The 60,948-nt window shown below is 43.7% G+C and overlaps 2 protein-coding genes and 1 long non-coding RNA gene across 4 annotated transcripts; all 3 read left to right on the forward strand.

The window, feature by feature from the left end:
- The first annotated feature begins 5,389 nt into the window (after window positions 1-5,389).
- TRIM13 (tripartite motif containing 13) lies at window positions 5,390-12,478 on the forward strand. 2 transcript variants are annotated; one of them, XM_075061613.1, is made up of 2 exons: window positions 5,390-5,498; window positions 11,157-12,478. In XM_075061613.1, exon 2 carries the CDS (start codon window positions 11,166-11,168, stop codon window positions 12,393-12,395), a length of 1,230 nt encoding a protein of 409 aa, XP_074917714.1. In that variant the 5' UTR covers window positions 5,390-5,498; window positions 11,157-11,165; the 3' UTR covers window positions 12,396-12,478. The 2 variants fall into 2 exon arrangements, with proteins under 2 accessions (XP_074917714.1, XP_032629981.1); XM_032774090.2 differs by having other exon boundaries at window positions 5,396-5,498; window positions 11,160-12,478.
- Window positions 12,479-12,575: 97 nt separating this feature from the next.
- KCNRG (potassium channel regulator) lies at window positions 12,576-23,262 on the forward strand. Its single transcript, XM_032774091.2, has 2 exons — window positions 12,576-15,194; window positions 19,991-23,262. Exons 1-2 carry the CDS (start codon window positions 14,614-14,616, stop codon window positions 20,241-20,243), a joined length of 834 nt encoding a protein of 277 aa, XP_032629982.1. The 5' UTR covers window positions 12,576-14,613; the 3' UTR covers window positions 20,244-23,262.
- Window positions 23,263-32,301: 9,039 nt separating this feature from the next.
- LOC142046110 (uncharacterized) lies at window positions 32,302-60,738 on the forward strand. The gene is made up of 3 exons (XR_012655032.1): window positions 32,302-32,412; window positions 37,769-37,848; window positions 60,529-60,738. It is a non-coding gene; the product is annotated as an uncharacterized LOC142046110 (long non-coding RNA).
- The last annotated feature ends 210 nt before the right edge of the window (window positions 60,739-60,948 follow it).

A 60,948-nucleotide genomic window follows, 5' to 3' on the forward strand; every position in this document is an offset into this window, starting at 1 on the left:
CAGAGCCAGACAGAGTTAATTAACTCACAGGCTGACCTGACCCATGGCCAAACTTTAGAGACTGATTAGGAAGATATGTAAATGAACAGAGCTTTGAAATGCAAGTCTGCATTGTTAGAGATAGAAAGGTAGCTGTTTCCTCAGATCTCGTGATGTAAGCAAACAAGTCTTGTCTATTGCTATAGCTTTGATTCAATGATCAAAAAAGGGGTATTTGTATTTAGGAAGACACTTGAGGAAAATAGTATTATTGTCTATATGTCTCTTTTAAGGTTGTGGTAACCTGTATCTGAACTGTTTAATGGATAAATTACCCTGTGCTAATTGCCATGATGTTTGGGAGAAGGAAAGTTAAGCCCAGGGGTCAGCAACCTCTGGTACATGGCTTGCCAGGGTAAGTATCCTGGCGGACCAGGCCAGTTTGCTTACCTGCTGCGTCGGCAGGTTCAGGCGATCGCGGCTCCCACTGGCCATGGTTTGCCGTCACAGGCCATGGGGGTGGCAGAAAGCAGCGTGGGCAAGGGATGTACTGGCTGCGGCTTCCCACCGCCCCCATAGGCCTGGGATGGCAAACCGCGGCCAGTGGGAGCCGCCATTGGCTGAACCTGCCGATGTGACAGGTAAACAAACTGGCCAGAGTACTTACCCTGGTGAGCCACGTGCCAGAGGTTGCCGACTCCTGCTTAAGCCTATTGTTTTTTCAGGCCAAAAGGCTGCTGGAAATGTATAAAAACCTTGGGACACGATCCTTCTTCATCTCAGATCTGCTTTGGGTTTCAAGAGGGGGAAACCTTAAGCCATAAGGATTGAGATTCCCCAGTCACTGACTGGAGTCACCCTGAATATGGACATTGGACTATAACCTATGGACTATTTCTAAAAGGACTTTTGGCAACTACAAGCCCATCTCTGTGTATCTGAACCTCAAGAATTGAATTCAAATCTGTATGTATATTGATTTTTTAACCCACACTCTATCTTTTTAAATAAATTTTAGCTTATTTAGTTAATAAGAATTGACTATAAGAGTGTATTTTGGGTAAGATCTAAGTCAGTGGTCCCCAATCTTTTCTGTGGGGCGGGCGCCAGACAACTAGCCGCTGAGGACTGTGGCCGCCGGACAAGCAGATGCCGAAATGCCGCTGTGAAGAAGCGTCATCAAGAGGCGTCACCTCTGAAATCCTGCCTAAATTTGGCAGGATTTCGGCAGTAGCGCTTCTTGATATTGCCACTTCTCGGCGGCACTTCGACAGCTGCTTGTCCAGCGGCCAGTAAGCGGGTACACATGGATGCCCCAGTGGGCGCCATGGCGTCCGCGGGCACAGCGTTGGGGACCTCTGATCTAAGTTATCATTTGACCTCGGTCTGGGGCTTGGGCCTTTTGGGGTCAGGAGAACCTTTTATTTTATATGATGAGATAAGATTTTCAGTAATCATCATATCTGATGTGTGTCTGGATGGAGGCCTGAGGCTGGGCATGTCATAAACAGATAGCTAAGGGTTAAGGTTTCTTTTACCTGTAAAGGGTTAACAAAGGGAACCAAACACCTGAGCAGAGGACCAATCAGGAAACCGGATTTTTCAAAGCTCAGGGAGGGAATTTTTGGGTGTGTGTCTTTTGTCCGTGTCTCTGTTGCTCTCTCGGCTCTGAACGTGATCTTTCTATCTCCAGGCTTTCTAATCTTCTGTTTCCCAGTTGTAAGTACAGGTATAAGACAATATAGGTTTTTATATTGTTTTTGTATTTACATGTGTGTAGTTTGCTGGAATGTTTTAAATTGTATTTCTTTTTGGATAAGGCTGTTTATTCATTCTTTAAGCCATTAACCCTGTATATTGTCACTTGCAAGAGACATTTTTAGTCTTTTTTTTCTTTTTATATAAAGCTTTCTTTTTAAGACCTGTTTGATTTTTTCCTCTGGTTAGGCTAAGGAAAGAGGGAGGGGGAATCTCTTTGTTGTTAGAGTTCTAGCTTGATTGTATAGCCTCTGGGTGAGGGGGAGAGACACTTGAGCTCTCGGTGTTGTTTCAAGGATTGAGCAGGGTATCTCCTAGTGTACCAGGGCGGAGATCTGGGAGGAGGTAAAAGGGGGAGGGAATGGGTTATTCCGTTGGTGTGAGATCAGGGCCTCTGATCTTGGGGTCCCCCAGGGAAGGGAAGGTTTTGGGGAGACCAGAGTGAGCCAGACACTGGAATTTCTGGCTGGTGGCAGCGCTATCAGATCCAAGCTGGTAATTAAGCTTGGAGGGTTCATGCAGGCACCCACATTTTGGACGCTAAGGTTCAGAATTGGGACTTATGCTTATGACAGGGCACTTTAAGAGAACTGCGTTGTTTGGACTTCTGAGTAACCAGTGAAGTAATACAGAAGATGGTTTGTGCTGGCTTGGTAAATCTAAGTATTGGAATATCCACCAGTGTTTGGGGTTTGTCTGCCCCATTCTGTTTGCAGTTCAGCCTGATTGAGTGACCTCAGCTGGCTCCCAAGGGCAGCATCGTCACAGAGGATCTGAAAGCACTTTGCAAACACTATCATAGAAATGTAGGGCTGGAAGGGACCTCAGGAAGTCATCAAGTCCAGTTTCCTGTGCTGAGGTAGGATCAAATAAACCTTGACCATCCCTGACAGGTGTTTGTCCAACTTGTTTTTTAAAATTATGAGGACTCCAGGCAGAGGTGCTGGAACAGCGGGAGCCAAGAGGCCATGGCACTCCCACTTTTGAAAGTGGTGGGACTAACCCATCCACTTTTCACTACGAGCCTGAGCCCCTGCCCCTCCTCTTCCCCCTGAGGCCCTGCCTGCTGGCCAGGCTGGAAGCTGGAGCCTGGCCTGGGTAAGAATGGCCTGGGGAGCCCAGACTGCTGTGGACCTTCCACCTGCCTGGGGCTGAGGGACTTGAGAGCAGCCCCTGGCCCATGTTCCTGTCCCCAGTTCCCCACCTAGGGCAGGTGGAGGGTCCGTGGCTCCCCACAGCTGACTGGGCGGTTCTTACCATCGCCCAGCTGTGGCTCTTCAACCAACAAGGCCAGACCCCCAGGCCAGGCACGAGCAGCTGTGGGAAGCTGTGGACCCTCCACCTATCCTGGGTGGGGAGCCTGGGGACACAAACTGGGGTCTGCTCTCAGGCCCCTCCACCCCAGGCAGGTGGAGAGGCCCTAGCTCCCCAGCCTGGCTTCAGCTTTCAGCTTGGATGGGGGTGTGGCCTCAGGGGGAAGAGGAGGAGCACACGCAAGGGCAAGGCCTCATGCTCCCTCCCACACTTTTAGGAAGGCTCCATTGCCCAACTCCATGACCTATTCCAGACTTAACTATCCTTATAATTAGAAAGCTTTTCCTAATATCTAATTTAAATCTCCCCTAATGCAGATTAAGTCCATTACTTCTTATTCTACATGGAAAATAATTGATCACCTTCCTCTTATAACAACTCCTAACATATTGGAAGACTGTTATCAGTTCCCCCATTAGTCTTTTTATCTGAAGACTAGACTTGCCCAGTTTTTTTAACCTTTCCTTGTAAGTCAGGTTTTCCAACTCTATTATGATTTGCGTTGGTCCCCTCTGGATTCTTTCCATTTTGTCCACATCGTTCCTAAAGAGTGACACCCAGAATTGGACACAGTACTCCAGCTAGGGCCTCCCCAGTGCCGAATAGAACAGGACAATTACCTCCTGTGTGTTACATACAATACTGCTGTTGATAAACTCCAGAATCATATTAACCTTTGCTGCAGCTGCATCCCACTGATGGCTCACATTCAGTTTGTGGTCCACACAATCCCCAGATCCTTTTCAGCAGTACTACCGCCTACACAGTTATTCCCCATTTTGTAGCTGTAAATTTTATTTTTCCTTCCTATAAGAAGTACTGTGCACATGTCTTTATTGAATTTCATCTTGTTGAATTCAGACCAATTCTGTAATTGTCAAAGTCATTTTGAATTTTAAAGCCTGTCCTACAAAGTGCTTGCAATCCCTCCCTGCCTGGTGTCATTTGCAAATTTTATATGCATTATCCAAGTGATTAATGAAAATATTGAATAGTACCAGACACAGGACCAATCTCTGTGGGACCCAACTAGATATTCCCTCCCAATTTGGACAGCAAACCATTGATAACTATTCTTTACGCTGAATCTTTCAACCAGTTGTGCACCCACCTTACAGTAAATCTAGACCGTATTTCCCCAGTTTGCTTATGAGCATGTCAGGTGGAAGTGTGTCAAAAGCCTTACTAAAATCAAGTTATATCACATCTGTTTCTTCCCCCTATTCACTAGGCCAGTAATCCTATCAAAGAAGGAAATTAAGATGACTTATCATGATTTGTTCTTGGCAAATCTATGCTGATTATTTCTTATAACTCTATTATCCTCCAGGTGCTAATAAACTGATTGTTTAATAATTTGCTCCAATATCTTTCCAGGTATTGAAGTTAGGCTGAGTGGTCTAGCATTCCCTAGGTCCTCCTTGTTCCCCCTTTCAAAGATAGGTACTATGTTTGCCCTTCTCCAGTCTTCTGAGACCTCTCCTGATGTCCTCCAAGAGTTCTCAAAGAAAATTGCTAACAGCTCCAAGATTGCTTTAGCCAGTTCCTTAAGTACCCTAAGATGAATTTTGTTCGGCCCTGCTGACTTGAATACATCTTACTTATCTAAATATTCTTTAGCCCGTTCTTTCCCTATTTTGAGTATCTGTCATTACTGACCTTGTTAGTGCAACCCAAAGCGAAATCTGCATCAAGCACACTAGCTTTCTTGATGTCAGCAGTTACTGGTTCTCCCATGCTGCCAAGCAGAGGACCTACATTCACCTTTGTCTTTCTCTTGCTCCGAATGTCTTTAAAGAACCTTGTCTTACTTGCTCAGTAATACGTTTTGCTTTACAACACTATTAATACTCTAGTTTAACAGATGAGGAAACTGCCAGGTTAAATGCCTACACGGAGGAAAGTTTAAAAAAAATCCCCCCCAGCTCATCTGAACAGTGGTTAGCAGCAATGGGAGCACTGAGAAAGCTTTGCTAACTTCTCAGTGCACTGGACACCATGGTACACATAGACCCACGTACCTGCCCTACAGTAGGGCTGATCCCCCTCAAGGGCAGATGGTTTACACCTTTCCCCAGTGCACACAAGGCCAAATGACTTGCCTGAAGCCTCTCAAATCATGGGCGGTGTCTGTGAAGAGGATGTAAATCTCTGGCCTCCGCCTGTGTCAATCCAGCCTTCCCAAGCCAGGCCCCGCGACTACCCTGAACTTGATGCAACGTGCTCAAGCCACATGTACCCCGGCAGCGGCACAGCCACCCTCCGCCACCCGCGCCCGGCCCCTTCCCCAGCAGCGGCGGGGAGATACAAAGCCAGGCCCTGGCCCCGCCCTCCCGTTGCTTGTGGAGGCGGGAGGCGCCTGTAGCCTGCGCCGGGCCCAGCCTCAGCAGCAGGAGTGTCCAGCCAAGTCAAGCGGCGGGCTCCAGCGGGAGGCGGCGGACCTGCAGGTGAGGCGCGTTGGCGGGCTACGCTGTGCCTGGGCCAGGCCTGAGTCTCCCGCGGCGTCTCGCCGCCAGCTCCGGGGTGCGCGGCCTCCGCGGGCTTGCACGGGGCTGGGAGGGCGGCGGTCCCCGCCTGCCCCGGAGGAGGTGGGTCCTCGAGCCCGGGCGGGCGGCGGGGCTCCCAGCGTGGGGCACGGGCTGGGTCCGATAGCGAGGGCTGCTCCCCCCACTCCCGAGCACCTCCCAGGGGAAGAGCGGAGACGCGCTCGCCCTGCCCGCGGCCGCTGGCATGGGGCTGCCTCTCCCCGCGCGGTGCGCTGCCCCCTGGAAGGCATGGGCCCCGGAGAGGCTGCTGCAGACAGGCCGTGCAGTGCTGCCATGAGCGGGGCTAAACAACAGCAGTTGTTTAACGCCCCCCTCTCACCAGTTCCTCCATCTGGCCGTGGAAGGGCCTGGCTCCTGGCTCCCGCCCCCCAGACCTTGCTGTAGCAGAGAGCTGGATCCACACACCACAACTGGTTTTATAGGATGGCGTAAAATGCAACATCTGAGCACTTGCAAATTTTGCGTTGGAATCCGGATCCCAGGGTTCAGATTCATCCCCATATCTAGAACTGGTTCAATGCACTCAAATTGGTTCCTCTCCTTTTTCCATGGTGCACTAAAAATAATTGATTTCTCTCATCTTGTTGGTTAATATTCACTTGAGGTACAACATTAATTTGTTGTTAACTTCCCTCTTTATGGATTGAAATAATTTCATGTAGCATCCCTGTGCTTCATTCTGCTATAACCATACAGGTACTGGCATTTTCTCACCATGTTAGAAGCTTTGACTCCTAAACTTAAAAGGTTATTGGGTAACAATAGTCCACCTGTAGAAATACAGCACACCCTTGCAATAACACACTAAATTATAATGAACTTTTATCTATACCGAACCTAGATCCCAACTACAGTACAATACTGTGTGTGGTTTAAAAAAAGGGGCATGGGGAGGTGTATTGCACACGTGTGCACAACTACAGCTTGGAGCCCTGCTGCTGTGTTGCTTTGATTGTCTTTTCGTTATAACAAACCCCTTGCTATAATGAACAAAAGGCTTGGATCCTAACAGTCTCATTATAGTGAGGGTGTACCATAGATAGCTTCATTCCAAAATGTGGCACCAGTTCAGTTTCCTTAGAACAATAAAATGGAGTTGAAGGCACTAAATAGTTAACAGATTCCAAGTTATGGTAATTATGGGACAATCTCCTCAAAGGTCTGGATTTGCTGGCTTAATTGGTCTTCCTTTCTCAGATCTGTCGGCCTAAGGAAAGAGGAATGGGAAATGCTTACTTTAAGTTAAAAACAGGTGTACTGGACACTTTAGAATCTTTAGTTTGTCTAAAGCCTCTCAGCAAGTCGAGGAGAAGACTGGTTACTTTGGAAAGCAATATACGAGTGTGACATTATTGACATTAACTGGGACTGTATAGATCATTGTTGCAACCAAAGTCCTGTAGTGGCACCAAATCTTGTATAAAGGGGATCAAATAGGGTGTCTAAGACAAGGTTATGGTTTGCTGGTTATGCTGTCTATGTGTATCATTTTTGTAGTAGAAGTTATGAATATTGGCTCTATACTGTCTGTATTTCAAACTTCTGCTGTGTTTCTGGGTGATACCCCAGACAAGTTGGTGTCAGCTCTGCCTACCCTGCTTGATGGCCTATTAAAGACCATCAGCTATACAACTGACCCATTGAGAGAAGGCATATCTGCCTTGTAACTCAACAAAGTATGTAGGGACTTGCCCATGTGACTCCAGACTCCATTTTGCTGTAACTTTCCACAGTAAGGACAAAGAGGTGCTCTTACACCTGGAAAAAAACTATAAAAGGCTGATGCCTCATCTCTATCTTGTCTTTAATCCTGCTTCTTACCTCTGGAGGGACTTTGCTACAAATGGAAGCTCTACACGAAGGACTGATGACCTATCCCAGCTGGGGATGTACTCCAGAGACTTGTTTTAAACCTGCAGTTTATTTTATCACTGCTGCAAGCCTGAACCAAGAACTTTGCCATTACTGTATGTAATTGATTCCATCTAACCAATTCTAGCTCTCATCTCTGTCTTTTTCCTTTTATGAATAAACCTGTAGATTTTAGATGTTTTGTGGGTAAGATCTGATTTGTATATTGACCTGGGTCTGGGGCTTGGTCCTTTGGGATCAAGAGAACCTTTTTTTCTTTTACTGGGGTATTGGTTTTCATAACCATTTGTCCCTCTAACTCAGTGATCCCCAACCTTTTCCAGGGGGCCGAGGACTGTGGCCGCTGGACAAGCAGCTGCCGAAATGCCGCCGTGAAGCGGCATCGTCAAGAGGCATTGCCGTCGAAATGCCGCCATGAAGTGGCATCGTCAAGAGGCATCACTGCTGAAATGCTGCCGAAATTCGGCGGGATTTCAGCGGTAGTGCTTCTTGATGTTGCTGCTTCTCAGTGGCATTTCGGTGGCTGCTTGTCTGGCAGCCAGTAGGCGGGCGCACATGGATGCCCCGGCGGGTGCCATGGCGCCCATGGGCACCGTGTTGGGGACCCCTGCCCTAACGAGTGGCACTGTTGGTGGTACTGGGAAGCTGGATTGTCTAAGGGAATTGCTTGTGTGACTTGTGGTTAGCCAGTGGGATGAGACCGAAGTCCTTTTTATCTGGCTGGTTTGGTTTGCCTTAGAGGTGGAAAAACCCCAGACTTGGGCTGTAACTGCCCTGTTTTAAGCAATTTGTCCTGAGTTGGCACTCTGTTGGGTCCTGCCAGAACCAGCATTGTTACAATGAGGGAAACAACAATTTTTAAGTAGTTGCAGCTTTCCTCCCCCTGTTAGCCTCATCAGTTTCTTTGAGTAGCATAGAGTAACTCGCTATGCTGTTATTCCAGAAGCAGGTAAAGATTGAGATACTGAAAGTGATACGGAAATATGCTGTCTCCATGTCATGTCTTTTCTATGGATTATGATGCTGTGGTAGCAAAGCTGTATACTTATTATTGTAAAGGCACTTCATAATAAATCCTTAGTTTTAGGCACATATAGCTGTCTAAAAGCTTAATCTTTTGGACTGATCCTAAATATTAGGAATTTTTGGCTATAAACTAATCTTTTTATTTAAAGTTTGGCCACTTTATGTTCAGTTATCTTTCAAGTGCCTGAGCTTTGTGCCTGCAATTCAAGTGTTGAAAAATGTCTGTTCTGAGGCTCAAGCATCTTTTTGGTTAAAATTCATACTTGCCATGCCACGAATTTAGTAATCAATGAACATTTTCTTGTTTAGAGAAATCTGGTTTTGAAATAAATAGTGGAAACTTGGATGCTGTACTCAGTTGGATCAAGCCTAGCCTGCGTTGCCTCATCTTTCACTTTACCTTGTTTCCTGCTACTATCTGATAAGCCACCACCTGCATTCTAGAAACAGACTAGATTAACTTTTTCCTGTTTTCATCTGAGAGAATATTTGGGATGAGGAATTAGACCATTTGTTTTGCTCAGGGCCGGGGCAAGTGGTTGGGGTGTGGACTCTGGGAGGGAGTTGGGATGCAGGAGGGGACTCTGGGCTGGTGCAAGGTCCCAGCGGCACTTACTGTGGCTCCCAGGAAGTGACTGCCAAGTCCTGGTGGCCCCATGGCGCATGGGTGGCCAGGGAGTCTCTGTGCTCTGTCCTCGCACCTGCAGGCGCTGCCCCCACAGCTCCCATTGGTCACAGGTCCTGGCCAGTGGGAGCTGTGGAGCTGGCCCTCAGGGCGGGGGCAGTGCATGAAGCCTCCCTGGCCACCTCAGGCACCTGGCGGCCACTTCTGGGAGCCATGCAGAACCAAGGCAGGTAGGGAGCCTTCCGTAGTTCTGGGCCCCTGCTGTGCCACCAACCAGACTTTTAATGGCCCATTTGGCGGTGCTGACTGGAGCCCCCAGAGTCCCTTTTTGACCGGGTGTGCCGGTCAAAAACTGGACACCTGGCAAACCTACTTTGAGGTGACTGACTTTTGGTTAGTAGGCTCAGTCTTCTGGCTGAGTAGAAGTCTAGTAAATTTTTCAAGCCCCACTTATGCATGCAAACATCTCTAGTAATTGGAGAAATGAATTTGGGGGTTGATTGTACCCTCTGAAGATTTTTTTTTTCTTTTGTTCCAGCCAGTATCTATCTACTTGTGGTGAAAGCTTTCTTTTGATCATACCAAACTGCATCCCAAACCTTCCTTTTCTCCCAGTGCAGTCTTTCTTGATTTTTCTGCCTTCCATGTATCCACTGGTATCCTCGATCTCCCTCTGAATGGTTCCTGGCTATCTTTTTTTAACCAGTTTCCTGCCTTTCTTAAGGGTCGGGTACCTTGTGTGAAATCACCATGAGAACTGAGGAGAACTTACTGTTCAGCCACTTTGGTAATATACTGCTAAGCATGGGGAAATTATCATTGTCCTTTAGTTATCACAAAGTATTTTTAATTTCCATCACCAAACTAATCGGATCTGCACGTCTGGCAAATACCAATTCTAACTTTTTTCCCTTCTAAGTATCCACCTGCTTTCTCATTTCATATGCTAAAGTGTAAGATCTTTGCACCAGAGAATTGGTTTCTGTTATAAATTCAGTGCTTAGCATAATGGGCCTGATCCCTGATTGGGGCATTTAGGGGCTACTGCAATACAAGATAAGTCTCACATTTTTCTTTTGATAAATTCTAATTTCTTAGACACCCCCCCACCCAAAAAAGGAATTGCCATAATTAAAACAGATATTGAGACATTGAAGCTGGAAATACAGATTATGTAATCAAAAATAGATTATAAATTATTTTTACGGCAGTGGTTTTTAAGAGTTATCTCTATATTCTTACAATATTTCAACTTTGTGCTGAATACCCCAATAGCAATGAAAAGGGCATTCACACATTTTTCTTCCTTGCACCCAAACTTCTTAAACTAGGGTTAAACAAATGCTGACTGGCCTTTGGGCTGAGAAGAGGGGGCATTTAACAAACTCTACTAAAACTGAGGAAATTCTGATGCTTTACTCTGTAAGTCACTTTCCATATTGGTTTCCCCCCCATCCCCACAAAAAAAGTGACTTTTTTTTTTTAAAAGCAGGTTCTGTAGGAGTTGGGGAAGTGAAATGTAATAGTTTTTGGTTCAATTTTAACATTGTCTGCCATATTGAAATTTCACAACACAGATCAAATCAATCTCTGAATATTGCATCGCTGCAATAAGACTTAAGTTTTGAATTAGTACGCAAATTATTTTCAGCAGATATTAAAGATCATTGTCAGGTTAGCTAACATTCCTTTTCGGTGTTTATGCTAAGACTGGGAAACTGATTTTGTCTTGACATTGAGCAGCTTTTTTCTGATGGTCCAATACTAGAACAGACTTAAGCAATTAGTGGAGTCCTCTGTTTTGTGGCTCAACTGGCAGTGTGTGCAACATGCATATCAGCCCAGCTGAGACCCCACCTTGAAACTCCTTGGGCCAAAAAACGCCGCCTGTCACAGTGCAAGCGATACTAAGCTTGTCTCAAATGGAAGCTGCTCTTGGCATGGTTTACTGTAACTTCTTCCCCATTTGACTAATGATGGTGGAATGGAAATAGTTCTTATAAAGTCCCTCTAATATTTTTTCCCTCTTCTTTCAGTAGGATGTGATGGAGCTCTTAGAAGAAGATCTCACCTGTCCCATTTGTTGTGGCTTGTTTGAAGATCCTCGGGTTTTACCTTGTTCTCACAACTTTTGCAAGAAGTGTTTGGAGGGGATCCTAGAGGGAAATGTCCGGAGTGTGGTTTGGAGACCACCTCCAGTTTTCAAGTGTCCTACCTGCCGGAAGGAAACTCCTGTTACAGGAATCAACAATTTACAAGTCAACTACTCCCTGAAAGGTATCGTGGAGAAATATAACAAAATAAAAGTAACTCCTAAAATGCCTATGTGTAAGGTGCACAGCGGGCAGCCCCTGAACATTTTCTGCCGGACAGATATGCAGCTGATATGTGGTGTCTGCGCCACTCGAGGTGACCACACAAAGCACGTATTTTGCTCCATTGAAGATGCCTATTCACAGGAGAAGCGTGCTTTTGAAACCCTGTTTCAGGGCTTTGAAACATGGCGGTGTGGGGATGCACTCTCCCGGCTAGACACCTGGGAAACAAGCAAGAGGAAAGCGCTGCAGATTCTGACAAAGGACTCAGACAAAGTGAAAGAGTTCTTTGAGAAGCTGCAGCACACACTGGAGCAGAAAAGAAATGAGATTCTGTCTGACTTTGAGACCATGAAGCTTGCAGTGATGCAGGCCTATGACCCAGAAATCAATAAACTGAACACAATTCTACAAGAGCAACGAATGGCTTTTAACATTGCAGAAGCCTTTAAGGATGTGTCTGAGCCCATTATATTTCTGCAACAGATGCAGGAGTTCAGGGAAAAAATCAAAGTGATCAAGGAAACCCCTCTGCCTTGTTCCAGTGTAGACATCAATCCCACAATAAAGAACTTCGATACCAGCCAGTGGGATGGTATAAAACTAGTAGATGTGGACAAGCTTTCTTTACCTCAGGAAAACAGCATGCTTAATTTCAAGATTTCCTCAGTCTTTTCACACAAATTTATAGTGACTTCTCTGATTTGCTTATTTATCCTTGCAGCCACCAGAATGACCTTTGTGGAATCTGTCTTTGACAATCTTCAGTGCTGGAAAACTCAACTCTTTACAATTGGCTCATCCTATCTGGCAGACACTGCGGAGATAGCTGACCATGCCATGTTTTACTGGGAGCAAATGACAGATGGAGCTTCATTTCTAAGTGAAAAGTGCAAAAATTATACACTAGTGGTATTGGATAATGTTGCACAATTTGTGTGCAAATATAAACTGTTATAATGTCCACTACCAAAGCACAAATTCAGAAGCCCAAGAAGTGAACAGAACGCTGTTGCAGAAAACTTAACAGTGCATGCACATTTTTTAAAAAAACCTTTGGCTTCTGATGGAAGCATTTAATACTCAGAATGTTTACTGAGTTATTGTTCGTGTAGTTCAAGCATTGAGATATGCTGGAAGGTGAAACTGAACTTTCAGAAAACATACTTTTGCTTCTGAGATTTTGTTTCAAAATGTTTTTGGGAACAGTGCACTTCCTTGGTCTAACCAAAATATAAGGCAAAACTAACCATGCATATAGTCAAATACTAATATAGCCGTATTAATGATTTTACGTGTCCTAGAGTAAAAAGTGCTGATCCCTAAATGCATCAACATTTTTTGTTGTGGGAGGTTCTTTGAAATTAGGAAGAATACTTCTGATTGCTAAGAGACGTGGGCTGCAAAGTTTGCCTAAGACTGGCCATCCATTGCAAAATACAGAGTGATACTTTAACTCTTTGGAATCTCTTCATAACTGAAGATGTCAAATTTCACTCATTTCTTATCCTGGGTATATGCAGTACTTTATGTACATTGGATATTGATTACAGGGTTTATTTATTAAAAAAAAGTCTTCAAGGCAGTGGTCTCGAACAAATTGCAATAGGAAAGAGAAACAGTGGAAGTGAGTGGGGCAGAACAAGCTGCAAGGTGCGCTCATATGCAGTGCAATGACACTTTTCCAGCTGTAGTTCTGTCAAGGGATTGAGCTATCTTCATGTTGGATTTGTGGTTTGTTTGTTTTTAAAAGCCACCTGCATCTCTGTCTTTCTAAAAAGTGCCTCTAATGTAAAGAATTTAAGCTCCCTATTGGGAAATGCATCCACTTGCTCACAATTGGGGATACAGTGCAGCTCATTGTGGCAGTGAGTGTAAAGTGCTTGCATGGTCAATGCATGGACTAGGGAGTTTTCGCCATTCCCTTCCCCTCTGTGGTGGTGGTAGAAAGTAAGAACAGAGCCTGCTTTAAGATGAAAGAATGACAGTTCCACCCTGCTCAACAGCCAGAGAGCAAACCTCCCTAAAACACAATCTTCCCAGCAGTGTGAGGCTGGTGGGGGGAGGGGGCAGCTTCTCTTCTCTGCTTCCCCACATCAGTCAATCATCGCTTCAATAGCTGGAGAGATGGGGTGCTGCCTGTAAACCTGCTGTGTAATCACATCCATTAACATTGGCTTTGTCTTGTTGTGTTAGGAAACTCCTTAGCCCTGAGATAGGTCATGCTCCTTATCCCTGCCCTGCAGTTGGAGCATGGGTTGGCATACATGTGCTACCTTTAATCTAGCTAGCACATCTCTAAAAATAGTAGTGATGACGTGGCAGCATGGGCAATACAAGTATGTATATCCAGTGCCCCAGGCAGACTTGTACAGCTTCAGCTGAAACCTGTGGTGCTGTGACTTCACTGGTATTCTCAGCACTACTAGCTAAATTAAAGCTAGTGTGGGTATGTCAACCCGTGCAGCAGTTGCACCTCCAGCTGCAATGTAGACTTCCCCGGTGTCTTTCTATTGGCTGCACTGCACCCCGGAAGAATTTAGTGAGTCTTATGACTTAACTCTAGGATAATTGAATAGATAAAGAAATAGTAAATCATTACCATATCTCTGTATGGATGTTTCATACAAATATATTAATCATTGAATCCTTTCAGATCAGGAACATTTAATGAAATACACTTCCAACTTCTCTGAAATGTTCTCATTTCAGACCATGATTGTGGAGTTGCCTTAAAGTACATTTAACATTTCTTTTAGCAGTGGGTCACCCACAGTGGTATAGAAATGAAATCATCTTGTGGTGGTTCTGTAAAACTCAAATATTTATACTGAATGTCTTGCTTTTGGGGACAGTTTCTTGGTTTTTGTCAGGGTTTTTCAAAACCTGGAGTCAATCAACCATTTTTCAACAGTCTTTGGAAGCTGTTCATTTTTTATTTTTTATTATTTTTGTTTCAAGAGCCCAAGTTTCCAAGCAACCAGGACCTGCAAACAGCTATCTTTAGTTGTATTTATGCTTCTTGTTGCCTGGGAACCCTAGCGGTGCTACACACCTCATCCCAAACATGCAATAAGATTACTGAATGGCACTTGCAGTCCCAGTTGATTTGCAGTTTAGGAATAGTCTGGTTAGAAAGACATAGGTCAGTGTTAACCTTGATTGGTGGAGAGACAATATGAGCAATCAAGAAATTGCCATTCTGAATGTAGGAGGCTCAAAATTTACAACATGGGTTTCCACCCTGCGGAGGTTCCCAGAGTCCAGGTTAGCAAGGATGTTGAATGGCAATGACCACGAATTCAGGCTGGTGAATGGACAATTCTTTGTGGACAGAGATGGAACTTTGTTTAATTACATCCTGGATTTTTTGAGGACACTACAGCTTTCTCTGCCCACTGACTTTTCAGACTATCAGAGGCTGCAAAGAGAAGCAGACTTCTATGAACTCCACTCCCTGGCTGATCTCCTGAGCCAGGAAAACTTGCTGAAGCCAAGACCAGAGATCTTGGAAGTGCGTTTCTTGCTCCAGGAAACTCAGGCCTTTTTCCGAGTCTTTGGCTCTTGCAGCAACACTATTGAGGAACTGGCTGGACAGGTCACTATGTTTACAGAGCAATCCTTGAGACAGAACTGGAATAATAATCCTTTTCCTTCTCAGAAGCTCCTCACTCCACTTCCTTTGGAGAGACCTTCTCATCATGACCTGGTTTTTCAATGTGGCACTGATTACTCTGCTGGTGACCAGTTGGTGACAAGGTATTCACCTTGTGTGGCTTTTCTTTCTTGAAATAATTCCAAGACCTCTAGTTCAGGGGTCAGCAACCTTTCAGAAGTGGTGTGCCGAGTCTTCATTTATTCACTTTTTAATTGAAGGTTTTGGTGCTGGTAATACATTTTACCGTTTTTTAGGTTTCTCTCTATAAGTCTATATATAATATAACTCAACTACTGTTGTAGGTAAAGTAAACAAGGTTTTCAAAATGTTTAAGAAGCTTCATTTAAAATTAAATTAAAATGCTGATCTTAAGCTGCTGGCCTGCTCAGCCCGCTCCCGGCTTGGGGTTCCGTTCACCTATTCCAGCAGCGGGCTGAGTGAGGCCTGTGGCCGGAACCCCAGGTTGGCAGCAGGCTGAGCGGGGCCGGCGGCTGGGACCCCAGCTGGCAAGGGGCTGGCAGCCAGAACCCCAGACCAGTGGTGAGCTGAGTGGGGCCAGCAGCCAGGACCTCAGACCAGCAGTGTGCTGAGCTGCTCAGCCTGCTGCCATCTGGGGTTCTGTCCACTGGCTCCTGCCAGCCAGGGTCCTGGCTGCCAGCCCCACTCAGCCCACTGCCAGTCTGGGGTTCTGGCTGCTGGCCCCTTGACAGTTGGGGTCCCAGCTGCCGGCCCCGCTCAGCCCGCTGCCAGCCTGGGGTCCCGGCCCTGCCCACATACAGTGGGTACCTACCTTCTCCCTGGTTCTGGCCCATTCTCTCTCTCTGCACTTAGCTGAGGGTGGGAGTGCACTGAGCACAGGGTTGGGGGTGAAGGAGCAGGCTGGGGTTTGGGGTTCAGGGTCTGGCCAGGAGCAAGAATGAGGGAGGGGGCTCAGGGTTGGGGCAGGAGGTTTGGGTGTGGAATGCTTACCTGGACAGCTCCCATTTGGTGCAAGGGATGCAGGTGGGAATGTGGGGGGTGCAAGAGTCAGGGCATGGGGTGTGGAGAGGCTGGGTTTGTGTGGGGAGTGCAGGAGTGAGGCAGGGGGTGTGGAGGGTGCAGGAGTCAGGAATGGGGTTGTGAGGGATGCAGGGGGCTGGGGTACAAGGGGGATGCAGGGCAGAGGGCTGGGGGTGGTGGGCTGGGATCAGGGGGGTGCTCACGGCAGGGGTCTAGAAGGATATGCCCTGCTCCTGCCTCCCTTCCCTGCCTTCTTACCAGTCTGAGCAGTGAGGGTGCTGGGGCTGCTCTTCTTCCTTCCCTCGCAAGGGCCATCGGCGGCAGAGAGGGAGAGGAGACAAGGCTCAACGCAGCATGCTGGGGGAAGAGGTGGGGGAGGAGGAAATTTGGCTGCCGGCAGAGCCTGCCATACAGCAGCAGTCAGCAGGACCAAGCTTGCTTCTGCCCCCGCCAGAGAGAGCAATAGGTAGGAGGGTGGAGAAGAGCGGGCTGGGTCAGGTAGCATTTTTAATGGCATGCTGCTGCCTGCTAGGGTCCGACTCAGCCCGGCAGCGGACTGAGCAGGAGCCCGGCAGGCAGCAGCATGCCATTAAAAATTGGCTCGCGTGCCGTCTTTGGCGCGCATGCCATAGGTTGCCAACCCCTGCTCTAGTTCATAAAATGCATGCAATTTGCTACACTGTGATGAGATCATGGGATAATCAATTGATGGTTCAATGCCAAAAGGTGACTGATGTAACTCCTTTTATACTGATCTAACTTCTTGTAAGCTTCCTTAACTTTTAAAATGGATTTTTAAAAACATCTTATTCTCCTAATTCATTTGACTTTCCTCTCACCTTTTTGCTTTTTCTATATTTCTGATGTCTGTCCAATGGGATGGCTGAGTCACACCTAGAAGCCATTGGAAAATGCAAAATTAAAATATAAGAGAACCACTTGCCAGCTGTAATATTTTGTGCTCTTGATTCTCTGCCTAGATCCTACTGTTTGTCCCATATGTAACAGCCTCTGTGTTCTGTCAGCCTAATGACATATCCTAATGGGTTCGCTTTTCCTGTAGTAGTCAGAATGTTTGATAACTGAAAACGAAGTCTGTGAGTTGTCTGAAGTAATAATGGGCAATCACTGAAGACGTTCCTAATTGGCTGAACTGATTACTAATGGTAGAAAAATACTTTATCTTAACCACCTCTCCTTTGAGATGTTTAACTCAGAGAATGCAGAGTTACTTTTTTCTGAGGAAAGAAGGAAGCTGACTTCTCTCATTAGTGAGGTTGCTAAGTCTGAATGTGGGCTAATACAAGTTTTGAAAATTATAAAATGAGTTTGTCACACATGCCATTCCCTTGTGCTCATAAGCATCCATAATGCTTGTAATGTACAAACTGTGAAAACTAGGAGTAAATGGGAAAACTTGCCCACAAGAACTTTGTCCAAGATAAATATTAAATAAGCTGGGGAAGAGAGGAGGGGAAGATCATTAAAATGGCTACAAACGCATCCCTTAGATTCCATTTTGGAGAAGGGGAGAACAGAATGATGGAAGTGGGGATGGAAAACAAAAGTAGAGTTAAGGTAATGGACTTTCCTTGTTCCTTAACTATAGATGTGGGGTTTTGTTTTGAAGAATATAAATTGTATACACTACATGAGTTTGGAGGGGGAAGGGGGCTTAAGAGCTTGATCCTCTTGCCATTGATTTTTCAGTGGGAAATCAGTGACCTCTATGCTAGCCACATCAGGCTCTAGTTACATACACCTCTACCTCGATATAACGCTGTCCTCGGGAGCCAAAAAATCTTACCGTGTTATAGGTGAAACTGTGTTATATCGAACTTGATTTGATCCACTGGAGCATGCAGCCCTGCTACCCTCCCCCAAGTGCAGCTTTACTGCATTATATCCAAATTTGTGTTATATCGGGGTCTAGGTGCAGTTTATAATGATTTTTAGAAGCTCTAAAGGGTGGCTTTATTATACAGTTGGAATTTGTCTCCATACAGGAAAAGATAACCTAGTTTATCTTCCATGGCTCTTAGAATGCCTGGATTTTTATGGACACTTCACTGGAATAGTTCCAGTAGGGTTATTCTCTCTCTTGAAATATATGGATTAAGAGAATGGTGGGTTTAGAAAATTCAGTAGCGTTTATATTTTGACTTTCTTTAGCTGAATAATTGTAAGCCGTTCATTGTAGGCTCTCTCACATAGCACATATGAGATGGCACTTAAATGGTATATAACTTTGTAGCTTATTGGACTAACTGTGCATCAATGTAGGTTATGGCAACTTAAAAACTGAGATGTAGTGTGTTATAACCTCTTTTCTGACTTCGATTAATCAAGCTACACTTGTCTGTTGAACTGCAGAGGAAAAATCTTACAAACTAATCAGTTTTTGATTATGTGGTTAATTTATCTCTAATCAATCATTTGTGGTTGTATGGAATCTTTAGCTTTTAGTGCTTCTTGTGGACCTTTGTACTTTTTTCATGAACTATGGAGCAATTCTGCCTGCCAATTTATGCTACTTTTTAACAGTATTTTTACATGACTTTTGTTCCTTGAGGTGTCTGGATAAATTTTTAAACCCCCTGTACTTTATTCCAAGTAAAATCAGTTGACTTTAGTTGTAAATAATTTTCATAATTGTTACAAAAAAAGTTGCTGTGCAAGGCAACTGAGCAATAAACTTCACTGTTAGTAGGGAGAGGTGCTTTGTAATGAAGAGTGCTGCTATTTAAATGAACCCAGTTTTGCTGCCCTGGCCACAGTTTGACTATTCTTATCTAAGAAGCTGCTGTACATTATGCATAATGTACGTCAGTTCCCCTCCATTGAATTAAACACAATTTTAAGAGTTGTTACAATCACTTGTAAGGAAAAAGTGAACTTCATAGTGGAAAAACAGTGTCTATTCTGTAAAAATATAACTGGTCAAACTGCAAGAAATAGCTGTGCTTTTAATGAGGTAAAGAATTAAGACATTTAGAAAACTAACTAGGGCCGTTGATTAATCAGTTAACTCACATGATTAACTTAAAATTATGATTAATTGCAGTTTTAATTGCACAGTTAATAAAATAACCAATTAAAATTTAATAAATATTTTTGGATGTTTTTCTGCATTTTCATATATATTGCATTCTGTGTTTGTAATTGAAATCAAAGTGTATATTTTTTTATTTTAAATATTTGCACTGTAAAAATGATAAACAAAAGAAATATTATTTTTCATTTCATCGCCTAAAAGTACTGTAGTGCAATCTTTGTCGTGAAAGTGCAACTTATAAATGTAGTTGTTTTTTTTTTGTTACATAACTGCACTCGAAAACAAAACAATGTAAAACTTCAGACCTACAAGTCCACTCTGTCCTACTTCTTTGTTCAGCCAATCACTAAGACAAACAAGTGTGTTTACATTTACAGGAGATAATGCTGCCCTCTTCTTATTTACAATGTCACCAGAAAGTGAGAACAGGCATTTGCATGGCGCTTTTGTAGCCGGCATTGCAAGGTATCTATGTGCCAGATATGATAAACATTTGTATGCCCCTTCATGCTTCTGCCACCATTCCAGAGGACATACTTCCATGCTGATGGCATTTGTTAAAAGCATAACAAGTAAATACGGTATTTGAAAACATCCAAAAATATTGAAATGTTGTTCTGTTATTGTTTAACAGTGTGATTAATCGTGACTATTTTTTTAAATCACGTGACAGCCCTAAAACTAATCTAGATTCTTGGCTAGTGTAAATCAGTGCAGCTCTGTTGCAGGCGATGGAGTCATGCTGACTTACATCAGCTGAGAATTTGACCTGTTTAAAAACATGGTTCCATCCTCCCAAGAAGGATGTTAACTTGTAATCACACTTTTTTTCTCTTTCTCTAGGTATGTCTCTATAAAACCTGATGATAGAAAGCTGATCAATGGAACTAACGTACTAGGCCTACTAGCTGACACTTTACTTAGAGAAGGATTTCGCCTTGTAAGCACCAGAACAGTCTCCACCGAAGAAAAAGTTGAATGCTACAGTTTTGAAAGGATGAAGAGGCCAGAAGCCCTTTTTCTCACTGCCAACCAAAGCCCGGAAAGCACTGGTGGAGCACAGATGAAATTAACTCCAGTGCACAAGCAGAAATGAAACCAGTTTCATTACTACCTACCCTTTTGAATCTGAGAAGAGACACATGTAGACACGACTAACCCTACTATTTCTTTTTTATTTGAAATTGCAACTATTGAAGGTGATAACAACTGTCAAATTTTTATATATTTCTTCAAAAATCAGTTTTTTCCCTCCTTTTCCTGCAGTCATTTCATAGAAAAGCCAAGTTCTTGTTCTCCCTATTAACCCTTTTCTGGAGCATGGGAGAATACTGATGCAATATTGAATACATAGTCCAGAATCAAGCAGTTAGAAATTGTCTTGCACATGTTTAAAACGGAGATGGGCGTAATGGAAAAAATGAACCATACTGGGAATAAAGAGAGTCCCTGAATAAAGGTTCCTTCACTCATTGCAGGATACCACAAAGGCAGCTTGAAATATGACAACAGCAAGTGAGGTAGTAACAAACAGGGCCTACAGAGCCTCTCTTCTCCTTCCTTTAGAAGGTTTTATAGATGACTGGAGAAATCTAAATTTGAATGATTACATACTATTTCTGCAAGCAAAAACTATAGAGACAATCTTTCAATTAGGTGAAAGCAGTATTGTGAAAATACCACAGATCATGCCCTGTCCCACTCTTTTTAAACTAATAGTGTATTATCTATGAAACCACCATCTCCTTTTGCGGAATCCCCGAAGAAAAGAACCTATTCAACTGTCCTTCAATGCTCTGAACTTGATAAATGTAATATTAAAAAGGGTCTGCTGTGCAATGCATGGCAGGCAGTAATGAAAGGTCAGTTAAGTAGAAAAGACTGAATTGCTCTTCAGAAGAAACAAATAGGCTGGAATTCTTAACTAAAATAGTTTAAAGAACTTTTCAGCACTTGCCAAATGGAAAGAACAGCTTAGGGTGAAGGGCTGGCAAAGGTGACTTTAAGACATGGTCACACTGCACTGCCAGACTGACCTGCGTCAGAAATTAGAGTAGCCTCTCAACTGCTCTCAAATTACTCTGGTTCGTAGTAGTACTAGGAATGTGGGAATGTAGCAGATTCTGGATCCATCCCTTCCTCCTTGAGGTGTGTGACTATGCCAGGAAAGGGCGGTATAATGATGGACTCTTTGCTAATTAAGGATTTCCCCTACTCTGGTTTGGCCTATTAATAACTTTCGGATAGTACAAAGGAAGTTGGGACAGGATCTGGCCTAATAGATCACTACTATTAAGGAGACATTACTAATGTGCCAAGAAATCAAAGACCATTTTGGATGTTTGTATCTATGTGGCTTTCTAGTATTGAATTTTCATAAAAGTTACTGTGAACGTCTCGTCTCCAGTCAAGAGGACAATCAAGGACAGTAAGAAATGCAGATGTACATGACAACCCCTTTAATGGGCAAAGAAAGAAAATGGACTTAAGACTGTACCCAAGCTCACCAAAACAATACCTGATAAACAACAATGAAGTGTAGACTAAGACTAACTTTTAATAACCTTTTGTAATGGAAAATATTGTGCTGATTCACATACTGCAGAAATCCTGATAAGAATGTTTTATTTTCACTCTTAGTCATGTTGAAAAATAAAATTTAAAAAAAAAATATAAATCAAGAGATGAAACTTTTTTTTTTTTTTAAAAGTTCTTTCTCCCTTCTAATGGATTATCTGTTGTCTTGACCCACTCGATCAGTCCAGGCTGATCATTTTAAAGTATTTTAACAAAACTTTTACTAGTGCAATTCCTGCTGGGCTAATAATTCTCAATGTTTCTGGGTTCTGTGGCTATTTAGGTGATGACCCATACATCAAATTTTGTTATACAGGGTTCTTACTGATGGATGCTAAAAACCTGTGTTTGTGTGAGATGCATATTTGAAACACCAAGTATTTTAGCCAAAAAGTGTCTAACCCAGTTTTCTATCCTTTAAGTACTTAGAGGTAGATGACCTTAGCTTTTGAAGACCATTTTGCACTAAGATGGTTACTTCAATGGAAAGCATCTGTACAAAAAGTGATAGTGAAAGTGGTCAGGCTAAACATATTTTAACAAGGGGCCAGCTTGAGGCTGTGACTAAATGTCCGTAGTAACTTGAGGCAGAGGAGAAAGTGCACTTCTTCACTGACGAGTTACTATAAAATAGCACTTTCTTACTACAACAGCTCCCTGTTGATGTAAATTACCATTGCCTTGCAACTTGTGTGGTCTGTTACACCAGTGCAAAGTGGGTGCTACCAATTCAGAATGATGATTTTCTGCACCCAGTGTGAATGGGATCACAGGGTAATGGTGAATCACACGTGTTTTCAGTCTTCTTACGTTAGTGAAATTTGTACTGCTCTACTCCTTTCAGTGCCAAACCGATGCTGCTGCAGAGAGTGAAGCTGATTTGTGGGTTGTTTTTCTGGTGCAATGTCAGCAGAATTGTTTACACGGTTCTACTTGGTTACATCTAGGCAGTCCTGTAGATTGTGATTGCACAGGTATAAGTGAAGGTCCAGCTGGGCCTGCAGAACCTTCGTGAAGGGTGCTGGTGTGTGGAAAGGGAAGAAGCCTGGTTGATTGAGACTGGGGTGACTCGGTAAACCTGCTAGCCAGAAAAAACATGCTTATTTGTAAACGGAGTTCTTCCTTACAGAAATTTTGGCGAGAATAAACAATGGCACAACATAATAGAATTCCTACTGTCACTTTTCCAAGTAGAACCACAGTGTGAGTTGGCCAACCTGTCATGTGCATCAGAACTAGAGATAGAACTCTGATCTGAGCTGCAGCAGTCTCGTCGTCTTGCTCTCTTTTTAAGTAAATGCAAATAGATTTTTGACATATTTGAGCTGCTCCATTTTGTTGTTTAAAACTGGAGTTTGTAACCACTGGCTTCATCTACTCTTCTCCCCTGTCCAGTCCTAGGAGATGATCTTTATTGAAACTGATCTTCTGGTCACAGCAAATAAGAGTTCTCCCCTTCATAGTAATGTCAATAAGTCGTCTTGAGGTAAGCATCATGCTGCATAGAAGGGGTTTGGTTTAAGTTACTGACACTTGTTTCTCCCCCCCCCCCCCCAATTCTCTTCTAAATATAGCAAATGAGTTGTAGACTGCCCTAAATTTTGGTATTCAGTAACAATTCTGGTGTGTCTGCAGACCTGAGGTGGCCCTGAAGTCATGTCTGAGGGCTTGTCTACACTACCATGTGGGGTCAATCTAAGATACACGACTTCAGCTACGTGACTAGCTTAGCTGAAGTCGACATACTTGGATCTACTTACCATGGTGTCTTCACTGCGCTAAGTTGACAGCTGATGCTCTCCCGTCGACTCCACTTGTGCTTCTTGTTCTGGTGGAGTACCGGAGTTTGACGGGAGAGCGGTCAGTTGATTGCATCTACATTAGACATGATCGATCACTGCCCGCCGATCTTGGGGGTAGTGTAGACCAGCCCTGAATGTTGAGGAAGTAGTCATCTTGCCTCTGCTCTTTTTGTAAATAAGGGATCACTGGATATAAAGGAAACCAGACCTGAAACATGAGACTGCCTCCCATTCTTAGTGTAATCCGCCCTCCATATTCTTCTGAGGTTTCATTAGAGAAATAGTAGATCCCTCTGAAAAGCAGAAACGATTGGCTGTTAGATGTGCAAAAAGCAAACGCATAAGGAACACATCACATAGATATCTTCCCTTTTTAAAATCACTGCTTCTGTCTTTTCTTTATAATTGAACTTGTCTAGCACTTTTTACGCAAGGCTCTCAAAGGGCTTTATCAATAATTAAACTTTTGATGCCCTTGTCAAATTGGGTGGTATTATCCCATTTTACAAGGGTGGATCTTTACTGGTACATGCTTATTCTTTTAAAAAAAAATTGTTGAACTCCTTTACAGTTCTGGGGAGTCTTTTATTTTTTTTAATATCTTCTGAGATGGGGTGGTCTATTTCCAACTTTATATACAATAAGCTGCTGATGCTAACTTGGGGAGAGTCTGCACTATAAAGTATTTTGTATCTCTAGCGATAGCTTTGTAGATACTGTATAAAGCAGTGTTTCTCAAACTGGGGTCACTGCTTGTGTAGGGAAAGCCCCTGGCAGGCTGGGCTAGTTTGTTTACCTGCCTCATCCGCAGGTCTGTCAGAGTGCGGCTCCCACTGGCCACGGTTCGCTGCTCCAAGCCAATGGGAGCTGCTGGAAGCGGCGCGGGCCAAGGAACTTACTGGCTGCCGCTTCCAGCAGCCCCCATTGGCCTGGAGTGGCAAACCATGGCCAGTGGGAGCTGTGATCGGATGGGGCGGGTAAACAAACCGCCCGGCCCGGCCCGCCAGGAGTTTTCCCTACACAAGTGGTGACCCCAGTTTGAGAAACACTAGCATAAAGAATGAAAGCCCTTCAGGAATTAAGAAAATTGCAGTCTTGAATATCCTGTGCTCTGTGCATGTGCTACTGATTATTTAAAAATCCATTTTAACTAATTAAAGATTGTACATGAGTTGGGAGAAAGAAAAGACAAATCATTCAGCTGGTTTATTTTCCATGCCAATGGAAAACTACCAGTCTTTGTACAGTTCTGAAACAGTTTTCACTTGCCAGCATACTTGAACTGCATAAGAAAACAATGAAGAATACCAGGCCATGTTCTGGTATGTGACTATTTAACACATGCTAGGTGAAAGAATGATACAATGATGATTGCTTCCTATCCCCTCTCCTGCACACATGCAAAGAGAGATTAGAACATCATGTTTCTAGGTACTAGAGTTGGAGGAAGCTTTCTTGTGCAATAGACTTTCCCTTTCTGCTTAATTTCAATCTAAAGTGCTGAAAAGGAATTTATCTAATCATAGTGGGGGGTGAGCAGGGCTTGATCTGTCCTTGAAATGGACACAGCTGTGGTGTATGTTGTATGGGCTAGCTAAGAAGTACTGTTCTGATCCAGTATGGATTTTGCTTTTAGATGTAAGTGTGAGCTGTGAGTTAAGCTCTAGTCTTCGATCATAGTAATGCCTGTATAGTTTTGTAAAATTGTCAAGGAGATTTACACCCAATTGCTGGAAAGTGGTATTGAATGTTAATTGGGTAGCAGACTCTCAACCATCAACAGAGGCATTGAGAAAATGGCTTTATTCTTTGTTCCTAGTTTGTGCTGACCTAGTGCAGCTGCACAGCTTTATTTTTATTGTTTTTTTTCCTCCCTAACAATGAAGATGAACACCTACAATAAAATTTCAGTCCATCGCAAGGAAATCCAACTCTCCACCAAATGTTATATTGATCTGTTCCCACTAGATGCTGCTGAAGCTAAGCATATAAAACAGTGGCTCTCAAACTTCATTGCACTATGACCCCTAGGCCAATGGGGGAGGCGGGAAACCGCGGCCAGCACATCCCTCGCCCGCGCCGCTTCCCGCCTCCCCTGTTAGCCTAGGACGGCGAACCGCGGCCAGTGGGAGCCGTGGTCGGCTGAACTTGCCAATGTGGCAGATAAACTAGCCTGGCCCACAAGGGTGCTTACCCTGGCGAGCCGCGTGCCAGAGGTTGCCGACCCCTGGCCTAGTAAATGGATCCACCAACATTAACTAAAGTAGATTGGCACTGATTGCAGAAAGGCCTAGAGCCATGTATATTTTCAAATGAGTGTGTGGGATATGAATAATCAGTCCTCACATGAAATATAGACTAAACCTGACTTCTGTCTAAAAAAAACAAATGTCACTTTCTAGAACGTGATGACATTTCAGCTGCAGTATAACCCTCAAATTATTTGCTATAAGACTAGTCTTGTGTATACAGTTCTTCTAAGAGTTCCCCTTGCTCTTCCATTGCTACAGCTGTAATGGGATGGTTCACTCAGTAGGTACCTTCCTTCGAGTGAAACAAGATAGATCTTGTTCCTAAAGTAAATCCTGAGAAATGCTGGAAACCGCAATGTGTGAGCTTATTGCAGGGAACTCATCTGCATTTTCACCTCACCAAATAGCTGGTTATCACACAATGAGGTAAGTCAGGTGCTGGCTAACTGTCTGCCTAAACTGCTGAAGGATTAAGCACTGCAACACTACCTATTGCATCACAACTGTGACAAAATACAAGAGATTAAAAACACTAGGGGTGGGATTTTCAAAAGGGAGATAGGCACCTAATTCCCACTGAAATTCAACAGGAGTCTGAAGCCTACTTCCCTATAGCTCCTTTGAAAACCACAACTTAGAAAAATTGTATATTTTACAGCCAGTGGTAGCGAAAATAAATATGTAATAAAAATAGACCATCCACCGTGGTACATTAATTTCATGATGTTATATTCAGTGGCAAAGCCTTGCTGATTCTTGGTCTTCTCATATTTGCACCTTTCCTTGAGCTATCTCCTTACACCTGAAACCCACTCCACCCCTATTGATGGAAGGATAAGAGAGGCTATATCTGAAGGATAACAGGGATCAGCCTGGGAAGCAATCTCACTCTTTTATTGGGGACAATGTGGATGGCAGCTGCCTCTGTAGTGCCACTGATCCCATATGCAGAGAGAGTCCATAAAAGTCAGCCTGTGGGACAGGAGTGCTGTGTAAACAGGGATATGCACACTGTTCTTCTCCATTCTCATGGAGAATCTGCCTAAAAATTAATATAACTTGAGGTAAACAGGCAAAGGCTAAAACTAGAAAAGAGGTCAGAGTCTATGTAAAGAGTGTAAATAGAGAATAATATTATAGTGGACCTAACAACGTTGAACTAAGCGCTCCTGCATCCCTCCTTCCTCCAACCCCATCTCTCTCTAACTGCCTTACTCTCCTTCCGTGCTTATATATGGTCCCAGCTCCTCCTCTCTCCCATGCCCTCCCCACCAACTTCTGTTCCCCTCCTCTATTCCCTACCCCTTGTCTCCTGCAATCTCCCTCCATTTTAGTCAGATTGCTTCCTTCTCTGCTGCCTGGGAGCCAGCGGGGGGAGAATTGAGAGCACATGAGAGCCAGTCTCTTTGATCTCCATTACAGTATGTGAACATTGGAGGACTGCAGGTCTCAAACCCAGGGTACTCAAACAGTACTCAGACCACAGTCACCACCTAGGAGCTTACTGGTACTGGGCAGGGAGTATGAGATGATGGACTCAAGCTCACCCTGGGCACTGGCCACAAAGCTCCAACTAGAAGAGATGTCCAACCTCTCCAATTGGCTCAGACTCACTATTTAAGCCAGAAAAAGGAACAGTCATCTAACCAACCAAGTAAATCTCTGGCTGGCTGCTACATTGGACCCTTTCTTCTCACCTGACTCCTGAGCCCTGCCTCATTCCTGATTCCTGCCTTCCTGTCCTGTTCCTGGTGCCTGTCCTCCTGCCTTGTTCCAGATTCCCACTTCTATGCTCCACCTCTGGCTACTGATTCCAACTCTACCCTTGGCTTGATTCCAGACTCTTATTCCAGCTCTGACTCTTAGCTTGATTCCTGATTGGCTCTGATTCTTGGCTTGACTCATGACTCCTATCTCTGACCTCTGGTTTCTGACCACAACTGCTCTGACCATGAGGTCTGATCGCTCAAGTCCCAGATTATGATACAGGTTCTGATACCACAGTGACCCTTGGCAGCCAGGAGGAGGAATTGCAAGGAAAATCTAGTTGAGCCCCCATAGGCCCAGGATGGAACATGCTCAGTCATTCTGTGGGAATGGTGCATGCACAGCCTGTTCAGCATTTAGGTCAAGGAACCTTGAGGGAAAGGAGCATGCTCAGTGAGGATGGAATCCAGATAATTTAGCCACTAAACTCTAAATGGTCTCTACTGAGCATGTGCACATTGAGATTTTTCAGTGGTTTATAACTTGGCCACATTTTCACAGAAACATAACAAGGTACATCCCTGAGATGTAAGAGTGTTATGAACAGTGTATGTGAGATGATCAGTGAGGTAAAGTTACTGTGTAACTATGGTAGGATATTAAAATGTTATGTATGATTGTATTGCTCTAACTTATTTTGGGGGGTAGTGGAATGTTTATTATATGCCCATAATACTTTAATTCCATGGGGTCTGTGCATGAAGGCAACACAATGGTTTACCAGATAAAAGCATCCAGGCATACACTTGAAAGACAGTGGGATAACCTGTTAGCTTCAAGGATCCTGGATCTTGTCAAGTTGCAAGCCCTGTTTTTACCAAAGCTGGGTTCCTGGAAGTCAAAAGAACACCAAACAGTTAAAAAGCCCTTCTCAGGAGAAGAACAGTGGTCAATTGTCCAAGACTGACTAGGGAGTCAGTCTGACACAAGCAGAGTCTCTGTGGAGGGAGTCTGAAGAAGCTGGGCTTTCCCAGATCCAGGGAACAGTAAGCCAAATGGAAAATCAGGCATGTGTATAGACTGGTTTATTGTTTCTAAAATGTATTTTATTTGAAATGCTTTTGTTCTAATAAACAATACTCTGCTTTAAGAAGGCTGCCTGGTCACTGGTTACTACTGTCATGCTCCTGGAGTGAACAGAACTGAAGAGTCTGAGCCTGTTAGATCTCCTGACATAATCACAGGGGATTGCGGCCAGGACTCAATCTGAGAGTGGGAGAATTGCATGATTCTGTCCCAAGAAAGGTGATGATGTGAGGCCTGATACCCGAGACCATGAGGCATCAGAGGTGCAGTTATCCCACTAACTGTGGCACGCAAAACAAAATATTTTCCTTTAATCTTATAATCGGAAATGGCTGAACTGTTTTGCAGAAACTTTAAAATAAAAAGTCAGAGGCAGACACCCAACATGGGAAACTTCAGCCCAACTTGTTAAAGTTTAACAATGTTACAAACAACTGAAATAAGGGCCATCTTATAATGGAAAGTGTTGGGCAACCTTACCTTTATTCAGAGGTACCTATTCAACATTTAATAACAGGCGGTAGATGAATAATTTTCATCCACATCACGCTTCATTCTCATGTGGAAGTGAAGAAATGTTTCATTTTGCCTTAGTCAAACCTAGAAATTGGACCTAGGAATTAAAAGGACAAATACACAATATGAAAAACAAATAACCAAAGATATTAAGGAAAATAATAGATTCTTGAAAGACATTTCATTCAAGAAAGCTTTTTGTCTATCTTTAGGCCCTATGTAATACCAAGGGGGAAATGAAAGAGAATGGAAAAGTTATAGAGCGTTTTAATGCAAATAATTCATTTGTTTTTAATATAGAAGGCAATAAAGAAATTAATATCCCAAGGGCATGTTTTATGGGAAATTAGAGTATAGCTTTAACAGACCTGGAGGTCTCTAAGGAAGAGGTTATGGGCAGCTTGAGAAACTAAAGTGCAGTAAATCTCCAGGAGTTCATGCTATTTATCCAAGAGCTCTGAAAGAAATAAAATGTGAAAACGAGGAGACCATGATAAGGATTTGTCAGTTATCCCCAAGAACACCAAATATTCCTCAAGATTGGACAATTGCTTATAGTTAACCATCCTTGGAAGGGGACGTAAAGGTCACCTTCACTATAGACCAAAGTCACACCAGTTTCTGAGGAAATTGTTTGTGAATATTTTTAACAATAGAATAATAGCAGGATAAGTATAAATGGATGGGGTAATAGCATCACAGCTTCCAGATTAAACTGTGCTTTCTAACTTCTTAAAAATATTTGAAAGGAATACAGATTACGTGGATTTTCCATGACAATATTAAGGAAAACAAATAACCACACGTTATGGAGCAGTCTCATCATGGATTAGGAAATAAAGAATCAGAGTAACTAGGCACTCCTCAGAGTAGAAAGAAGTTGTAATCCTTGCCCAAACTAGGTTGTTTGTCATTTTCTTTGCCCAAAATAGCCCCCGTCAATCCTGCAGCACTATTTGAGGAGGAAGATTGCAAGTCCCCACTGGCACAGAGAGCAAGCTAGGAGCATGAGGAAGGAGGGAGGGGATCTGGCCAGAGTATGTTGCACCCCAGTGACCTCTGGCTGCAGAACAGACTATTGGAAGTCACTGTTGTAGGGCAAAATTTAGAGCAGCCAGAAGGCTACTCTAAATTTTTCTGGAGACTGGTCTTTCCTGCAGCAGATCCAGGAATAGTGGGAGATTTAAAATCACCTTTGCCTCCATTCTTTTCTGCTATGTCAAGCAGAACGAGATTCTGGGCCCTGATTTGTAAATATGTTTTAGCTACCTCAATCTTCAATTATAAGCAGTGGGAAGGTATAATTATATCTTGTTTTAATGATTGCATGTCAATTATATGTATCTCAAAAGCTATTTTTACTTTGTCTTTGTTTTCTGATTTCAGTAAATGTATAGGTAATACTTACTCCTGCCTTGAGTGCGGGGACTGGACTAGAAAACCTCTCAAGGTCCCTTCTGGTCCTATAATTCTATTATCTTAGGGGAAAACATGGATCTTGGACTCTAGAACTGGATCAATAAGACAAAATATTAAAATAATAATATCACTACTCTTTGAAATCTCAGCTGAGGCTCTGAAACCAGCAAGCTCCTTTACAGGGCTATCATTCAACTTCTTCTGCCCTCTCTCCCCACAAGATTCTACACTATCTCTGAGCTGGCAAAGAGACCCTAACTCCTTGGTTGGCACTGTTATTAGACTACTGTGAAAACAGTGCAACAGATTAGAAATATGTCCTCTTGCAACAAATACTTTAAAACTTTACTGTTGTTTCACGACTCTGCCATGATTCTGGAAAATTAGCAAAGGCAGTTTGGGAGAAAGTTTTAAAGAGGCCCCAAATTAAGCCTCTAATTTTGAACCACAATACAGAATTGCAGGTAGAAATATGGTACATCGATGCTTAACTAAGTGATCTGCAGTTGCAATCAGGTAGATAGATATCCAAATATTAGTCCTTATTCCCACAAGCAATTATGAGTGAAAGTTTCCACTGGAAGCAACTAAAAAAATAAATCAGGTTTTTGGATCTGATATAAGGACACATTGCCAGTTTTGGATAACTGAAATTCAAGATTATGACCGAGTCAATTATTACTTCTGAATAGGGTTTTCTGTGGTGCTTGTCACTGTAGTGTCTGTGTCTAAAAACATTACTGAATTTCTCTTCACAACACCTTTGTGATATAGGGAAGGACTGTCCCACTTTATAGATGGCAAACTAAGGCACAGAGAGGTTAAGAATCAGATTTTTCAAAAGTATTTAGATAACTGACTCCTGGATATATAGGCACCTATATACTTGTAAGATCTGTGGCACAGCTAGGAATTTGAAACCATGTCTCCTGATCTATGGATCTATATCTCAATCACGCCAGTGTCTCTCTCTTTAGGGGAGTCTGTTCCCTATGCGCCTACTTAATTTTATTAGGTGAGGACACAGAATTTGCTGCTTCACTTATGGGTGGGATTTTCAAATGCTCAGCATTGGCCTAACTGCATCCATTGAAGTCCATGAGCATTTTTAAAACCTATAACTCATCTGAAGTAAAAAGATGACATTCCCAAGTCATGGATCATGAGGCTTTGTCCCCCTGGAAGTAGGAGGCCTCCTAGAACTTCCTTTGGGGTGTTGGACTTCCACAGTGCCCCAACTTAGACTGTGTCTGTTAGGCACAAGAGAGCTTTGTGACTAAACCTTCTGGGCAGGACAGTTGTGTGTATAGTGCAGGGGTCAGCAATCTACCCCACGTGTGCCAAAGGCAGCACACAAGCCGATTTTGCCTGGCACAGCTGCCAGCAGGGGTCCCGGCCCCGGCCCCGGCCCCGGCCCCAGCCCCAGTCAGCACGCGGCGGGCTGAGTGAAGGGAACCTCAGGCCGGCAGGAGGCTGAGCGGGGCCAGCGGCCGGGACCCCAGACTGATGGCAGGCGCGCCCCCTGTTCCCCCTCACCACGCTCGGGTTCTGTGGCTCCCAGCAGCGTGAGTCGCTGGAGTGCGGGGCTCTGAGCCTGCTGCGGGAGGGGTGGCGGCTCACACTCCCGGGAGCCACAGAGCCCGAGCGCGGCGAGAGGGGAAGCCGCGGGGCACACGGGGACTGTTGCTCGCATGCAGCCGCTGCAGGAGCCGCAGCCCGGGCAGGCAGGACGCTTCCCCTCTCCCTCCTCACCGCACTCCGGTTCTGCGGCTCCCGGAAGTGTGAGCTGCCGCAACTACCCCGCTGCCTCTGCTTCAGCACTGTGCGGGGGAGGGGCTGTGCGCGCAGCAGCCCGGCAGCGTGTTTTGTCTCCACGTGGAGCCAGCGTCTGACCAGCATGGGCCTGGTAAGGGGAGTTCTCGGGGGCCAGTCAGGGAGCAGGGGGAGCGTTGGATGGGTTGGGAATTCTAGGGGTCCTGTCGGGGGCAGGGAGTGGTTGGATGGGGCGTGGGAGTCCCGGGGGGTCTGTCGGGGGGGCGGGGATGTGGATAAAGGTTGGTGCAGTCAGAGGACAGGTAGGGGGTAGAGTCCTAGGGGGGCAGTTAAGGTGGGGGGGGTCCCAGGAGGGGCAGTCAGGGGTCAAGGAGCAGGGAGGCTTAGGTAGGGGGTGGAGTTCTGGGGGGCAGTTAGGGGCAGGGGTCCCAGGAGGGGGTAGTCAGGGGACAAGGAGCAGGTGGGGGTTGGGGGTTCTGATGGGGGCAGTAGGGGTGGAAAGTGGGACGGAGTGGATGGGGGTGGGGCTAGGGCAGGGGTCTCCCCTCTGTTTTGATTGTTGAAATATGGTAACTCTAGACAAGGGGGGAGCTGGGGGGGCGCATGGGTGTTGGCACCTGCAGACATCCACTGCAGCCTGCAGGAGCCCCCGGGGGCCGCTGGGCCGCAACCTGGGCAGGAGCGGCTGGCAGGCGCGGCAGCTTCCCGCTAGCGGCGCTGCCGCCTTTGCAAGGGTGCTGCCCCCCTGCACCACGTCAGCTCCTTCATGGCTGAGGCTCGCTGCTGCCGCAAGCAGGATGCTCTGGCTCTCCGGTGCCTCCAGAAGGTGGCTCCTTCCTGCCGAGCTGCTGCAGTGGCCCAAGTGTGGCAAAGCCAGTGAGTGGACACGGAGCGTGGGCCACAGGGGTGGGGTGGGGAGGGCTCATGGATGGGGGCTGTGCACCCTCTAGGAGAGTTCAGGGGGCGGGGAGGAGGGAACCTGGTCTAGGGAGCAGGCCCTGGGCATGGCTGGCCCCTGGGGTCTATAAAGACTCATTGGGATTTGCCCCTCCATGAACAGATGTGCAAGGAGTGTGGGGGGGCGCAAGGTGGAAGTTTTGCCTCGAGTGCAAAATATCTTTGCACTGGCCCTGCCCCAATGGGTGCATGCACCCCAGGTTAAGAACCACTGGACTAAACTGATAAGATCTGCATTTTAATTTAATTTTAAATTAAGCTTCTTAAACATTTTAAAAAACTTTATATACAACAATAGTTTATAGACATAGAGAGAGACCTTCTAAAAACATTCAAATGTATTACCGGCACGCAAAACCTTAAATTAGAATGAATAAATGAAGACTTGGCACACCACGTCTGAAAGGTTGCCGACCCCTGGTATAGTGTTTGCCACACCTTGGGTATCAAATGGATATACTAGTTACAAGACGGCCCTTTAAAGAAGAACTGAAGTCTAAATATTTGTGACTAGTGATTGTGTGTGCCTCAGTATTGAGGTATTCAGCTTGAGAAACCCATTAAGCAATCTGCTTTTCAGAAAGTGAAAATTTGCTTCCCCAAAAAATTAAGCCTCTTTAAAGACGTCTCAACTTGGGTACCAAATCACTGGCCCCTTTTGAAAGTTTAGGCCTAGACCTGTTTGGTAACTTGCATCCAAATGGACAACAGCCAGCTCAGAAGAACAGCTGTTTTAAAAGCTTAACTAACCTGCACAAAAGAGAAGGAAGAAGTTTAGAAAAGGTAAAAAGCAACACAGAAACAGATGGGTTTCCTTGGTAGTGTTGTAGCTTATATCATCAGCTCTCGATTTAATATGTATTCTGAACTTCTGAAGGTGTCAGACTTCTAACTGGCGAAAAAGCAGAAGCTGCTGTAGAGATCCCTGTGGCCTCATCAGAATAATCTGAAAATAAGGCTGAAGCTTGCATTTGACGAATTTGAACTCTCAAACATTCTTCCCCCACTCTTTATGTTTTTTGTTTTCCTGGGATTTTGGAGGTGGTAATACTTCCCCAAAATTATGTCTGACTAATGTACACCATCATAGAATACATGTCTAATATTTTAATCAGGTGGTCTTAATTTGTACCAGAAGGACCAAACACTCAAGTCTTCACTGTGGACTTTTAGAACTGAGCTTCAGTTAAGCCTTCTAGGCACTGACAGAAGGCTTTGTGTCTTAACTCTCAACTTTCTACATCTTAGAGACAAAAGGGGCAAAGTTTGTGCCTAAATTGGTAGATGGTACAACAAACAAAATGTTTTGTTTTTTTTATTTGTGACCATCTGAGACAGGTGAATCTAAAAGCAGCTTAGGGAAGGCAAACGAATGCTGAATTAAACTAGAATTATTTTCTGGAGCCTCCATGACACTGTAGCCAACAGGGGGCTGTCTGGGTACATGATTTCATGTGTCTTTTAGCTAAATAAGTGATCCAAATGTACAACATATCACTCGGGCACAATATGGGTTTCAGACACTTGCCAAGTAATTGGTAGTTCCAGAAGTCAATTAACAGATAACAGTCCCATAAATGCAGTTCTTTACTTGATAACACCTTATGTATATTACTTGTCTCTGAACACCCTAAGTCAGAAGACAGAACAAAAATGGCTTATTCAAGAAGTGAGAAAAGTTTGTGTTATTTCATATCATTCCTCTACATCTACACTGAAGCTGGTAGCATGCTTCCCAGCTTTGGTAGACATATATGTGCTAACTCTGCTTGAGATAGTGCACTAAAAATACCAGTGTAGCCAGGGATAGCATTGGCAGCTGCTTGGGCTAGCCACCAAAGTACAACCTGCCTAGACCCCAAGCGTTTGTACTCAGGCAGCTAACCTGAGCAGCTGCCTATGGTACCTGACTACTGGGTATTTTTAGTGTTCTAGCTCAAGCAGAGCTAGCATGTCCCTGTCTACCTGAGCTGCGGAGCCTACTCCCAGCTGCAGGATAGATGTACTCTTATTAATGATGTGAGAGACATGTCACAATTATTTGGGAGTGTGCCAAAGTTATGTCTATATCAGTTCTATTGTGTTAAGATTGTATGTATAAGTGAGGCCTGGCCTACACCAAAAGTTAGGTCAATCCAGCGACATTGCTTAGGGGTATGACAAATCTACACCCCTGAGCAACATTGTTAAGTCAACATAACCCCCAGTGCACTAGGCACCTCTTAGGGAGGTGGATTACCCATGCTGACAGGAGAACTCCTATTGACATAGGCAGCATCTACACTGACATGCTACAGTGGCACGGCTGCTGTGGTGAAGCTGTGCTACTGTAGCATTTCAAGTGTAGACAAGCCCTTATTCTTCTCTTGAAGAAGATAATACACAACTGTTCTTATCCTGAGCACCACCCCTCCTCCACACACACAGGTTTTTTGTTTTTTTTTAACGTACCTCTAGAGATTTTCCTCAGTGTTATATATTACTTTCAAATTATTTGGAAATAAAGCCAGTGAAATTCACATTACATTATAGTAAGTGAAAAGCATCTAGTGGTTTATCTCAAGGGCATAGCTACCATTTTGTAAGACATCTGTACCAAAAATCATCACTATGTCCAACAGGCCCTTGTGCAGCCCAAAGTAAGTGTCCCCCTCATGATGCCAAATGTTGGGAGTTTAGGGCTTGAGGCTGAGCAGCAGAAGACTGGTTCACATTGTTTATTGTAATTAATTTTAAATTTTTACATGGGGGGGAAATCTAAAAGAGCAAAATTTTAAGTTACAGAAATCGTACTTTCCAATCTTGCAAACTGCTCCATTCAGGGCAATGGTGCTTGCACAGACTGCCATTAACTTTAATGGGCTCCGTGTAGGAGCAGGAGTCTACCGTACAAAATAGGCAAAATTGGGGCTTTAACTATTAGTATTTCCCTTGGACACGCTAAGCTACTATCTGACAGTGAGGGATTGGTATGAGACCAGTAAGAAAAAAAGGTTATCTGCCTTTCGTAACTGTTGTTCTTCAAGATGTGTTGCTCATGTCGCTTCCATTCTAGGTGTGAGCGCTCGCCCATGTGCATGGCTATTGGAGATTTTTGCCTTAGCACCTGGAGTGCTGTGCTCATGTGTTGGTATATTAGGCTCCGCCGGCCCTATGCCCTCTTAGTTCCTTCTTGCCAGCAACTCTGACAGAGGGGCAGGAGAGCAAGTAATGCAATAGACATGAGCAACACATCTTGAAGAACAACACTTATAAAGGTAGGTAATTGTTTCTTCTTCTTCAAGTGCTTGCTCATGATGATTCCATTTTAGGTAAGTCACAAGCAGTATCCCTGGTGGCAGGCTTTGTCATGCGGTTTGCAACACTGCTCTGCCAAAGCCAGCATTGTCTCAGGCTTGCTGAGTGAGTGCATAATGATACGTAAATGTGTGGACAGATGACCAGATAGTGGTCCTGCAGATATCCTGAATCAGCACCTTGGCCAAGAAGGCTGCCGACAAAGCCTGCACCCTAGTTGAGTGGGCAGTCGCGGTCTCCGGTGGAGGCACCTTTGCCAGGTCATAGCAGTAATAGATGCAGGCCATGATCCAGGATGAAATCCTCTGTGCAGACACTGGGCGACCTTTCATCCTGTCTGCCACCGCAACAAACTGTGTTGACTTATGAAACAGCTTGGCCCTGTTGATGCTGAAGGCAAATGTCCTCCTGATGTCCAGGGTGTGCAATTTGTGCTCTTCTTCAATTTATGAGCCTTCAGAAATAAGACAGGTAAGTATATGTCTTGGCCAGTATGAAACTATGAAACTACCTTGGGCAGGAATGCTGCAAGCGGCCGCAGTTGGACCTTGTCCTTGTAGAACACTGTATAGGGTGGCTCTGAAGTAAGCTCCCTGATCTCAGAGACCTTCATGTGGACATTATTGTGACCAGGAAATAAACTTTCCAGGAAAGGAGGAGAAGAGAGCAGGAAGCTAGAGGCTCGAAGGGAGGATCCAGGTGCTGTGACAGCATGAGATTCAGGCCCCAGGTGTTAGAGGAAAGGACGGAAAGACAAAGAAATATATGTGAGGCTATGCTTCCTGTATCTTTAGATTTGACTCTCCCTGTCCAGCATCTGTCAACTGGTAGGTTTGATTTCTCGTAGAGGGTCTCTCCCACCTCAAATAATGAGGAGTCAGTTGGGATAAGGTAAAAAACAAATAAAGTGTATTGAAGAATTGGTGAACAATGAATAGGGCAAAAAACAGGAGGGAGTAAACAGTACAATTATGCAATACAGTGATTCCCCAAAATAAACCCTATAAACAGGTAAGTAAACCCCTCAATAGAAACCTTCTTCTATAGATTAAGCTTTGATTGTTGCCTGGACCTCAAACATCTGGCTAGTCGAAAGCCATCGGGGAGGAGCTCCAGGGAGTCCTTTGATGTTCCTGTGGGTCTGAAGAAGAGTACATGGTGTGTCAGGGGACAGCAGCTTAAGATGGATGATGATAAGTGGGATGTGACTATCTGTCCTTCTCTTCTCCTTGCAGGTGATGGCAAATGCATGTCCAAGTGGAGGTGGAGCTGTGAAAAGAAAACCCTAGCCCCCCTCTACCACTAGGATGGGTAGGTAAGTCCAAGTCAGACCCATGACAGTCCCTTGCTGTCACTTGGATGGACAGCCCCGAGCAGTGTTCAGGACAGACTTATCTAACCTTGCCCAGGAAACCCCATAGAAGGAGCAGAAAACCCCCTTCTGGGAAACCCCATGGAAAAGGTGGTAAAAGCCAGTGTTATCCAGAAGTTATTTACCACTTCTTAGGAGAAATAAAAGGCGTGAAAACTGTGATCAGCTGAGTCACATAGGCACAAACTCTATTTTGGGAACCAACATGGGTTCCTGAAATTATACAAAACATACAAAATGGACATAACCCAACACAGGGAGGGACAAGATCCCTGATGGGGGTAGAGACACTCCAGACCTTTAAAAAAACCGGACCGTCAAGTCATGAGCGAAGACTGACCTGCCCTGGAGCAAAGGGTGGAAGGCTGAAATAGTGGCCAAGTGGACTTTGATTGATGACAGGGACAACCCCTGGAGCTTGAGGTGCAGAAGAGAGTTTCGGATCGCCTGTAGTGAAGACTGAAGTAGAAGAACTGCTAGCCTTGTGAGGCAAGGGAAAGGCACTGCAACTAACCAGCACGGGTGGTAAGAAGGAACTGAGAGAGCATAGGGCCGGTGGCGCCTAATATACTGACACATGGGCGCAGCACTCAAGGGGGCACCAAAACCAACCAGAATCTGACTGTGATGTTGTGTCAGAAGGCCTGGGAGGAGGGAAAGAGGTTTGGGAGGTCTAACAGGTTTGGGGGTCCTGAAAAGGGATGGGGAAGGGGTAGGAGAGAGGGGAATGGACAGAAATTGGACGGCATAACATGATCCCACAGGGCTTAGAACCGATTTTTCCATAATTATTGTTTCTCAAGTATTGCAGAAGTGAGCTAGCCTATCCCAAACTGTGGAGGCATGGTTGATTAGTTCACAACTGGTATGCTGCTCTCAGTATGAAAGTCAAGTAGATTGCCTGCCCAAAGGTGGAGGAGGTTGGGCTGGTTGATTACAGCTGGACCCAGAGTGTCGTCTTGTCTGCAATTTATGCTCCTTTCTGGTGAAGTCTTGCTGCCTAGCAGGGTAGGATGACTGTCAGAAGCATTTCTCCAGATGATATTGCTGGTGTTGTTATTGACCTCCATAATGATATATTTTTGTGGACTGGGCATAGACCGCCTCCCCATGACAGCAAAGTAGCATTGACTAAAAGAATGCAATGTCTCATCATTTTTCTCAGAAAACAAAAAGCGTCCTGCAAGAGGTAAGTCATCTATTTCCTCAGGACCTCAGGAACTGTGCTGGAGTTCTGTAACCATGAGACTCTTCTCATTGTTGCAGCTGAGGCATGGATGAAGCATCTGCCATGTCCAGTGCTGACTGCAAAGATGTCTTGGCCATCAAACTGCCTTCTGCAATGAATGCCTGAAACTTTTTCCTGTAGGATTCTGGCAATTTATTTGTAAACTTGGACATAGCATCCCAGTTCACAAAGTTATATTTAGATAATAGCACCTGTTGGTTTGCAGTGGCCATTTGTAATGAAGAGATTGAATAAACTATTATCCCCATCTAGTCTAACCTCTTAGACTCTTTGTCTTTATTTGTGGATTTATATCTGCCCTGAGGTAACTTCTTATTTGCTGTCATCAGAACAAGAGAATTAGGAGCTGGATGTAAGAAAAACTCTCAAAACCTTGCATGGGGATATACCACCTCTTATAGGTGCACCTTGCTGTGGGTGCTAAAGGCACTGACTTTGATGTGCTTTGTGCATACACACGAGTGGAATATATATCTGCAGCCACTTGAAGAACAGCTTTTACAAAGTATTTAGACCTGGCAAACTGGTTCTAGCTGTGATGGAATTAGGCTGACAGAAAGCACAGTGCTCAGGACTTGTGTTAGTCTCTATCCTTCCAAATTACCTGGCTATGTTCCTTTTGGACTTTAATCAATGCTATGTATTCACAAAGACAATTTTTGATTGATAAGACATTCCCTCACCAGCAGAGGAGGAACGCATTTGCCTCTGCACTACTCCTAGCCCAGCTAATGCAACTGAGAATTGATGCATATATGGTAATACAGAGCTTTCTCTGTAGTCTAGCTCTTTTCAGAAAACATTTAGCTTAGAACCCTAATTTTATCAATATCAGTTACAAAAGCCTAGTTATATGAACCATCTTTCTGCTACCAAAGTCATCTTTTTGCCAGTGAATGTGACTTAAATCCTTAGCCAACATTCAAGTAGCTGTACAGGTTTGAAGAGAGTGACATTTGGCAGCAAAAAGATGTAGTTCTCTCAAAGAAAAAAAATCAGGCACATTATATATATTTGTTAGCATTCATTATGTACACTAATCATTGAATGATTAGTAAATTGACTTATGTACGGTACCTATTGTGATTTTGAGACGTTAGAGAGGTTAGAACCACACGCTCATCTCTTGGGCTGGATGTGAAATATTTCATTTAAAGTGTAACAATGGAGGGTAAACAAAAATGGAAAAAAATACCAAGATTGAAGGGGCAAGGATAACAGTATAATCTCCTTGAATTCTAGGCAACATGAAAAAGTTAAGGTTAGATAGGCTGAGTCTACAGTTGTAAAAATGGCAGATAAGAGGGAGTAAGAAGCTAAGTATAAGAAGAGTAGCTATAGCCGTGTTGGTCGCAGGACATTAGAGAGACAAGGTGAGTAAGCCTGGCAGCTGTGCCACAACATCATCTAGAACCGCCTGATGAAAGATCTCCATGAACTGAGCCAGCCCCGGTACTAACAGCCAGCTACGACCTGACATCGTCATCACCGATGAGGCCCAGAAGAAGATCATCCTCGCTGATGTCCTGGTCTTCTTTGAGAACAGGACCCCGGCGTTTCACGAAGCCCGAGCTCGTAAGCTGGAAAAGTACACCCCCCTGGCCGACACCCTGAGACCAAAGAGCTACAAGGTGTAGATGGATGCCCTGGTCATTGGAGCCCTGGGCACCTGGGACCCCTGCAACAAGCATGTGCTGCAGACCTGCGGGATCTGTCGATGCTACGCACGGCTCATGAGGCGCCTCATGGTTTCAGACACCATCTGATGGTCCAGGGACATCTACACTGAACACATCACTGGTCACCATCAGTACCAAGAGGCATGAGCTGGCGTGACATTGTTCTTTGACTACGAGAAAGGGACGAACAGACTATGATCCGTTGGATCATATGAACTGGAGCCATAAACTCCCTGAACATTAAATCTCACCAAATGAGGGTAAATCCATCCGAATCATCATATCCAATCATTATACTCCACACCCGAACATACCCATTATATGAACTTCATACCCTCGTGTATATCAAAATGTCCATACTTTTACCCATCAACATTTTACCCCTAATTGGGGATATTGCAGATTATGTATTCCTTATGCCACTCGATCTTAAATTTAACTTCGCACCCTTCGATAATCTGTATGTTATTCCCTGATAACCAGAAACTTCTATGCTTAAACTCTGTACCGTTCACTTTTTTTTTTAAACATCATCTTAATAAAAATCTTTAAATCTCTTACTGGACCAGTTCTACTGGTGAAAGAGACAAGTTTTCAAGCTTACACAGAACAGTTCTCCAGCTCTGGGAAAGTTACTCGGAGAGTGTCAGATCTAAACACAAGGTGGAACAGATTGTTGAGCATAAGGAGTTAACTCATGTTGCAAAGACCATTTAAGGTGAAGTGGGCAGTTAACACCTCTGAAGTCATAAGACAACAAGAATGTTAGTAGGTTACAGATTGTTGTAATGAGCCATAAATCTAGTGTCTTTGGGTCTTTGATTTTTAATGTCTAGCACATTCATAAATTTAAGTTTCCAGGCTTATCTTTTGAAGTTGTTGTGCAGGTTTCCTTTGAGGACAAGGACTGAAAGGTCAAATGTGGAGTGATTGTTAATTTAAAAGTGTTTGCCCATGGACGATCTCGTGTTTTTGTCTTTTATCGTTTTTCTGAGAGTTCATCTGGGAGACTAGTGATTGTCTCGTTTCACCCACACAGTTGTCATTGGGGTATTTAGTGCGCTGGATGAGGTACATCACATGTTGTAATAGGCTTGTGTAGGACCCATGGATATTGAAAGGGGTGTTGTAAGGGGTACTGATCATCATAGCAATAGAGATATGCCTGGAGGTTTTGTATCTGTTATGGCAATATTTATGGGAATATCTGGTACCTTTTTGAGTTAGTGAATCCTGAGCTGTGGAGCTTGCTTCATATGAACTTGCCAAGGTTTGGGGGTTATTTGAAGGTCAGCAGAAGGAGTTCTGGAAGGATTTATTTCAGGATGTGGTCCTCCTCGTGTATGGGTTATAATTGTTTAATGATACCCAATATTGGTTCCAGGGGTGGTAGGTGACAACTAGGGGTGTGTGATCAGAGCTTTTTTTTTTTTTTTTCTTTTTCCATATTGAAGCAGGTTCTCTCAGGGTATTTAGATAGTCCATTCCATGATGTGATCTACTTCTCTGGTAGAATGTCCTTGTTTGGTGAAGGCAGTTTTAAGTGTGTATCCCAGATTTTCTCCACAGAGCATATTCTGTGGTATCTGAGTACCTGGCTGTTCAGGTGTCTTGGTGTGTTTGGGATGGTTACTGCATCTGTGAAGGAAAGCATTGTCCATGGGTTTCTTGTATATAGTACGGTTTCCTGGTTGAAACTGATGTTGGTGTCCAGGAAATTGATGCTGGTGTAGGAGGATTCTGGGAGTCTGGGTGTGACTGAAAGCACCTATGTATTCACAGCCTACACACTATTGTAATAATCTTTGTATAAAATATGACTTATGAGGTATCATTTAAAAACTAATAACTCACTGGTCAATAATATCATGGTGAAATGTATGTAGCAACATTATATGTAAAGTAATTAATTCCTCCATATGAGGTTATCAGCAGTTTCAAAACCCTGCCTGATAAAGGTGTTAAGCAGGTCTATCCTAAACAAAGGAATGTGTGTTTACCTCAATTTATGTACAAGTAGTAAACAGGATCTTCAAGACAATAGGGGAAGGAGATGGTAGGAAACAGAATAATTTGCATTTCAGCAAACACAAGTGGGGGAAGAAAGAGCATACAGCTCCCTTCATCACTGGAATCCATGTTGCCATCTTCACTGCTTCAATAAACTTTACTTTAAGGGTAACCTTCAGAAGAATCCACTTCAAAGGCTCACTGGTCTATAAAAGAAAGTGACAGAAACCTCAAATTATCTCTTTGACCTAAGAAGACAAAGGCACTAGCCTGGGCAGTGGGTGAACTGCCAGTTGAGGGAGGCTAGCCCACCTGAGGACCTACTCCCTTCCATTGCTGGAGCCCTCCAATCCCACGGCCGCCAACCCCTCCTGCCTCAGCCATGGAGCACTGGGCAGATGGGCCAGTGGCACATGGGCCCTCCGGCCTCTGAGCAGGCAGCTGGCATGCAGCGCCCTGGCCCTCGAGGGCAGGGTGTGCATGTATGCAGCACATTGCCCCTTGAGCACAGAGTGGGCAGACAGCTCATAGCCCCCCTGGTCCTGAAACACAGGGCAGGTAGGCAGTGTGTGGCCCCCAAGTGCTGGGTGGACAGGTGGGCAGCCACCTGAGCACACGTGGGTGGGTAGCGTGTGGCCTCCTGGCTCCCAAATGTAGGGCATGCGGGCGGTGCACCACCCCCCAAGCACAGGGTGGGTGTGCGCCCTCCCCAGCCCCTGAGTGCAGGGTGGAGGGGTGGCATGTGGCCCCCCCAAGCCTTTGAATGCATAGCGGGTGGGCGGTGAACAGCCCTTCTGACCCCTGAGTGCAGGACGGTCAGGCGCTCCCCCCAGTGCCTGGAAGCCCCCCAGTGCTCCCAACTAGGGCTGCTCCAGCTTTTTTGCTGCCCCAGGCACTCCTGATCGGTGGCACTTTGGCAGCAGCTCAATCGCGCCGCTTCATTCTTCTGCAGCAATTCAGCAGCAGGTCCTTCGCTCCCTCTCTTCCTCTTTGGAGGCACTTCAGCGGCAGCTCAAAGAGGAAGAGAGGGACTGAAGGACCTGCGGCCGAAGACCCGGACATGCCACCCTTTTCCATTGGTCACCCCAAGCACCTGCTTCCTTTGCTGGTGCCTGGAGCCAGCCCTGCTCCCAAACCCCCGCAATGATGGGTGGGCAGCCCCAGTGCCAACCCACCCTCAGTCCTCTGTGGCACAGCCCCAGCACTCGGGGGCCCCCAGAGCTGGGCAGTCCCAGCCACCCTCGCCCTAGCCACAGCCTGCTTCCCTGAAGCGTAGTAGTCTACCTGGCCTGGGACAAAGGGCAAGCAGGAGGGGGCTTCGAGAAGGAGTGTGGGCAGGGCCATGCCAGGCTGTTTGGGGAGGCACAGCCTTCCTCAGCCTATGTGACACATTGTCCATGGGCACCAGCACCTTTGGGCCTCTGAGAGAGATCATGACTAAGGCTATATTTTAGTCATGGGTATTTTTAGTAAAAGTCATGGACAGGTCATGGGCAGTAAACAAAAATTCATGGCCTGTGACATACCCATGACTTGTATTATATACCCCTAACTAAAATGTGGGCCAGCAGGCTGTGAATGCTTTGGGGGGATGGTCGGGGGGCACTGCAGGTGCTGGGCGGGGGGCATAACCCGGCACTCCTGCTGGTGCTGGGCAGGGAAGTGGGTGATGGTACATGGCCTGGGACCCCCACTGGTGCTGGGGAGGGGCGGGTCTGGGCTGTGGCGTGCAGTCTGGGACCTCCACTAGTGCTGCTGGTGGGGGGGAGGGTTGGCAGGGCTGGCAGGCTCCCTACTGGGCTCCATGCAGCTCCCTAGAAGTGGCCGGCATGTTCCTGCAGCTCCTAGGGGGAGGGAAGGCCTGGGAGGCTCCACGTGCTGCCCCTGCCATGAACTCCAGCTGCACATCTCCCATTGGCTAGGAACCGCAGGGGTGGTGCCTCCAGGCAGCGGCAGCACGCAGATATCCCTGGACCTTCTGCCTATGAGCTGCAGGAACATGCCAGCCGTTTCTGGGGAGTGCCCCCCTCAGGTAAGCACTGCACTGCACCCCAACCCTGAGCCGTCTTTCACACCCAAACTTTCCCAGCAGCAGCCAATGCGACTGGCTCAGGTGTTACTGCCTACTTCCCCTTGAATGGTCTCTTGTAATGTGTTAATTCCTTATGCTCAACAATCTGTCCTACCTTGAATTTAGCTGTGACACTCTGAGGGACCCTTTCCCAAACCTGGAGCAGAGCTTTGTGTAAGCGCAAAATGTTGTCTTTCACCAACAGAACTTGGTCCAATAATATATATTACCTCACCCATTTTGTATGTCTAAATAAAAGGATTCTATCTGAGTGTTTGTCAGGCTGATATTGTTCAGTTTAAGCTGGCCCAATAATGCTTGAAGTTTACCCCAGTACAACTAACCTAATCAGATGTTTGATTTCATGTACCTTTGATGGTGTTATTCTTCTGGAGACAATTGTACAGTACTTGAAAGATGTAATCACAATCTTCACTTTGTATTGTATGAAAATTTATCTTGTTTTTTATATTACTGAAAGTTTCTGAAACTTTTTTTTAGAAGTCCAGAAATGTCCTGTTTATTACAATAGAAAGTTGGAAATATGGAAAAAAGAAATTAAAGATTCCTATCCCTACTGAAATGCCACTACCAAAACAAGCTCAGCCCCTCCCCTCAAAACCAAGAACTTTTAAGAGGCTCTGAAGTGTTCTTTATATGTATGTCACCAATGGCTAGAAACCCTTGAGAAGAATAAAAGATTAAGGATATAAACTTGTTCCTTATCTTCCAGAAGGATTTAAGTGAGGAAGAAATGTCACATTTAATGAAACTATATACACATTCCATTTAAGCTGTCAACAGGGCTGCCAATACAGTAGACCCTCATAGTTATGAACAACAGGGTTACAAACTGACTGGTCAGCCACACACCTCATTTGGAACCAGAAGTACACAATCAGGCAGCAAAGACAAAAAAAGCTCTGAAAAAAAAATTACAGTGTTAAATGTAAACTGCTAAAAATATAAAGGGAAAGTTTAAAAAAACAACTTGACAAGGTAAGAAAACTATTTCTGTGCTTGTTTCATTTAAATTAAGGTAGTTAGAAGCAAAATTTTCCTTCTGCATAGTAAAGTTTCAAAGCTGTATTGTCAATGTTCAGTTGTAAACTTTTGAAAGAACAATGATATTTTGTTACAAACATTTCAGAGTTACAAACCTCTATTCTCGAAATGTTTGTAACTCTGAGGTTCTATTGTACTACCAATTTCACTCTTTTCAGAGTTTACAGAATAATTCTCCAAAGTGTACATTAAGAGATGGAGTCAATATTATAACATTTCTCATTGATTTTTACCAATATCTTCATCAACAACTCAGATATTGGCATAGAAAGTACGCTTATTAAGTTTGCAGATGATACCAAACTGGGAGGGATTGCAACTGCTTTGGAGGATAGGGTCATAATTCAAAATGATCTGGACAAATTGGAGAAATGGTCTGAGGTAAACAGGATGAAGTTTAACAAAGACAAATGCAAAGTGCTCCACTTAGGAAGGAAAAATCAGTTTCACACATACAAAGTGGGAAGAGACTGTCTAGGAAGGAGTACGGCAGAAAGGGATCTAGGGGTTATAGTGGACCACAAGCTAAATATGAGTCAACAGTGTGATGCTGTTGCAAAAAAAGCAAACGTGATTCTGGGATGCATTAACAGGTGTGTTGTGAGCAAGACACGAGAAGTCATTCTTCCGCTCTACTCTGCACTGGTTAGGCCTCAACTGGAGTATTGTGTCCAGTTCTGGGCACCGCATTTCAAGAAAGATGTGGAGAAATTGGAGAGGGTCCAGAGAAGAGCAACAAGAATGATTAAAGGTCTCGAGAACATGACCTATGAAGGAAGGCTGAAAGAATTGGGTTTATTTAGTTTGGAAAAGAGAAGACTGAGAGGGGACATGATAGCAGTTTTCAGGTATCTAAAAGGGTGTCATCAGGAGGAGGGAGAAAACTTGTTCACCTTAGCCTCTAATGATAGAACAAGAAGCAATGGGCTTAAACTGCAGCAAGGGAGATTTAGGTTGGACATTAGGAAAAAGTTGCTAACTGTCAGGGTAGTTAAACACTGGAATAAATTGCCTAGGGAGGTTGTGGAATCTCCATCTCTGGAGATATTTAAGAGTAGGTTAGATAAATGTCTATCCGGGATGGTCTAGACTCTAGAGGGCAGAGGATTGGACTTGATGACCTCTTGAGGTCCCTTCCAGTCCGAGAATCTATGAATCAGATGGAGAGACTTCATCATTTCCTTATTTTGGAGGATACTCAGCATGTAGAGCAAATCAAGGGAGAAGTTTAAACATTTTCAGGGTCATCTACTATAAATTCAGGTATGAAAATATTCTTGCCTAGTAAAAATCTGAAATACAGAATACTAACAATTTTTTTTATTTAAAGAACCAAAACAATAACACATTTAACAGAGGTTTTGTGATTTTATTTTTGAACCCCAAACTATCTGGCAATGAGGAAAGTATTGTAAAAACTCAAAATATATAGTGCAGCCATTATAAATTATAAGGGAGTATAAAAAGAGGAAACACTTGGTTCCCAACAGTCTGCTACGCCCTGAACACATGTATGGAATTCATCTTGCACTTTTAAAAACATTGTTACAATAATCTTATACATAAGAAATAAATAGTAACATTTCAGTTTATCTTGCCCATTCCATTTGTCATGTTCTACAAATAGAACTGCATTACAGTATGAAGAACACCTGCCACACAGTGTTAAACTTTTTACAACATAAAGGCAATGTTCATGTTTCAGCTTCTCTTTGGTATATTGTTTTACAATATATTTAACTAATTCATGCAAAACACATATTACAAAGTTTTATTTGATAACTACATAATAAATAACGAGTAACTAGCAACATAGGATATATGCTGGAGTGTGGGACAGAACCAAAAGACCCATTCAATTGTTGCGTGGGGGTTTTGATCAGCATTTTCACTAGGGACTCCTCAAATTAGCAAACAGCTAATCAAGTTAATGCAGGGTCCTTCCTATACCTCTAAGTCAGGTAACTGCCATGCTGTGTACCACACCCAGGAGATGAATCACACAGGGAGTGAGGGCATGTCTACACTGGCAGTGCACAGTAAGCTGGGATGTAAATATACAGCACACTAGCCTGCCACACAATAACACCCCCATGCAATAAAAGTTCCACGGTGTGCTGCAGAACTCCTGCTACACACAGCTCCCATCTCTGTGTTCAGGTGGTGGTGTCACCCTTGGTGTTCCAAAGGATAGTTCTGGCTGGTGCCACCAGAATTGATCTGAGACACTGGGTGGACCCTGTGGTGCTCGGCCAGTGCATGAGGCTGCCCACCCTGTGTCTCCAATGTTGTGTGCTCTGGGAAGTGAGGGCAGCTTTGGCTCCTGATTCTGACTTTCCTTGAATGGGTCCTGCATGAGTGTGCTTTGTGTCCACCCCCTCATCTCTGGCCCTCCAGAACTCATTATCGGGCCCCTGCTCTACGAGCCCCCCCCAGCTGCCTCCAACATGCCACCTAGGTCTGCCTCCAAGCTGTGCCCAGAGAATATCTGTAAGCATTCATTCTTCATACCATTCACTTCCTCACCCTTGTGTCCCATCCAACACCAAGTGGAGGAAGCTATTGCCACCAGTGGAGGGTGAGGAATCCTGGTGGGCCTGTCTGTACTCCACTGTAATTCCATGGCCTACCAGAAATGTTAATTGGCAGTTCCTACATGGAGCTATAAGCACAGGCATGTACTGGCATGGTTCACAAATTCTTCTGATACCCTCCTGAGGTTCTGGCTGCTCCTTTCCCCCACGTCTCCTGCTTTATGTACACTTCATCTATGGCCCCACAAAGTCATGGGACCTCCTTGTCAACATCCTCTGGACACTGGCCAAGATGGCCATCTATCACTCCAAGAGGAGGAAGCTGGATGGGGTGGGGGGTGCTCTGCAATTGTGGGGCCTTTTTATTGTCCCTTGTCTGCTCACATCTCCAGGTGGAGTTTCTCTGGGCAGTGTCCACTGTTTCCTTGGATGCCTTTGAAAAGTGGTGGGTGCTTTCTGGGATTCTCTGCTCTGTTTCCATAGATTTTCAATCTTTAACTTCACTCCTGTTTCTCTTTTCTCCTTTGTTGTCCCCAGCAATCAACTGTAACCTGGACTTAGTGGTTCCTTCCCCTATAATTGGGGTGTGGGAAGGCAAAGAGCTTTAGTTATGGCCAAACCTAGCTCTATCGGTTCTAGTACTACAAATATTACACACCTCTCAACTTCTGCAATAAGTGGGCACAGGCACAATTAACTCTGGCATTACCCAATTTTTGAGTGCTTGACTAACTTTAATTATGTTCTTTTAACATAGGAAATTACACATGGAACACTAGGTTTTTTAAAAAAATAGAAATTCCATCAGGTGATATCATATGGACCCCCAGGCAGGGCATCAGCAGAGTTGGAAACTTTAGCTTCAATGCAAAGATCCTCCGCCACTTGAGCTAATGGAGTAACTGACAGCAATAGTAATTTGTCATCATCTATGTGGACCTGCACAAGGAGTGGATGGGCTACTTTGCAAGTGGGTTACACAGATATTTGCTTACAGCAGAGAACTGATGAGATTCCAAGAGTCTTGGGTTCCATTTCAGGCTCTGGAGGGGAGTGTTCTCTAGTAGGCACAGACTCTTCTGCCATCCCCACAGTCTGCCTCCTTCTGCCCATCTCCTCCAATCTGTCCCTGTCCTGGATCTTCTTTACTACATGCTGTCCCAGTTCAAACTCCACAGACTCATTGTTCTTTAATCAGCAAATCCTGGTCTGGAGTGGGCAAACTTTTTGGCCCAAGGGCCACATCTGGGTGGGGGCATTGCATGCAGGACCATGAATGTAGGGCTGGGGCAGATGGTTGGAGTGTGGGAGGGGTGCAGTATGCAGGAATGGGCTCAGGACAAGGAGTTGGGGTGCAGGAGAGGTGCGGGGTGTACAACGGGGTTCAGGGCAGAGCTGCAGGAGCAGGTTGGTGTGTGGTGGGGGTTGGGGTGCAGGAGGGGTTCAGGGTACAGGCTCTGGGCCAGTGCTGCTTACCTGGAGTGGCTCCAGGGTGGCAGCGGCACACACCAGGGCCAGGGCAAGCTCCCTGCCTGCCCTGGCCCCGCACTGCTCCTGGAAGCAGCCAGCACCACGTCCCTGCAGCCCCTGTGGGAGGGGAAGGCAGTGGGCTCCATGCTCCAGCAGGCTCCGTATCCAGCCCATGGACCATAGTTTGCCCGCCCCATCCTAGTCTCACCTTTTCAAAATCCCTCCTCCCCTCCTCTGCCCTCCCCATTCCTCCCCCAAGCTCCTTGCCCACCCAATCCCAGCTGCTATGTCTCAGTCCCTCCACTATTTCTCTCCCTTGTCTCAGTCTGTTACCCACACCCCCATGTTCCCATCTACTCTTCCTGTAGGGTTGGGCTCTTGTCCCTTCTGCATCTGAATCAGGCAGCTTGTTCCTCCAACTTGCCTCGGCCCAGCAAGGGGGTTGTCTCTGAAAGCACAGGAGTGACAGGCTCCCTACACTCATTTCAGCTGCCCGAGAGCTAAACTTTCACAGAAAGCCCTGCTCACCTATGGGCCAGAGCATGCCCAGTGGACACAAAATCTTTGGGGAAGTTAGCAGCTAAAATTTAAGAAGTTTACTTAAGCATGTGCAAAGTACAGTTTTTCACAGACTTATAACTTGGCCAAATGTGTGTGGATTTTTCACAAAGACACATCCGACACAAAGACCATCACACACTCAAATTTGGAATCCTTGCTCCAAAGCACAGGGCACTAGAGATTTTTTCAAGGAAAAGATTGCCAGCATTTTTTTTTTAAACATAGGCCAAACAATGTATTTTTCCCTAGTGTTCTCTGAAACAGCTGGGAGGGAAAAATAAAATCCACATGTGGCAGAGACCCTGAGTGGAAAATTGCAACCCAAATGGTTAAAGTTTGCCAAAGTTATAAGCAACTGATTATAAAGGGAAGTGTCAGTGACATTTCTATTACAGAGCCTATGATTATGCAGAGGATGAAGACTAGGGTAAAAAACACTGCAAACTGGCAGGTGTTTTTCATAGTTTCTTGGTTCAGCAGAAAGAGAATGGTATGTGCACAGTTTGTTTCCATCCAACTGGATATTGGTATCCTTAGATTCCCATCCAGACTCTGCTCACTAGTACAATCTCTTTAAATTCTCCAGTTTCGATGTCAAAGCTATACAAATGCACTTAGAGAAGCTGCCACATGCAATACCTGTAACCAGCTTTGTGGGTTCACATCAGCTCTCATAATGGTCCTCCAACAGAGGCCAGAAATATTAAGACACTGGGCCTACAAGATCAACCATCTTGACAGCCTGGGCTGCAGTATATTCGCGATATCAGTGACTTTTGCAGAAAGGAGAGTTTCAAGAAAACAAGCCTCCTACTAGAGAATGACCTTCTTAGGCAGGGATTCATATAGAAGTTAAAAGTTGATTCTGACTGTTGGAATGCATGTGTAAAGTCTCCTATGGTAAATGTCACAGCACACTGCTGATAGAAGAAACCCCAGTAGGAAAACTGTCTAGTTCTAAATCAGGTACCTAACATACACCAGATAGTGAGCCTCACTTTGGCAAAATGTCCTCAGATGGGACACAAGACAGACACCTCGACACTCAAAGGTTTGGTTAGAGTGAATTTTTTTGAGTTAGTTTCAAATGGGGTTACACCAATTAACTAACCGTTTCTTTTATTCCTGTAAACTTGATATACTAACTACTTACACTGAAGTGTTTAATAGGCAACCCACACTGAGCATTTCCTGATAGTGAAAGATAATTCCCCAAGACTGTCCAGTGTTACTTAAACTGAAAATTTCAGCCACAGGTGAACAGCACTGTAGTAAGGTCCACCAGTGCAAGCCCATACTATAGACAAGCAAAGTTGTGATTTGTACCAGTACAGCAGACCCTACACTTTGAAATTGTACGCGGTGAAAAAAAGTTGTAGGTGGGCAAAGCTGTTAAGCTATATTACAGGTTTGCATCTGTTCAGCCACACTGGTGGCTGGCCACTGAGGCCTGAATTGGGGCAAGTCTCCAGTGGAGATAAGTTAAAACGTAAGCCAGTATGGTTTGAGGACAAGAATGATTTATAATGGTATAATGTAATAGGGCTAATACAATTAGATCTAGCAAGTGATACTGAGTCATGATAGTGAAGAAAAGATCATAAAGGAAACACTTTCAGATCTTGACTGTATCTAAAATTAGTGACACATTTACATAACCAATGAAGTCTACATTTGACTCACCACACAGTTAGAAGCTGTATGTAAGAAAAGGAAAGAAACCCATGTAATTTCCATCCTTACTGTGCCAGATTCAGTTGTCTCAATGCAATACTCCTCTGAAGAAGAAAGATTTTAGTAGATGATGAGAACCTTAGTTATCTTGCAATCAACAGTAGAGAATATACTTTTAAAACTATTTTCATATTTACAGCTACTATAAATGTGAGAAATAATATCAGAATAATTAACATTTCACTGCCACTTATGTTCAAAAGCATTTCTGAGATCATTCTAGCTGTAGCTGATGAACTTGCAGAACAATTGACAAAATATATTTTAAATTTGTAATGGTATAGAAGTGCTGTGAAAGTAAAACAAAACAATTCTAATCTCATTAGCTTTATTAAAATCATGAAGAAATTTAAACTAATGTAAGTTTGTATAATAATCATGTGGACAAAATGTTCATAAATGTTTATGAAGAAGGCTGTAGTCTGAGACAGTTCCTATAATAAATTAATGTTCAAGGAAATGTTCTAGATTTACTGCCAGATTCTATGTGGTTCTAAAAACCTGTACTGGACTGATCAAAATATAGAACAGAACAATAAGATTTTTTAACTTTTTATTTTTTTTAAACAACCTGAATTAATACACTCAGGAGGTAAGTCGGATGACATCAACATACTTCCTTAGGATCATTTGCAGAGAATGGCCAACTTTACTTCAGCAGCACAGTTAATACTGGAGATATTTACAGAGTTAACGCCAATATTTACGTGCTGCTAATGTACCGCTGACATCAGGATCAAGTTAATTGATGTGACATTTCTCTTCAGGAGGATGAAATCCTTGTATTTTTGAGGCAGCACAATATGGCCTGCACCTTTTCAATACCCACAAACCATTATGTGCTGCTACGTTAGCCCAAGGTGTCTACAAAACATCAAAGGAATGAAAGCATAAGTTGTAAGTCAAACCTCACATTTTCTTGTTTAACTTTAACATTAATTTTACAGTATTGACATCAGCTATTTTAATACATTACAAATCCTTCATTAACATCTACTTTTAGTAGTGGACCAATATTCCACATACAATTAAAGTCAGCTTTAGACCTTGTTCCTGTCAAGTTAGCACATAGTAACTTTCTAGTCCAAATTTCAGATCCTTATCAAACTAATTAAATGCTGTGAATAGTTCTCCTCTGATTAGAAGTTAAGTTTGATGTCTCTAATGTGCAAACTTCAGTTCATCTTGACATTAAAAGAAAATTTTAAAAATTCCCAAAACTATGTTTCTTCTCTCCCCTGAATGGAAATCTTTTTGATATTGCTATAATTTCAAGGTCACCTTTAACAATACCAGAAGTAAAAATCTAGGTTAAGTACAACTGTCAGTTTCAAGAGGTGAACAAGAAACTGTAGGTCATATCTCAAAAGGGATAGCAGATTAGCATTTACAAGAGATACTCTTGGGCACAGGGAGAGGTGGTAGTTTAAGTACCCCAATCCCTTTAGGAAAAACCCACAAGTTAATAGGAGTGCTGGCTCTCACTCAGGCCTACTCTACACCAGACAAGGTGTAGAAAAAACTCTCCTATTCTAGAGTCTCTAGACACTGCTTAGACTGGCAAAAGTATTTTCACTGGTATATTAATACCACTTTCCCAAATAAAATAAGCTATACTGGCAATAGCACTTGTTATGTCTATACTAGGGCTTTTGCTGTTATAGAAGTGTCAAATATCACACACCCCTAATTGATGTTACTATACTATTGAAAGTTTCTGATGTAGACCTGGCCTTTAGTAGTTTGAGATGGAATGGTCCATGACTTCAAATTGAGCGCTGGGAGGAAAAAGCAAGAACACAATGTCTCACATGGAACAGAATCACTGGCAAAGGAGACGTAGTGAAGAAAAATTTTTCCATTTTTTTTTTTTTGAACAGAAAATATTTGTGTGCATGTCATTTTCCGTTACCCACTTGCCTCCTAGAAGCATCAGGGCAGGTCTACAGTAGAAAGCTTTGCTGGCATAGCTATGTTAGTTAGGAGTGTGATTTTTCTTTTTTTTTTTTTTTAGCCAACGTGGCTCTGTTGGTGAAAGCTCTAGTATAGGCACACATTTATATAAAAGTGCTTATACTGATCAGGAAACTGGCACAAGATATAACTGTATCTTTACTAGGAAGGTTTTGCCAGTTCACCTGGTATAAACCAGCAAAGCACTCCTAATGGTAGATAGTGACAGGCCTTAGAATCGGTTTCCATTATTTTCTGGTGTTTAAGAATGGTGTCTTAAAACTTGTCACCCTGACAAAGACCAATGGTGCATCTACTCAGTTATCCTGTTACAGCAACTAATGCTGGATTATACAGGAGATCGGACTACATATATAGTCTCTCTCTGAAAATAAAACCAAAATGCACCTAACTGCAATACTGTGCCATGGCAGTAAATTTCTACCGGAAGACACTGGGCTAATCATACATTGAGGAAGGGAAGGGAGGGGAAATAGAAAGCCTTCACCCTAGGAGTTACAGTGTTGATGCAGATCAGGGAACAGACCACTCATAAAATAAATTTACTTAATCCTACCTGGGCAAAGGGGTTCTCCACTAAACCAAATAAATAAATTGGTAGCCAATGGGCATGAGTTTAAAAGAAACATGCAAAATAGCTAAATACTGCAAACATTTGATTCCTTTGAAAACACATTTCTTATTAATGATCATGTACTGGCCAAATTCAATTTAATTGCCTTGTTGTTAGACTTTTGAAGGTTTTTACTATGTTAGGTATTTACTCAACTCTGAAGTCACACTACACTCTTCATAACAAAGTCTTGGCAGAACCTTTCTATATGACGTTTTCTAAAAACAATTTTTAGGCTGAGAACTGGTAAGTTAAAAATCTTTTCAACATAAGGTGACATCATCAACTGTGAAGGGACAGGAAGCTTCCATTTTTCTACTTATGATGTTTCCTTGGAATTTTTTTTTGGGTGGGGAGAGTTGACGTAGAAGCGTGCATCACACTCTGCAAGAACCACCCAGAGGCTTAGGCCCCAGAATCTTCAAGTCTCCGAGATCTGCTGGAAGTCAGGGATATCCACACAAAGGCCCATAACTCCGCCAACCCCATCCTTTGGAAGTAGGACTAATAAAATCATGTTGCCAGAGATGCCCTTGAAGCCACTCATTTAAAGAGGTGGTTTGTTTTCCAATTTAGAGGGGCAAGCCAGTGGAAGTTAAACTGTTGGGGTATGTCCACTCTAGAAATGCTACAGCACTGCAGCTGTGCCACTGTAGTAAGTCCAACTCTCCCAGAAGCAACAGCTAGGTCAAGGGAAGAACTCTTCTCTGTGTGAGCTTGAAAGGTTGTCTCTCTCTCACCAACAGAAGTGGTCTAATAAAAGATATTACCTCATTCACTTTGTCAATTTAAAACCAGACACATAAAGATTAAATACAGTAAATTACTTTAACATCCCTTCCTAACTGTTCTACAATGTTCACATTGTGACTTTTCTTAATACTTGTAGTTAAATAAATAAAATCAATCAAGCTTGCTAGGGCCAAAATTCAACACACACTCTACCTCTTTTTCAGTTCACAGAAAGGAGTAAGAGGAATCTAGGCAGATGCACTTTATTCTGTTCCAAGGAAGAACCACAGATTGAACTTTTAGATTTTTTTTCCAGAGGAGATGAACCTGAAGGGTCCGATCCATATTAGTGTAAAACATCCTAAGGGCTACAATTTAAGTCTGGTATGAGATGGGAACAACATCCTGCTCTGGGTCAAATTCATTGTACAAAAATTCAAGAATGCATAGTAGAGAAGACTTGTTTGATACTTTCACCTACAGTAATTGATATGTTCCAAATCCTGTGGTTTCTCTTTAGAAGCTAGTAACATAGCTAGTACTTTGCTGGACATCCACAAGCCTTTTAGTATATTCTTATATGTGGACCAGACACTAAAGTGAGCAGGGTTGGGTGTAAGCCTCTAATTTACTTCACATCTGAAAACCATAGCTGCTTAAGTCAAACTGCAGATTCTGGAGGTTTGTCTGCCTCTCCCACCCACCAAATGTCAGGTAGCATACACCAGATCCAATGATATCAAGGAAACATCCAGAGTATTGGCTTTTTTGTCCAGACAAAGATTGCAAGCTTGGGCATAGTCCTTGGAAGTAGTTTATTATTCAAAGTATTATTTGCGGAGGTTCCTTCTACCAATGTGCAATGACTCTGTGTTCTGTCAATATGCCTTTGCACTCCCTATCCGTGATATGCAAAACCCTGAGTAAAGGCTTTTTGTCCCAAAGAAAAACTCATAACTTGTGTAACACCCTGCTTTGTAGGCCCCGTGGTACTAAATGCATACACCACAGCAGTGTCTGGAAGCTGGGAAGTAAGATAAGCAAGATTAAACAGACTGCCCTTCTAATTTGCTTTGTTCTTGGGCATTTCCACTGATTTGCAAGCACTCCATCTAGTCAGATTGGTATGTTGTCTATATCAAGTCAAAATCTTGCAGCAAGTAATCTTTCAGGGTATGCTACTTTTTCAATCACTATATTAGATACAAGCTTATACTGTATGGAAGCATAAGCCTCTTCAAGTTGTCATTCTGTAGTATACTGCTGCATAGGTCTGATATACAATTGGGTGAAAAGCCAAAAATTGGACCTTAGCACAGAACAATGAACCCCAGCAAACTTGGTCCTCACAGCTGGGTGTGTCTTCCAAGGATTCAAGTAGAGAAAATGCCATGAAGCGAGAACCAGAAAGCACAAAAGGACTGGTTGGCCTCTTGTTAACTCCCAGTCCCTGGAACAATGTTTTTACCCTATGTATTTCTCTTTGTGTGTCCTGAAAAAAGGTAGTCTTTATGCGCCAGCCATCCAGAACAGAGATAATGTGCTATCTTTTCTTCTATGACCTGATGTCACTACTGTCACAATTTTCATAAGTGTTCAGGAGGCCAAAAGGCTTGAAGGGAAAGGTCACCCATTACTTGTATCTAAAGGATCACTGATCCAATGCACAGACAAGGAAGCCTGGTAGTCAAAAGCAGAGGAACCCCTAATATTTGCTGGTCACTTTGACATAATATAACTGCATTATTATAGTACCCTTAATTTGACACTTGGACAGAAGTTTTAGATATTCCATGGGAGAAGACTCTTAATCCATTTTGGATTTCTGTAATCCATTCAATGTTGTCTGTGGAGATAGAGTTATGTCTGTATCTGAACTACTTCTGATTCCAGACCCTTTTATTTTGCAGTTGAATGTGTGTGGGAAAGATTACTTTCTAAAATGTATATATATGAGCATTTTGTTCACGAAACAGCCATAAGCTTGGTTCTCAGAACAGTTACCCATTACTCCTGTATTCTGAGGCAGACAGTATTGATTGCTATTGTAATTAGTGATCACTTTTGAAGCTAGAGTCATCTAGGCAAAAAGTCCACAATTTTCTTAGTAGATTTACCAGATTATAGGAACTTCATCACTCCTTTTACTCTGCAAAGAGCACAAGAATGCTAAATGTATCCTGCTGCTCTGCATTAGGCTCAATATTCAGTACTATAAGTGAAATCTCCAACAATTAATCTGAATATCAAAAAAATTAAGCAGAGGAAGTATGATCTAATAGCTACAGCACAGGACTAGATGTCAGGAGGATCCAAGTTCTACTCCCAGCTCTACCAAACATTGTCTCGTACAGAGGTTGGCAACCTATGGCATGTGTGCCAAAGGTGGCACGTGATCAGATTTTTGACGGTACATGGGGCGGGCTGAGCCGCTCACCCCGCCACCACTCTGGGGTACCCTCTGCTGGCCCCTTCCCAGCTGGGGTCCCGCCAATGGTCCCATTCAGCGCCTGCTGCCAGCCTGGGTGAAAAAACCCCAGGCTGGCAGCAGGCTGAGACCCCGGCTGGCAGGAGCCAGTGGCCAAAACCCCCAGAGTGTGGCGGGCTGAGCCACTCAGCCCACCGCTGCTCTGGGGTTCCCACTGCTGGCCTGGGGGAAAGAACCCCACTGCTGGAAAGGAGCCAGCAGCTGAAACCCCAGAGCAGGAGTGGACGGAGACGCTTAGCCCACTCCCAAAACCCCAGAGCTGAGCGGACTGACCCGATCAGCCCGCCGCCGCTCTGGGGTTCTGGCTGCTGGCCCTTGCCAGCCAGGGTCCCTGCCGCAGCCCCATTCAACTTGCTTCTGGTTGGAGTTCCAGTGCAGGCCCCCTGCCAGACAGGGTCCAGGCTTCCTGCCCTGCTCAGTCCTACAAGCCACCAGCTCCACTCACCTCAGTTGCCAATCTGGGGTTCCAGCTGGTTAGCAACTGATCACTCAGAAGCCTATGTGCAGCTTAAAGTATCCAAATACGTGTCACCAGTCATTGGAAAACTCAACAAGGAAAAGCAAGGGCAAGGATCACACTAACTAATAAGACCTGCATTTCAATTTAATTTTAAATAAAGCTTCTGAAATATTTTGAAAACCTTGTTTACTTTACATATAACAGTAGTTTGGTTATATATTATAGACTTATAGAGGGACCTTCTAAAAAACATTAAAGTGTATTACCGGCACGCGAAGTCTTAAATTAGAGTGTATACATGAAGACTCGGCACACCACTGCTGAAAGGTTGCCGACCCCTGGTCTAGTAAATATCCACAATCCTGAACATCAGAATGGTCATGAATCTTCTTCTTGACAATTAACAGCTGTTTTGTTTTGTTTTTTAAATAAAAGTATTTAACCGTACATGAGACTCATTCATTTAAGTAAATGGCAGTCTTCTCCTTCGGAGGCATTTTCCCTTGAGGATGCAGAGTCATTTTTGGAGTTATCATTAAATTCTGGATTATCTTTCTTACTCCAGAAGGGTAAGGGGAGGAAGGGGTCACTTTTTCACAAATGAAAGATGAGGCTAGCACTTATCTACCTCAAGGGAATTGTAGCGCTAAACCAAATATTTGCAATTTACTTTAACCATTCAAAAAGTCATTATTTAGTAAACAATGTTCAAAAACAAAATTCCAGAAATAAATGTATTCTGCCTTTTTAAGTTACCTAACAAGAAGTCGACTGTCAGTTAGTATAGGACTGAAATGATGAACTTAACTTAAAGGCCCTGGGACTAAGATTCAGATGTTAGATAAAATCATAGAACTTATCTTACAACAGTGTAACTCTTAAAAGCACTGTACAGCTCCAAAGCTTTCAAAACAGATTTCTAGTGCTTTCAAATGGAAATAGATTCTTTTGAGCCTATTCTGCATCCAACTGTTTAGAAAGCTGCTCCCTGTTTTAAACTTTAGATTCAGTATTTAAGACAATTCAAATTATCCTCTCTTCCTAGATTTAAATGAAGTGGTAAGAATTTTATATTATATGGGCCTTTCTTGTAATATGAATAATAAATTGTAAGGCACCTCAAATTCTTTCAGAATGAGATGACTGTTCTTCACTATCTTCCAAGAATTACTGGCATGGATATACCAGATCCTTACTGGTGAAAAAGTAACCCACACGTTAAGGAACATCCATAAATTAAGGAGCGTATGCTAACTGGCAGATTTCCCCTTCTAATTCTGAGTCAGAGGTGTCATATTTTTTGTCAGAGGCTGGGAAGACACTGCCAAGAGAATCTCTCCTTCTGTGTGCCACATGAAGCCACCTGTTCACAGACAGAACAATCCCTGTACCCTTCATCTGCAGAGTATAATTGCACACTTGTTTTCCTTGTTTTGTTCTGTGTTCTTCGATCTTAAATATTTCCTAAGATAATATACAACAAATAAAACCGTTAAAAAAAAAAAGCGTAAGAACTTTTGATCGAACTTTCTATGTCTGACTGCTTGATTCAGAGGTCGGAATCAAATTGGTTGCAAAAGGAAGGGGAGGAGTCAGTCTGAACCAGGTGGTATGAAAATACTTGTTCTTTCCAGGCAGGCAAGAAGCCTAGAATATCTGTAAAAGAAACAAAATGGATCTGATACTGCAAACACTTACCCACATGCTTAACTTTAAGCATATAAATAGTCTAACAGGGTTCAGTGGGAATACTCACATGCTTAAAGTTAAGATTGCATGTGTTTGCAAGATTGGGGCCTAACCTGTCAGTTGACACTGATGGAAAATAAATCAGACCAGTATGGACATTATATGATATGAGTGATAACACCTGGAAACAGAAAACCTAACCACTTTAGCAGGGGCTAAACGCCAAAGAAAAAAAATGTAACCGGGACAGTTTGCACATTAACAAGTCAAAATTTTTGTTTTCTTCTTTTGCAGGTTCATGAAGGTTCGATGTTGTGGATATTATTCTAAGTGACAATTCAATCTCAATTCTGAAAGCTCCAGCACTGTTGCAGAAGACAGACATAAATTTTACCATAACAACATATCAAATATATTCCACTCTATTTGGGTCATTGATTCGATTTTTAGAAGAATTACTACATTTACAGATGACCTTTAAATAAAATGGTACTTAAAAAGGAATATATTTTAGAGATATTTATTAAACTACATACAGAATGCATAAATGAAAGTATTTAAAAGAATTGTAAAGCATGTAAGGATATTCTATAATGAACATTATAACTACAAAAGAAACTACACCATCCTCTAAGCAAATTATGGAACAGCTGATTATGTAATAAAATAGTAAAACATACATACAAAAAAGTAAACTAGTGGTCTCTCTCAATT

This window comes from Chelonoidis abingdonii, chromosome 1 (genome assembly GCF_003597395.2).
Source record: "Chelonoidis abingdonii isolate Lonesome George chromosome 1, CheloAbing_2.0, whole genome shotgun sequence".
Lineage (NCBI taxonomy): Eukaryota > Metazoa > Chordata > Testudines > Testudinidae > Chelonoidis > Chelonoidis abingdonii.

Bases quoted from the DNA above. Each gene is read 5' to 3' on its own strand.
- TRIM13 (XM_075061613.1), top strand. From the start codon at position 11,166: ATGGAGCTCTTAGAAGAAGATCTCACCTGTCCCATTTGTTGTGGCTTG.
- KCNRG (XM_032774091.2), top strand. From the start codon at position 14,614: ATGAGCAATCAAGAAATTGCCATTCTGAATGTAGGAGGCTCAAAATTT. The intron at 15,195-19,990 runs GTATTCACCTTG...CTCTTTCTCTAG, and splicing joins GGTGACCAGTTGGTGACAAG to GTATGTCTCTATAAAACCTG.